General features: G+C 37.5%; 2 protein-coding genes across 4 annotated transcripts; both read left to right on the top strand.

Annotated features, from left to right (window-relative positions):
- The first annotated feature begins 39,970 nt into the window (after positions 1–39,970).
- Positions 39,971–49,813, top strand: LOC110800784 (protein cornichon homolog 1). Of its 3 annotated transcripts, none has more exons than XM_022006108.2 (5): positions 39,972–40,233; positions 40,343–40,524; positions 47,781–47,903; positions 49,013–49,122; positions 49,222–49,813. In XM_022006108.2, the coding sequence occupies exons 1-4, from the start codon at positions 40,159–40,161 to the stop codon at positions 49,080–49,082; spliced, it is 450 nt and encodes a 149-aa protein (XP_021861800.1). In that variant the 5' UTR covers positions 39,972–40,158; the 3' UTR covers positions 49,083–49,122; positions 49,222–49,813. The 3 variants fall into 3 exon arrangements, with proteins under 3 accessions (XP_021861798.1, XP_021861800.1, XP_021861799.1); XM_022006107.2 differs by having other exon boundaries at positions 39,973–40,233; positions 49,013–49,118; XM_022006106.2 differs by lacking the exons at positions 49,013–49,122; positions 49,222–49,813 and adding an exon at positions 48,217–48,552 and having other exon boundaries at positions 39,971–40,233.
- Positions 49,814–52,171: 2,358 nt separating this feature from the next.
- LOC130468951 (uncharacterized) lies at positions 52,172–53,856 on the top strand. The gene is made up of 4 exons (XM_056837999.1): positions 52,172–52,922; positions 53,005–53,383; positions 53,463–53,646; positions 53,725–53,856. Exons 1-3 carry the CDS (start codon positions 52,770–52,772, stop codon positions 53,585–53,587), a joined length of 657 nt encoding a protein of 218 aa, XP_056693977.1. The 5' UTR covers positions 52,172–52,769; the 3' UTR covers positions 53,588–53,646; positions 53,725–53,856.
- Positions 53,857–72,089: the final 18,233 nt, after the last annotated feature.

Below are 72,089 nucleotides of genomic sequence, written 5' to 3'. Positions count from 1 at the left end.
GCCAACTTTGATTGATGAGATTAAGGCGGCGCAATGTAAGGACTCACAATTAGAAAGAATAAGGAGTGAAGTGGAAAATGGAAAGTCACCTGGTTTTGTCATTCAAGAGGATGGCACGTTAAGGTTTCAGGGAAGATTATGTGTGCCTAATGATGAGAAGTTGAAAAGGAGAATTTTAGAAGAAGCTCATAGTTCACCATACTCGATTCACCCTGGAGGAAATAAGATGTATAAGGATTTGAGGCAAGTGTATTGGTGGAGCAACATTAAACAAGAAATGGCAGAATATGTGGCTAAATGTTTGACGTGCCAGAGAATTAAGATAGAACACCAAAGACCAGCAGGTTTGTTGCAACCTTTGGATGTGCCAGAATGGAAATGGGATTCAGTTTCAATGGATTTTATCATAGGTTTACCAAGATCGACCAAGGGAATGAATGCTATTTGGGTCATTGTTGATCGATTAACAAAGTCAGCGCATTTCTTAGCAATGAAGAGCAATTCGAGCTTAGATCAACTTGCTGAACTATATGTGAACACTATTGTGCGATTGCATGGAGTGCCTAGTTCGATTGTTTCTGATCGTGATACGAGGTATCAATCAACCTATTGGAAAGAATTGCAGAAAGCTCTTGGGACGAAACTTAACTTCAGTACTGCATTTCATCCAACGACTGATGGACAAACAGAACGCACTGATCAAATTGTTGAGGATATGTTGAGAGCTTGTGTTTTGGATTTTCAAGGAACTTGGGAAAAGTTTCTGCCTATGGTTGAATTTTCGTACAACAACAGTTATCAGGCCACCATTGGTATGGCACCTTACGAAGCACTTTATGGAAGGAAATGTCGAACACCCTTATGTTGGAGTGATATCGATGAGGCACGTGTTATAGGACCAGAATTGATTCAAGAAACTACTGACAAGATTCGTTTAATCCAATCAAGAATGATGGCAGCGCAAAGTAGGCAAAAGAGTTATGCAGACCAACGAAGAAGACCACTAGAGTTTGAGGTTGGAGATCACGTGTTCTTGAAAATTTCGCCAACGAAAGGGATAATGAGATTTGGTCAAACAGGAAAGTTGAGCCCAAGATACATCGGGCCATATGAGATATTAGAAAGAGTAGGTGCAGTAGCATATCGACTAGCTTTACCAACCGACTTGGAAAAGGTGCATAATGTGTTCCACGTGTCAATGTTAAGAAAATATGTTCCTGATCCTAGCCATGTGATTACGCACGAACCCTTGTTATTGCGTAACGATCTTACATATGAGGAAAAACCAATTGAAATTCTTGAACGAAGAGAAAAGCGACTTAGAAGCAAAGTAATTCCAATGGTTAAAGTCTTGTGGGCCAATCACTTGACATCTGAAGCTACATGGGAAGTCGAAGCACAAATGAGATCGAAATATCCCCAGTTATTCGTTTAGAAACGATAAGACGTATGAATCTTTATTATGTTATATGAATAATTATGTTATAATGTTATTCAATCATATTTGCATAATGAATAAAACGATTAAGCATGACATGTATGATTTCTAAGAATGGCAAGTTCAACTGAGCTCCAGTTTCGAGGACGAAACTTTTTCTAAGGGGGTGAGGATGTAATACCCCGGAATTTCAAAGCTCGATTAATTAAGTTTAATTATTTTTATTCGCTTAAAATTCGTTTTAAATCGTAATTAACAAAAGTTTTATTTATAACTTCTAATATTACTTCACGATTTATTATAAAATTTAATATCGTATTTTCGAGAATAATTACGTTCTAAATATTTCGTAACTTATAAAAGATTTTGAAATAACGTTTTCATTAACGATTTATTCGGAAACTAAATTTAATTATTTGCACTTTATAAATATCATTTTCAGAAATTAATTTAGTCAAAATTGTTATTTTAATTTTGGTTATTAGTAATTAAATTCTGAAAATTAGCCCAAAAGTTACTAAACTACCCTTATTAGCACCTAAATTAAACAAAGTCAGCCTTCTCTTTTCTCTTCTTCTTCCTCACGTCACTTTGGCCATGGGAGTCAAAAGCTCCACTTTCTACTTGTCACCACCTCAAGGCAACTCAATCTACTTGTCACCACCATATTGCAATTCAAATCTTACTCATCAAACCTACTTGAATATCTTGAAATCTAGAACTAGAATAGCTCATCTTATTCATCAATTTCCTTGATTCAATCTCTTCCACTTGTCAATACAATCAAGCTGAGTTGTTGTATCTATGGAGCTCCATAACAACTATAAATAGCTGTTCAATCACCCCCAAATGCAACCCAAATCAGATTAACAATTTCAATTTAAATTTTGATTTTTAAATTTCTAATTTACCTCCTAAAACCACCACCACCACCGTGACTGCCGCCAGTCGCCACCACCACTGTCCGCCTCCACCACAACCCCAACAACTCAGAACCACCACCACCACCCTTCGCCGCCCCTTTCCCCGCGCCCAACCTCCCCTTCGTCGTCCCTCTCCTCCGCGCCCAACCCCTTGTCTCCCTCTCCCTCTGTGGCTCCGCGCTCAACCTCCCTCTCTTCCACCACAACTGCAACCACCTCTGCCGCCCAGAACCGCCCGACCGCCACCTCTTCCTCCTCCCTCCGTTACCTCCCTCGTCGTTTCTGCTCTCCCCTGCTTTCCTCTCTGTTCCGTTTGTGCGTGAAAATCCCAGGAACCAAGTTCCCCTCTTGGAGCCTTGGTTTTATTATAACTCCAAGTAAGCCCAAATTTATTTTGGCCCAACACTCTTTATTAAAATGAATGTTTTGATTATTCACTCTAATATTGTTGTTTTATAGTAATTATTCTAGATTTAAAATTTCAAATATATGTACTCACATAAAACTTAAATTTAATTATACTTTTTAATTATTTCATATTTAATTGATTTATGAACTATAAACTAATAATATTATTTTAAAAGAATATATATATATATATATATATATATATATATATATATATATATATATATATATATATATATATATATATATATATATATATATATATATATATATATATATATATATATATTAACTTTACAATATTTCTCGTTTTAATATTAATTCAATAGTTTAATCTTTTGAAAGAATTCGGACTCGGAGCTCAGAAAGAACGAACCAAGGACAAAGCTTAAACGTAACGCGAAATTAAGGTAACGGCTATTGCTAGTACCCGCAATTCCCTTCTAAATGTGTTTATGAAATCATGACAATATGATTGAATTTATGATCTGAATTCTTTGACATGTTTTATTGAATTGCGGGAAATGAATTATGTTTTGATTGAATAATTTATTATAATATGATTTGATGGAATTATTCCTTATTTCATGATTGATTGAATTTCTTATAAAATGATATTATGATTGATTGAATTTCTTATAAAATGCTGTTTATAAGAAACCATGAAAAGAAAGGATGTTTGATCGTATGATCCAAAGGAAATATGTTACTTCAACTGAAGTAAAAAGGCTAAAATGTAACATTAAACGAAACATGATAAATGAAAGTGAAATTCCTAGTCCGTTTGGCAGTATATGTTCACAGGTTACGATTCTCGGTCATGCATGTACCCATGGGGCATCCGCCCATTGAGCCAAGGCTCTCATGTTTTCGGGCCAAGGCCCCATGTTTATGGACAGCGGTCCATCGTGGAAGACGTTCCACCATATCATACTTGCCACGGCTAGCATGTGCACTCTAAAGTTATGAATGAATTAAATAAGGACTTTATAAAATGTTTTACTATATTCTATTCTCCCTGTGTTATTAAATAAAATGAATTGAAATGAATTTACGTTGCTAGAATAGTTCGTTACTGAGTCTTCGGCTCACCGTTATTTTGTTTTCTGTTTTAGGTACCGCTGGGAACGATGGGAACGAGTAGTGGCGAGGATTTCACTTTAATAATATTCACCTAGTTTATGCTTAATGTTTTTAATAGTTAAATTCAAGACTCTTAGTAAGTTATTGAAGGAAATAATGCCCTTGGTCCAAGTATGCATTCTATGTTAAGTCTAATAAATGCGGTTCAGTATTAATTAACAAGTTAATAATTCAGTGAGATCAAGTGAGCTGAATGCCTAGCTAGAGGCCGCTTCAGTTCAAGTGGAATTAATGATATTAATCCACAGCTTACTCTTGACTGAACCCGTAGGGTCACACAAATAGCACGTAAACGGATCAAGTATTTAATGGCATTAAATACTCCATCTATGAATATTCGGAACCGACGGATCTAGGTTTCAGTGGGAGCTAAGATCGTCACAGGCAAGAAATGAATACTCCGGAAACGATGATATTGCCGGAAACGGAAATATGGATCGTATCGGAAATATGAATATTATCCAAGTCGTAGATGTTGCCGGAAACGGAAACATGGTACGTATCGGAAAATATTATTGGAAATGGAAATATTACCAGAATCGGAAATATTGCCGGAAACGGAAATATTGTCAGAATCGGAAATATTGCCGGAATCGGAAAATAATTCCGGAAACGGAAATATTAAATATTTGTTCGAAACGGAAATTAATTCCGGAATCGGAAATATTAAATATTGTTCGTATCGGAAATAGATTCCGGAAATGGAAATTTAATCGAAAGCGTATCGTACGAATTAGCATCGGACGAGGCCTGCCGGACGAAGGCCCAGCACGAAGCCAGGCCGTCGCCCAGCAAGCACGCACGCCACAAGCCCAGCGCGCGCCAAGGCCACGGATGCGTGGGCCTTGCTGCGTGGGCTGCAGCTCGCACGCATGGGCAGTCCTTGTGGCTGCCGTGTGTGTGTGAGTTTGTGCTCATGCGTGATTCCTGAATCTGCAAGAGTCAGTGTATGATTAAATGTCTATTCCTAATTGGATAAATTAATTAAATAGAATTCATGTAGGATTCTAATTCCAATTAATTCGCATCCTACTAGGATTACGATTCCTTTTCCATAACTCTATAAATAAAGGCCTAGGGGTCATAATTTATATACAAGTTTCAAAGTATTCAAAAGTGAGTTTTTTGAGAGAAAATTAAAACACATCTTGCTCATAAAAGTGCCGAATTTTCTAGTACCTTAAGGGCGATTCTAGTTGGTCAATCTTAAGGCGGATCCGGACGTGCTGTGGACTATCTACGGAGGGACGACATTTGGAGTCCTAAAAGACTTGTTCTTGTTCGGTTCGGGCGCAGCTAGGGAGGGCACGCAACAAAGAGTATGCATCTAATTATGCTATATGATTATGTGTAAATAATATGATTCCTGGGTTAATGGTTGTTTCCGCATGATTTATGTAAATGTCATATGTATCATAACCTAACAGTGGTATCACGAGCCCCTTATTATTTTCATAATCTAAATTGCATGAACATGGTTAAATATTACAAATTTGCAAGAATTAAAAGGGGTGATTAATTTTCGTAATTGTTAATTAATTGCAAATTGCGTTTATTTAATTATATGTACGCAGTTTTTCGGCAGTTTCTTCATTACTCATCCGAATTGAGTGATTTTTGTGTCAATTCCGCATGTAAAAGGCATTCTAAAATTTTGACAAAAATAGTATTTTTCTGCCGAACCCAGAATTCTCAAATTCGAAGCCTAACTATGACTTTTCGAAGGTTTTAGTTTTTCGAATGCAAAATTTCGTAAATTTAAGATGTTAAATTAAATATTTGCGATTCCTGTTGATAAATCTTGAATTTTTGATTGACCTACTGCATATGTTTAACAAGTTTGAATGCCTAGTCTTGTTAATTATGCAATCTAATTTGTAATTATGATTAATTTGTTGAAAATTAGAATAATTTAGAATTAATTTGATTTTCATAATTAATTGTAATTTAATTAGAAACATATGATTAAAAACCACCATAAAAATTGTAAATTTACGATAAATTTTAAATTTTTATGACCTAGACTTGAATCCATATCAATCGGAAATCAATTGGATAATAAATTTTCGATTTTTTCGCCCTAAAATTATGAAATTAATAATATTTATTAATTTGTCATTAATTTTAAATATAAATTTTAAATTTTTGTGCGATTCGTTCAAATAACTTGCACGCACGAAGCAATGGACGCTTCGTGTTACCCTTAAGGGGTGTTGTATAATGCGGGCATGCGACGACGAGCAAGGGAGCTCGTCGCCCGTGCGGCACGAATGCAATGAGCAAGGGCGTAGTGCACGAGCACAAGGCAGCAGCCCTGCCTTGTGTCGTGTGCCACGAGCAATGAACGAATGGGCATGGGCGAAGGGCGAGCCAAGGCGGGCGAGCCAAGGCAGTCGCGTGTGGGCAGCAAGCGAGCTGCGCCACAACGCGCGCTGCCTCGCACAAGTGCGCGCAGCCTCGCGCGCAGCGAGCGCAAGCTCGCGTGCCACGAGCGCTGCGCCCAACACTGCTCGCGCGCGCAGCGCGCGATGTCGCTCGCCCAGCGAGCGATGTCGCGCACCAGCGAGCGATGGCTCGCGCCAGCGAGCGATGGCTCGCGCGCGCAGCGCGCGATGTCGCTCGCCCAGCGAGCGATGTCGCGCCCCAGCGAGCGATGGCTCGCGCGCACAGCGAGCGAGCCAGCGCGCACAGCGAGCGAGCCAGCGCGCCCAGCGAGCGATCTCGCGCGCGCACTGCGAGCGATAGCTCGCGTGCGATGGGGCGCTGTGCGGAGGCTTGCGATGAGACAGCAGCAGCTATGCGACGAGCGCATGGGCTGCGCGCACATGGCCAGCAATGGCTGTGTGCGTGCGGCCCATGGGCATGCAACGCGTAGGGTGTTTGCGTTACGATTAGATCGTTTTGAATGTTTAATTTGAAAATTTCAGTTCACGTAATTTTAATTAATTTTAAAATTAATAATTTGAATTAATTTCTTGGATTTTAATTTTGAATATTATAATTATAATAAATGGAATTTATTCTAATTATTTTACTAAAATTAAAATCATGAATTAATTTAAATGCGACTGAAATTAAATTAAATTTTTGGATTCAATTATAAATTTATATGAGCTTTAAATTTTAATTAAATTTGTATGTTTCCGGTTAGACTAGAAATACAATTTTATGTTTAAAATTAGTAAAGCATATGAATTTATTGGTTTGAGTGGGAGCGCTTTTTAGTCATAAACTCTTGATTAGGTCTACAAATCCTTAAGGTTAAAACAACTTGATTAGAATTAATAAGGACTGAATAATTGGTAGATTATTGGTGCCCTTGATTAATTGCTGCAAATGTTTACGTGATGCATAATGTGTTTTACTAACCAGCTATGTGGGCCATTCATGATAATGAATGGGTGAATGGTATATATTGTATATGTACTGTTTTGCAGGTTATGAAGTGACTAGTATGGCCCAAATAGGATAGAAAATATGGTCTGCGTACCATTAATTTGAATGTAATTGGTCTAAAGTACCAAAGTTATTTTTCAATTCAAAAATGGTCTGCGAACCATCAAATAGTTGTAATTAGTTATAGCTTATCCTATTTGAAGAAAATGGTGCCTCCCACGGAGATTTTCAAGACGGACTTTGAAGTTAAAGCTTCAAGATGAAGTCGGGCCATACTAGATCACATTTATCTTATGCATGTTTTAAGTTATTTATTGCTTTAAATATGTCTTAATTATGCATAAGATTATGGCTTGATTATGTTGCATGATTAAGGATTTTAGTTCACTTAAAATCTAACCAACATAGTAAGAGCCTTAAGTTCCAAACTTAAAAATTGAGTTAAAAGGTGCCATGCCAAAATATACACTTGCTTGGATATCCTTTACATCAATCTAGTAATAGTTTTCGCTCAGCGAGGTGTTACTTATTGGTCCTAAAGGGGCAAGGTACACAAATAATTGTGAGTACATGTTAGTTTTGGTGAAACTCAACGATATAAGTAAGGAGTCCTTTTATGTCGTGGCGAAATCGATAGGTTTACCTAATAAGTTCTTAGACGTGCCTATCAACCAAGAGTAGTTTCTAGACTATTAGCAAAAGGCTTTTGCTTACCTAAAATGTTTTAGAATTGAGTCGACAAACTGTGCTTAATTCTTCAATGGTTTTAGGGTCTTGGAATCATTTTATTCACACCTGCCGGAACACATAATTCGAATAAAATGCTAATAACTTGTTTGAATTGCATGGTTGCTTTAATTTCAAGTTATTATTCATGATAAATGTTTAGACTTTGCATGCTTCAATGTATGTTTTAATTATTGTTTATAATTAAATATCTTGCACTGCAATAAATCCTTTTAGAAAGGTAACAGTAAATTTCCTCGATTGGTAGTGAATCCAAGAACGATTCACGGAAAAGAGAGAAAGTGAGCAATTTAAAATGTACGTTTCTTATAGCGACTTTTATGGTTGTTTTCGAATATCAAAATCGAATGGCAAACCAATTGGTGCTTGTGAATTCAAAATACACTGTAGTTTTGAGATCATAAAGCATTGAGCTTAAACGCTCAGCTTTACCAATGGTTAACAACCTAATATCTTTGTCCATTTAATTCTCGAATGAGTCTAGTTCCTAGACATTCGAATAGATCGATGCTTAGAGAACTTTAGAAGCTTCTGTAAGATCATCTAGTTGAAACAAAATATTCAACATAAATTAAAATGGTAAAGAACCTTGTTGGTGACATTGGACATGTCTAACAAAGTATAAAAGTCAACACTAAAGAATTCAATTCTTAAGACTATAAGAAAGGGTACAAGAAATAGGAAAACGAGGAACAAATGAAAGGAATTTACGATTCCGTTTCTACCTATAAGTTTATGTTTAAAGAGAAGTGACCTAGCAATCAAACTTCCTTGGTATCATATACCGCTTGAGGTTCTTACTTCGGTAATAACTCAAATAATGGAAGCTAGGATACACTAATGACCTACAAGTGGGAAATGAAGCATGGCAATGCTACATTAGTTGTAGGGTCATCTAGTTTGTTTTAAGTCCTTTCAAAGGCTGGAACTAAATGGCTATTTTGTTCCATAATCAGCATACCTAAATTTCTGCTTCAAACACAGAAAGACTCACATTCAAGAAAAACAAAAGCAATGTTTGTTTGTTTATTTGAATGAAATGGTCAATTACTGGTTGAGTCAATATGCTTGATTAAAACAAACAACTCTTTAAAGAACTTTACTAGGTTCAAATCAAACCCTTGATTTGAGTTCCATTAAATCTTTGGCATTGTTGCTTAGACCATATCAACAAGTTAACATTCATAAGCTCTATTTTGATGGACTTTTGAAAGTTGGTTGATTTCTAGATCAACTTAAGACAAGCTAGTCTTACTTGTTGAAAGTAACAAAAGATATGAACTATTGTTAGAACGCCTAGAGTTCAAAGCTAAAGAAAGATTTTATGACTTTATTATTTCACATGGATTTGAGTGAATATAGATTTATTTACTCCAATGTGATATAAGTTGAATCTGTTTGGCTAGTTCAAAGATTCAGAAGTATAAAATCCACTTGGCAAGAAATCATAAAGATCTAGGCTAGATCATGTTGATGATTACTTGAGACCAAATATGATCATCAATGATTGTGTGTTCACAATCTAGCTCCATAAGATATGGCATATCTAAGTTGGAATGATCAAAGTCAATTAGTACTTGATTCGATCAATGATGAATCATAAAGACTTTTCCTATAATTTCTAAAACAAAATGCTCAACTACCACCAAACTAAACCAAATTCGTCAAAGCTATTGAAAAGTAATTTCAGAATATCTTTTCATAATATATCTAAAGAGTTCCTAAACTCAGTGGGAGATTAGTGTTTGTTATTCAACAAACTAAGGCCCAAGTATAGATATATGTTTCATTGTGATTTATTCAAATGAGACACAAGGGTATTGTTTCTACCACGAATTTTTGAAAACATAATGTTTGTTTGCTCGAAATAATGTCCTTTTGGAGATTCGTTTCCAAAATGACAAGTGGGAGAAAATAGACCTCGAAAGTTTTCGAGGCGAACAACAAACATAAACGGACATTCCGGAGGCTTTTCGAAGCGCTTCAGAAAATCCGAACTTATTCTTTAAGGACGTTAGAAGTGGCTTTAAAGAATAGATATCTCTTAGAAGACTTTACGAGTGCTTCAAGGAGAACAGAATATTCAAAGGACTTTCAAGTGGCTATTGATATTCTATTTGTTTGATGTTCTATACCCAAGTAGGCATAGAATTCAAGTCACTGAAACTATGAGATTCTTCTATTAGATAGTGAAGAAACATAGAGATCAGGTCAATGAAACTATGAGATTCTTCTATTAAATAGTGAAGAAACCTACAACTTGCAGCCAAACTATTATCCTGTAGATTAATGAGTTTGTGACTTGTAAAAAAGCTATGACGAAACCCAGATTCCCTAAAATGGTTAGAGGCCATATATAGACTCAAATGTTTTAAATGGTTAGAGGCCATAAAACATACTCAAAGTTTTGATGACAAAATTGAAATTTTGTTGATTTGCAAGAATAGTTTCACACCTATTGGTTGCAAGTTTGTTTTAAGGATAAAAACCATCAAACATGGAATTGTGTTCACACACAAAGCTAGATTAGTTGCTAAAGGTTACAAGCAAATTCATGGCATGGATTATGTTGAAACCTCATGCAAAATCGTAATGCTTAAGTCTATAATTCAAGCAATGATTGCATATTGGTACATATGGCAATTGGATGACAAAACGTATTCCTCAATCAAATGATGGAATACAATATGTACATGTTATGTCATAGAGTTTGTGGATCCAAATAAATGCTTGAAAAGGAAAGCTAGCTTATAAAATCTAAGTACAGATTTAAGCAAGCAATTGGGAATTGGAACTGTATTTTAGTGAAACTAATAAGTATTTTAGTTTCATAAAATATACATGATTCTTATAGATATATAAGAAGTTTAGTGGGAGTACTTAAAACTTAATTGGTCCTATGTGTATCACACACATATCTCTCTATTGTGAAATAACATTCAAATGCTAATGACTTAGATTTGAAATTATTCATCAATAATGGACCATGGCGAAACTTAGTACATACAGGGTATTAAGATCTATTTACAAAGATCTTATGATATTATTTTGGATTAAGTAATGGCATTTACTAAATCAAACACGAAAGTCTCCATTGGAGATATTCGACCCATGTGAATAAATCTAAGTAAAGGATGTTTGAACTATGTATAAGCATTTACTAAGTTAACATCAAAGAATCTAATGAGATTCTTAACCTATATTATATGTCAAAGAATTTAGCTGGATTTAGTATCTACTGAAACTAGATAAGCTAAAGTTACATGAATAGAATTCAATTGGGAATTATTCTCCAAAAGAATTTATCATGTATGATATAATATGAGGATCGCCAAAAACGTATCGTATGACTTTAGGCATGACGAACATATACCAGTCTCTATTGATCTAAGTGAAGATCAACTAGATTGAGATCAAGAATACTTATGGTACTTGAAAAGGTACATAGGAATAGTTCTTGATTCAAGGAAATAAAGATATGCTAAATATTGATGCTACACGCATAAACACTGGCAAAGGATCAAGCAAGACCCTTTGGAGTTAACCATTGATAAGGACGAGCTATAGAGCATCGTGTTTTGAAATGGCAACATGGGTTGGAGACCATGAGTTGTTGCGTGGGAAATTAAAATATTAATTTCTATGTTCTAAGATACAGCTGGAAAGTCTTCCACATATCTGTGAACTGCTTGGATAAGTAAATCCAAACAAAGCATCACTAGCAACCTAAACAGTTGAAGTAAAAGTAATTATTGCCTAAGAAGCAATAAAACAAGGTTGTTTAAAGTTCTTCACTGAACTTGGGTAGATCACCTGTCTGCTGGCTCGATGGTTCTTCATTGAAAAATGCGTAGAACCACTCTTGAAGCAAGAAAAACGTCTGCTAACTTGATGGTTCTTCATTGCAAAATGAGTAATACCACCATCGAAGTAAGAAAGACTAGATCACATAATAAACAAACTCGAAAAGATCTTATCATCATATCTCGAAGAACATTCGATGAAAAGGATATTAAGATTGGCAAAGCATGATAACTAAACCTATGCAACAAGTGAGAAGCAACACTCACGTTGTAGCACTGGAAATCAAGCATAGCTTTGAATTCCATGAATTGTTTTAGAAGATGGGTTTGAGGCCCATGGTTATAAAACATTGGGGTTGAACATTTATCATATATGAAATGTATTTTCATATTCCATTTAATCTTGGTTTAGTATTAAATGATGAGTCCCTTCAAATTTGACGATATATTCAAGATAGACTGTCAGGACCAGTCCTGTGACTAAGAAATGTCTATCAAGTGAACTTGAATGTCAAAGGTTGAAAATGGTCCCTAGTCGGAGTTTTCTATAAAATTGGACGCATAGAAAACGTTAGACGATTAGAATGCAAGATGACTAGTAGTTCTGTTTCTTGAACTATGTGGACATGGCATTGTCATAATCATTTGCATAGATACTTACTTTGGGAAGACTAGTATCGGACAAGACCTATGAAACTTTACTGTAAGAGATGAAAATCTGTCATAAGTAAATTTCATTAAATTATTAGACACTAAATCCTCAATACCTGAGTGATTTGAGATTACTTGTTTGAGAACTGGTTGCTTTGACGTTGACCAACCGTCGCACCGTAAAAGGAGGCTATAAAGGCAACGCTCAGGTAATCACCTATCAAACGAAGTCTAATCTCAAGATCGCAAGATTGGGATTGTCCTCCCATAAATCGGGATGAGATGCTTAAAAGTTGTACAAGGCCACTCGGAGAGCTAGAAACTGTGAAATGCATGGCCGTGCTCGGATGAATCATAGGCTATGATTATCTGTTTATTTGATCAGTTGAACTCTGAAACCGAGGAACACCTCTGGACATAATAAGGATGACAACTCTTACCTTATGTTCAAGAGCAAGCATCGAGCGACAAAGGAATTAGGAAATGCACACTTGTCCCTAAGGACAAGTGGGAGACTGAAGGAAATAATGCCCTTGGTCCAAGTATGCATTCTATGTTAAGTCTAATAAATGCGGTTCAGTATTAATTAACAAGTTAATAATTCAGTGAGATCAAGTGAGCTGAATGCCTAGCTAGAGGCCGCTTCAGTTCAAGTGGAATTAATGATATTAATCCACAGCTTACTCTTGACTGAACCCGTAGGGTCACACAAATAGCACGTAAACGGATCAAGTATTTAATGGCATTAAATACTCCATCTATGAATATTCGGAACCGACGGATCTTGGTTTCAGTGGGAGCTAAGATCGTCACAGGCAAGAAATGAATACTCCGGAAACGATGATATTGCCGGAAACGGAAATATGGATCGTATCGGAAATATGAATATTATCCAAGTCGTAGATGTTGCCGGAAACGGAAACATGGTACGTATCGGAAAATATTATTGGAAATGGAAATATTACCAGAATCGGAAATATTGCCGGAAACGGAAATATTGTCAGAATCGGAAATATTGCCGGAATCGGAAAATAATTCCGGAAACGGAAATATTAAATATTTGTTCGAAACGGAAATTAATTCCGGAATCGGAAATATTAAATATTGTTCGTATCGGAAATAGATTCCGGAAATGGAAATTTAATCGAAAGCGTATCGTACGAATTAGCATCGGACGAGGCCTGCCGGACGAAGGCCCAGCACGAAGCCAGGCCGTCGCCCAGCAAGCACGCACGCCACAAGCCCAGCGCGCGCCAAGGCCACGGATGCGTGGGCCTTGCTGCGTGGGCTGCAGCTCGCACGCATGGGCAGTCCTTGTGGCTGCCGTGTGTGTGTGAGTTTGTGCTCATGCGTGATTCCTGAATCTGCAAGAGTCAGTGTATGATTAAATGTCTATTCCTAATTGGATAAATTAATTAAATAGAATTCATGTAGGATTCTAATTCCAATTAATTCGCATCCTACTAGGATTACGATTCCTTTTCCATAACTCTATAAATAAAGGCCTAGGGGTCATAATTTATATACAAGTTTCAAAGTATTCAAAAGTGAGTTTTTTGAGAGAAAATTAAAACACATCTTGCTCATAAAAGTGCCGAATTTTCTAGTACCTTAAGGGCGATTCTAGTTGGTCAATCTTAAGGCGGATCCGGACGTGCTGTGGACTATCTACGGAGGGACGACATTTGGAGTCCTAAAAGACTTGTTCTTGTTCGGTTCGGGCGCAGCTAGGGAGGGCACGCAACAAAGAGTATGCATCTAATTATGCTATATGATTATGTGTAAATAATATGATTCCTGGGTTAATGGTTGTTTCCGCATGATTTATGTAAATGTCATATGTATCATAACCTAACAGTTATGTACTTTTATGTTGGTAATATAAAGGATGATTATATAAATTTTGGGATTTAATAGCTTATGATTGATGGTTGCCTTGTAATTCCCAAGAGGGAGTTACGACTGGTAATGTCCCGACCAAATTAGGTTAAGTCCGCTGCTAATTATGCCTTAATAATTGGATTAGAGGTTGGGGCGTTACAGAATTACATTGAAGTATTTCACATATTTCACTTTGAGTAAATATAGCCATATTTTCTCAAATTCTTGTGAAATAGGTAGGTCATAAAATCCATCTTTGGCCCATGAACTTCATTGTCTAGAAACTTCTAACAATAGTCCATTTCTATGTCATGTTCAACAAGCAAGACCCACGTGTCTTATATTAACCAACTTTCAGAAATCCATGACACGGAATCTTAGAATGTTGACTTGTTGATATGGTCGTATGACATTGCCAAAGATATGTGGAACACAAATCAAAGTGTTTGATTTGAACCTTCTGAAGTTTGAGTGTGAAGAGATTCGTTTGTTTATTAATCAATCATATGACTCAACCCTTAAATAACCATTTCATTCAAATAAACACTTAACGAAGGTTTTTGTTTACTTTGAATGTGAGTCTTTCCGTTGTCCAAACAGAAATTGATTATGACGATTAATGGAACATAATACCATTAAGTTCCAACCTTTAGAAGGACTTTAAAACAAACATGACGACCCTACAATTAATGTAGCATAACTTTGCTTCATTTCCTACTTGTAGGTCAATAACCAGACTTAGCTCCCGAAATTTGAGTTCTTAATAAGAGTTTAGAACCTCAAGCGGTAATCTAATACCATAGGAGTTTATTTGCTAAGTCGTTTCTCTTTAACACAAACTTTTAGGTAGAAATTGAATATTGAATTCATTTCTTTTGTTCCCCTTTCCTATCCTTTCTAACACGTTTTCTTATAGTCCTAAAGATTTTACTCTTTGCTTGATCTTCTTACTTTGTTACGCTTACAAAGTCCCTTTGTTTTGTTCACTTTGAATGACAACATCCAATGAGTCTAATTCATCATCGAATCAAAAGAAAATTGGTTGTTAACCATAGGTTATACATGAGTCTTTAACTCAATACTTCATTATTTCAAAACTACCCAGTATTCTGAATATATGAGGTCCAATTGGTCTACCATTCAAATTCTAGTTTGAAAACAACCATGAAGATCACTATAAGAAAATAGCATTCAAGATACGCTCTCACTCTCCTTTTCTTTGAGAATCGCTCTCAAAAATAGTTACCAATCGATCGAGGAAATATTGCAGTTCTATTGTCCGAACGCAATAAGGTTGAAGATTAACTATTCTACAAGATGAACTAGCAAAGAAAAACACTTATCATACTTTAATAACTTGAAATAAAAGCATTCACGCAATCATCAAAGCTATTAAACATTTCATTCATGCAAAAAGTAAAAACATGGTCCAAAATGAATGAAACGATTCCAAGACCCCAAAAGTCCTAAATCCTTAAGCAGCTATTGCATGTCTTAAGTAGTTTAAGATTTTAGGTAAGCAAAACCTATTGCTAGTAATCTCCAAATTACTCTTGGTTAATAAATTAATGCCATAATTTATCCCATTGCCACAACATAATGCCATTGTTGTCTGAGTTGAAACCACAATCAACGTGCTCCTTTAGGACGCCTTACCACCTAAGTCAACTAAAATAGCACCTCTCTTTAGCGTAAACCTACTACCTTAGATCCTTAGATTTTTGTAAGTGCTTGATTTGGAAGGCAATTTTTAAACTCAATATTACTTGGACCTAGTTGTTTCTATGTTGGTTCGATTATTTAGTGAACTTAAAACTAATCGATTCATAGGAAACAACCTGTTCATGCAAAGCATACATACATTCATACATTCACGCATAATATATATATATATATATATATATATATATATATATATATATTAAATTGCATAAATAAATGGTGATCTAGTATGGCCCAAAACATCTTGTCTTGAAGCATCCAATCTTCATCACCTCCTTGTTAGCTTGGCATCGTCTTGAATCTTCGTTCAATTGCTAACTTAAAGTTCTAAACTTAGAAATACTTGAAAATAATAAATTACATCAAAATTTCCATGGTACGCAGACCATATTTAAAACTTTACATTCAAAGATAGAACGGTACACAGACCGTATACCTAAATGGCCATACTAGTCACTTGGAGTACCTGCATTACATAATATATATATATATATATATATATATATATATATATATATATATATATATATATATATATATATATATATATATATATATATATATATATATATATATATATATATATATATATATATATATTCTATGCATTCATCCATTCGTATGCTAAAACGAATGGCCCATATAAATATGCAAGTATTTACGTGAATTAATTAAAATTCATGTTCACATAAACGCGTCCTAAAAGATTAATCAATTTCCAAATTATTAATCCTTAGACTTTATTCTAATTAAAATCGAATTTAATTAAAATAATGCGACCTACGAAAATAATTAAAAATAATTATTTCATCTTAATTTCATTTAGTGGCTCCCACTCAAACCAATAATGATTCCGGATAATTAATTATTAAATATTAAATTAAAACTCGCGGCCCGGCCCAAGCAAATAAAATATTAAATTAAATATCCCGTTAGCCCAAATTAATGCAAATATACGAAGCCCAACGAAATAATCAATTTTCAACGAAAAAAGTCCGATTACGTACTTGGACTTGGCTTGCGCCCAGCCCAATCCCTTGCGTGTGGCCCATGAGGCGCACGAGCAAGCTCGCACACCCCAGGCCTTCGCGCGCGCGCGTGCCCGCAGCCATCGTTGCCCCTGCGCTGCGTCGTTGTGCCTTCGTGCGCTGGACGTCGCATGGCTCGTGCCTTGCTTCGTCGCAGCCCCCCGCAAGCAATGCCTGCCCCTTTCCTCGCCCAGCGCACACGAGGCACGCAGCACGCTTGTTGCTGCCCGTGTCGCTGCGGCTCGGCCTTCGTGTAGCAGCCCGTATGGCTCGACGAGCCATACGTCCACCACACTCGTGTTCGTGCCTTTGGTTCGTGATACGGACCAACTTAATTAAAATTTAATTTAATTTCACGAACTTGCATTAATTTTATTTTTCAAAAAGTTACGATTTTTATTTTTGAAAAACAACGATTTTTAACGATTTAATAAATTCCAACGACAATCCAATTTCGTAAAATTATTAAATCAAGGGCTAACAATATTCAAACTTTTAAGAACGGACGAATCAACATTAAAGTTTGAACTTTTAATTAATAAAATCCGAAGCTTTAAATCGTTCATAAACAATTAAATTTTAGATTTTTAATAATTTGGTTTAAGTGCGATTAAAATTAACGAAACCATTCAAAATTTTAATCCAATAATTTTTAAAATTATACACTGACCCATGAAATTATATCCCCTTTCCCAATTAACCGAATTATTAAACCAAAATTAATTAAAATTCAATTAGGGTTTCAAATTTTACGAATTGGGGAAAGGCAAAATTAGGGTTTACACTTATCAGAAAAATCTGAAATTTTTACCATAGATCAAGAATATACCCAGAAAAATTGTGTCCAAATTTCAAGCAATTCCGAGTAGTTTAGGTCGACCTTTTAATTGAATTACTGTCCGACACTTTTAATTTTTAATGAAAAATTAACAAAAACGCCCAAAAAACGACACTTCGAGGCCTGTTTTGCAATTCCGTTCACATGAGTTGATCTTAGAAAATCGTTTTCAATCAAATTAGGGTTTTAAAACTCGAAAAAACGAACATTTTTGATTTCGGACCTGATTATTACGCAATTCATCCAATAATTCGTAAAAATTCCGAAAAATCAACAAAAATTCCAAATATTTCGACAGATGCAAAAACAATAATAATCATGCTAATTCATGCTTTGAATACATAAGGCTCATGATACCACTGTAGGGGAATACAGTTAAACATAATAACATGTGCGGATCCCTAAAGCTAGGAAACATGTATAAAGCACTGATTAAGCAAACTTACATTCGAAGCGTGTTTTCCACAATAATCTGTCAACGAACACGAATAAAGAACTCCACTTGTCGTTCCTCTATTTGGTTCACCGACATGTTCAGATCCGTCTTGATAATCGTAGCTTAGACAACCATTCAAGAGTTTGTGCTTTTGGGAAGAACACATCCATGGAGGCTGAGAGAGAATTAGGGTTTCTCTCTCCTCCTTAGGGTTTGATGTGTGTGCTGATTTTTTTTTTTTGCATTAGCATTAGGAAACACATAATAGTCTAGGTTATATCAATAACCTATTAAGTGAGCCAAGCCAACCGTCCAAGCATAGAGCCCGACCGGCCAGCAAGGCCCACGACCAAACCACTGCACAAGCGCGCAGCACACAGCACGCGGTGGGCTGGGCCTACGCTGTTGTTGTTGTTGTTGCTTCTCCGTGCATGCACAGCCAAGGCAGCAAGGCCATGGGCCTTTTCTCCTTGCGCTTTGCTCGTGGGCTTGCATTCGTGTTTGCTTCAATTAATTATCATCCGATAATTTATTTATCGTTTCGTACTTGACGATCCATTGTCATACGATACGATTATTCGTTTCGCCTAGCTTACGAATATATGCAATCACGATATACGATTTCACCATCTAATGTTAAATCGTATAATTATGTTTTCCGAACTAATTTCCCGAAAAGATATTAAATGAATTTCCGATTCATTTAATCCGGTGATCTGTTACATGTCATTGGTGTGACCTTGTAGGTTCAGTCAAGAGTAAGTTGTGAGCTTAATATTCATTAGAACTCACTGATCGAAAACATTGCTCCAGCTAGCTGTTCCGATCACTTGATCTCACTGAATTAATTGTTCGCAATTAATCTGAACCTTGGTATTAGACTTAATGCACCTTGGGTGAAGGACATATTTCCTGCAGACTAATCTCCCGCGGGAATTCGCATGAGTACCTCGATGGGCAGCATCCCTCCCATTTGAGATTTTTTCCATATCCAAGGCTCGAACCTAAGACCTTGGTTAAGGAGCAATAGACCCTTACTCATGTCAATCTCAATTGGTATTACACTTGATATGTATTAGACTACTGATCAAACATTTATTTTATGTATTTCAGAAAACTTACAAAAAATCTAAATTACTTTTTTTTTTACGGATATATAAAAAATTCAATTTTTTTTCCTTAACTATATTTATACTAATACATACGGGCATATAAAAAATCTAAGTTTTATTTTTTTACTAGTTTTGATGCCCGTGCGATGCACGGGTTTTTATTAAAAAATCCGAATTACTATATGATGTCTCGGGATTTTCATCAAACAATCTATTATCTACAATTCATATAACTTTAACTTTAGCACTCAATGTCATATTATTCATAAAACCAAATGTTGAAGAAACCATCCTCACCATTCTATATACTCCGTGTATAAATATTACTCGATCATAAGGTTTGTATTTAGAAAACCGCAATTCAAATTAAAGGATAATGATTGTTTCTTTTATATATTCAACAACAATAAATACTCCGCGTAAAAGAATATAGACGGCTTAAGATAGACATCTAATTAAATTTACAACATGATTCAATCTTTATATTTTTGCATTTTTCATATTAATCTTTTATTTTTTCCATTGAGAGGGAGACAGGGACGGGGATATTTATCTTTGGTGTCAACTTTTTAACCATAAATGGCTTTGCCTCCCTTCTTCAACAACAACAACAACAACAACAACAACAACAACAACAACACAAATATGTTATACGTTTCGTGAAATTTTTATCCTATATTTTTTGTAATTGGATGATACTAAAGATAAGTATAAAATTAATCATACCTAGAAGTACATAAGTAATATTTAATAATTTTATAGGATTCCATTAAAAAATAATAGTATATTTTTGTTGAGTTGAGTTCTGGTTCAAGGTTACAACTGTTAGCCAAGAAGCCATGCTCCAAGCCTTCAAACTCAAAATACTCGACCTTGTTACCCAACTTGCTTATCCTGTATGCATAATCTTTGACTCGGTCCCTCATAAGATCTTTTCCACCCACCATGATCAGCATAGGACCGACATGTAAGAATTGAAGCGTAAGTCAATACACAAGAGAGGAGTTGCATTCAAGCTGGGTAAAACATATATTCACCTGTTGCACAACCAAGAATTGGCTCTAGATTGGGGCTTCTTGGTCCAATCTTTCCAATCGGTACGGCTATATGGAGAACTATCATGTACATAATTAATTAATAAGGAATGAGCAAAACACATAGTACTAAAATTTTAAACTCTGAGGTCCCTTAAAAATCTTGGGATGAAAGTTGAATTTTTGGTCAGTTGTCTAGAACATCTTCAAAGGATTGCCTCTGACACTGAGGGGCTAATATTTGAGCATGATGTCTCTGAAAATCAGATAAAAAATCTTGAAGAGAAAATTCGCGAGCTAGTGATTGAGTAAGAGCTTTCATCTTATTAGAATTTATGTCTGATCAAAATGCTTTTTTCCATCTTGGTTTAAACATCTGACCTTTTTTGTTTCTTTAATTTTATAAAAGCAGAATATGCTTGAGCAAGGGAATTGCAATTCGAGAAGCATAGTCTGTGAGAAATAGAAGGACACTGTAAAAATGCATCATGTATCTTTTTTGGATGCTTTAACCAGCCCAATACTTCTGAAAAATCTGAGCAACGTAGATGTAGGCAGTAGAAGAGTAGAAGATTATTCTTTCTTGACGACCAAATAATATTTTTATTTTGAAATTGAGGGGCTAAAATTAGAGATTGAGAACCACGAGTCTAGGTTTCAGAAACAGGTTAGTGCTCTCTTCTTGATGCTTAGCAAATATTTCTATCACCTCTTGCTTTATATATAGATCATCAACCAAAAAAGAACCTTATATTGAAAATATAATAATTTTAATTATCTTCTGTTAATTTGCAAATTTTTATGTTTTTGTTTATTTTACAAAATTTTATGTTTTTGTTTATTTTACAAAATTTTATCTTTTTGTTTGTTGGACTCAGATTGTAAACAGATAATAAACTATGTCAAAGTTATTTTTCATTTTTATTTGTATCTAATATTTATTTTAAATTATGCTTAATGACATGGCCATCCAATGTGGCACTCCACCATACACCTTCGAACACTTTCTTGCCCTTAAGACACGATGGTGTTTCGGTCGACAAGTTTAGTTGATCTCCGTCTCGCACAAAAGTAGGCATGATCATTCTTAGACCCGACACCGTGGGTAGAATCAGGGCCGTCTTAATCAATTTGAGGGCCCTGTGCTAGCTATTATAAAATCAGACCCTTAAAATATAAATTTTCAAGTATCTCAAAAAATTAAAAAGTAACGATGAGTATTTTCTAGATTTTTTTTTGATGTTTTTTACATAATCATCCCACTTAATTTATATTTAATACTTATATTTTTGTAAATAGACAACTTGAAGGTTTAGAAAAAATTTACATCGATAAACCAATGATTTTTTATTTTATTTTTTAAACTTTGTATATATTACTTAGGTTTCCTTAAAGGGATCAATGATGTAAAACAATGATAAATTTATTTTCATTGAGTACAATAACGAAAAAAATTCCTACAATCAACCAAAAAATGTCTAATTAAATGGAAGTATACGAAGTGTCTAAAATAAAAACGCATGGAGTATGAAATTGGAAGACATATGGAGTAAAAAACAACTCTCCGTTGGGGTTCGAACGCCGACACTTCTGTTTGAAAACTTGTTCTCCGTGCCAGCAAGCCAACCACAGATATTTGCCTTCTATTTACAAATAATAAATATATACTTTTTTCAAATTGGGGCCCTGCAAAACTCGGGGCCCTGTGCCGAGGCCCAGATTGCACAGGCCTTCAGCCGGCCTTGGGTAGAATTGAACTTCGCATTGATCATGTCTTGCAACTCCTGTGGAAGATTTTTGAGTTTCTTCTCATCTTCCATTAATTCCTCTGGGTTTTCCATCACAAATTGTTTGTTTGAGTTTATGTTTTCTTTGCTAGGGATTACTCTCTGACCCGTGCAATGTGGGTACTTATAAAAAGACAAGTAAACCTTTTCACAAGTAAACAACTGTAATTAGTAGAGTTTAAGAAGGTATAGGGATTCTACACAACTATCATTTTCTCAATTGTTATTATTTATTTTTTAATTTTTTTTGAGAGAATATTAGTGATTCTGTTAATTAGATTATTTTAGGAAATTAAATTTTGTACCTTAAAAAAAAGGAAATTAAATTTTGTTTTAGGGTAAGCCGTGTCGTACATAGGTGTAAAATTAAATCATCAGTTGACAGGTGTAAGCCGAGTAGTAGATTTTTTTTTTTGGAAACTAAATTTTCAAATTATCCGGAGTTTTAATTGCTGTTAAACAACTCTTTTTCTCGGCTAAGTGGGTGTTAAATTAATCTTTAGAAGTACGAGTGTTTTAAAGTTGTGAAATAGTAAAGGATAAAATTACTTAGGCTAGTATTAAGATTGTGTATATTTTTTATAATCACTTTTTTATTAGTAGAGCTACTAAAAGTGATCTGACTCAACTGTAATACATACAGGTACACTGGTCTGCATAAGCCAATATCACATACGAATCGACTACATCTGATTTTTTTTTTTGGTTCTACTACGAGGAGTTCTCACTACTTTCCGCGAGTGGACTAATCTCCGGCAGGGAGTGAAGGAAATATGTCCTTCACCAAGGTGCATTAAGTCTAACACCAAGGTTCAGATTAATTGCGAACAATTAATTCAGTGAGATGAAGTGATCGGAACAGCTAGCTGGAGCAATGCTTCCGATCAGTGAGTTCTAATGCATATTTGAACTCACAACTTACTCTTGACTGAACCTACAAGGTCACACCAATGACACGTAACAGATCACCGGATTAAATGAATCGGAAATTCATTTAATAGCTTTTCTGGAATTAGTTGGAAAACGTATTATACGATACGACCTTGCATCGGAATCGTATATCGTATCACGAATATTCGTAAGCTAGGCAAAACGAATAAATCGTATCGTACGACGGTAATTCGTCGTATACGAAACGATAAATAATATATCGGAAATATATTAATCGCGGATACGGAAAGGGGCAACGCTGCCAGCCCAACGAGCCAAGGCGCGCAAGCGCGCAAGGCCACTGGGCGTAGCAACGAGCCAGCGCGCAAGGCCCAAGCCTTGGCTGGGCGCGCGCGCGCATGCGAAGAACAAGAGCAGCAGCGCACATAGCGCGGCCCAAGGCCCAGCGCCTGTGTGGCTGTGCGCGTGTGGGCTTGCACGGACGGGGTTGGCTGGCGCATGGCCTATGTGCCTTGGCCGGTTGATATTATAACCTAAGGGTTATAATATTAATCCATCTCACGTTTTCCAATAACCTAATGCAAAAATCAGATTACACATCAAACCCTAAGGAGGAGAGAGAAACCCTAATTCTCTCTAGCCTCCATGGATGTGTTCTTCCCAAAAGCACAAACTCTTGAATGATTGTCTAAGCTACGATTATCAAGACGGATCTGATCGTGTCGGTGAACCAAGTAGAGGAACGACAAGTGGAGTTCTTTGTTCATGTTCGTTGACACATTATTGTGGAAAACACGCTTCGAATGTAAGTTTGCTTAATCTGTGCTTTATACATTTTTCCTGGCTTTGGGGATTGTTCCGCACATGTTATTATGTTTAACTGTATTCCCCTACAGTGGTATCATGAGCCTTATGTATTCAAAGCATGAATTAGCATGATTATTATTGTTTTTGCAGTGTCGAAATTTTTGGAATTTTTGTTGATTTTTCGGAATTTTTTCGAATTATGGGATTAATTGCGAAATTGGCAGTTCCGAAATCAAAAATATTCGCTTTTTCGTTTTTTAAAACCCTGATCTGATGGAAAACGATTTTCTAAGATCAACTCATGTGAATAGAATTGCGAAAACAGGACTCGAAGTATCGTTTTTTGGGCGTTTTTGTTAATTTTTCATTAAAAATTAAAAGCATCAGACAGTAATTCAATTAAAAGATCGACCTAAACTACTTGGAATTGCTTGAAATTTTGACACAATGTTTGTGGGTACATGCTTGATCTATGGTAAAAATTTCAGATTTTTAGGATAAGTATAAACCCTAATTTTGCCTTTCCCCAATTCGTAAAATTTGCAACCCTAATTGAATTTTAATTAATTTTGGTTTAATAATTCGGTTAATTGGGGAAGGGGGTATAATTTCATGGGTCAGTGGCTAATTTTAAAAAATTATTGGATTAAAATTTTGAATGGTTTCGTTAATTTTAATCGCACTTAAACCAAATTATTAATAATCTGAATTTTAATTGTTTATGAACGATATAAAGTTTCGGATTTTATTAATTAAAAGTTCAAACTTTAAAGTTGATTCGATCGTTCTTGAAAGTTTGAATATTGTTAGCCCTTGATTTATTAATTTTACGAAATTGGATTGTCGTTAAAGTTTATTAAATCGTTAAAAATCGTTGTTTTTTGAAAATTAAATCGTAACTTTTTTTTGAAAAATAAAATTAATGCAAGTTCGTGAATTAATTTTAATTTTAATTAAGTTGGTCCGTTTTACGAACCAAAAACACGAACATGGGCATGATGGAAGTATGGCTCGTCGAGCCATACGAGGCCATTGTGCGCGACCGAGCCATGCGACACGGGCAGCAGCAGCGATGTTGCGTGCCTCGTGCGCGCTGGGAGAGGGAAGGGCAGGCGAGGTAGCTTGCGGGGCTGCGACGAAGCGAGGCGCAACGGCGTCGAGCTCTCACGATGCACAACACGCAGCGCAGGGCAGCATCGCTGCGGGGACGCGCGCGCGCGAGCGATGGGGCTGGGGGTGCTCGAGCTCTGCTCGTGTGCTCTTGGGCCTCACGCAAGGCGGGGCTGGGCGCAAGCCTAGCCCGATTTAGCAATTGGACTTTTTTTTAAAAATCGTTTAATTCGTTGGGCTTCGTATATTTGCATTAATTTGGGCTAACGGGATATTTAATTTAATATTTTATTTGCTTGGGCCGGGCCGCGAGTTTTAATTTAATATTTCATAATTAATTATCCGGAATAATTATTGGTTTGAGTGGGAGCCACTAAATGAAATTAAAATGAAATAATTATTTTAATTATTTTCATAGGTCGCATTATTTTAATTAAATTCAATTTTAATTAGAATAAAGTCTAAGGATTAATAATTTGGAAATTGATTAATCTTTTAGGACGCGTTTATGTGAACGTGAATTTTAATTCACGTAAATACTTGCATATTAACATGGGCCATTCGTTTTAGCATACGAATGGGTGAATGCATAGAATATATATTTTATGTAATGCAGGTACTCCAAGTGACTAATATGGCCAATTTAGGATAGTTAAATACGGTCTGCGTACCGTTCTATCTTTGAATGTAAAGTTTTAAATATGGTCTACGTACCATGGAAATTTTGATGTAATTTATTATTTTCAAGTATTTCTAAGTTTAGAGCTTTAAGTTAGCATTTGAACGAAGATTCAAGACGATGCCAAGCTAACAAGGAGGTGATGAAGATTGGATGCTTCAAGACAAGATGTTTTGGGCCATACTAGATCACCATTTATTTATGCACTTCTATATATATATTATGCGTGAATGTGTGAATGTATGTATGCTTTGCATGAACAGGTTGTTTCTTATGACTCGATTAGATTGAGTTCACTAAATAATCGAACCAACATAGAAACAACTAGGTCCAAAGTAATATTGAGTTTAAAAATTGCCTTCCAAATCAAGCACTTACAAAAATCTAGGGATCTAAGATAGTAGGTTTACGCTAAAGCGAGGTGCTATTTTAGTTGACTTAGGTGGTAAGGCGTCCTAAAGGAGCACGTTGATTGTGGTTACAACTCAAACAACAATGGCATTATGTTGTGGCAATGGGATAAATTATGGCATTAATTTATTAACCAAGAGTAATTTGGAGATTACTAGCAATAGGTTTTGCTTACCTAAAATCTTAAACTACTTAAGACATGCTAAAGCTGCTTAAGGATTTAGGACTTTTGGGGTCTTGGAATCGTTTCATTCATTTTGGACCATGTTTTATTTTTGCATGAATGAAATGTTTAATAGCTTTGATGATTGCGTGAATGCTTTTATTTCAAGTTATTAAAGTATGATAAATGTTTTCTTTGCTAGTTCATTTTGTAGAATAGTCAATCTTCAACCTTATTGCGTTCGGACAATAGAACTGCGATATTTTCTCGATCGATTGGTAACTATTTTTGAGAGCAATTCTCAAAGAAAAGGAGAGTGAGAGCGTATCTTGAATGCTATTTTCTTATAGTGATCTTCATGGTTGTTTTCAAACTAGAATTTGAATGGTAGACCAATTGGACCTCGTATATTCAGAATACTGGGTAGTTTTGAAACAATGAAGTATTGAGTTAAAGACTCATGTAAAACCAATGGTTAACAACCAATTTTCTTTTGATGATGAATTAGACTCATTGGATGTTGTCATTCAAAGTGAACAAAAGAAAGGGACTTTGTAAGCGTAACAAAGTACGAAGATCAAGCAAAGAGTAAAATCTTTAGGACTATAAGAAAACGTGCTAGAAAGGATAGGAAAGGGGAACAAAAGAAATGAATTCAATATTCAATTTCTACCTAAAAGTTTGTGTTAAAGAGAAACAACTTAGCAAATAAACTCCTATGGTATTAGATTACCGCTTGAGGTTCTAAACTCTTATTAAGAACTCAAATTCCTGGAGCTAAGTCTGGTTATTGACCTACAAGTAGGAAATGAAGCAAAGTTGTGCTACATTAATTGTAGGGTCATCATGTTTGTTTTAAAGTCCTTCTAAAGGCTGGAACTTAATGGTATTATGTTCCATTAATCATCATAATCAATTTCTGTTTGGACAACGGAAAGACTCACATTCAAAGTAAACAAAAACATTCGTTGAGTGTTTATTTGAATGAAATGGTCATTTAAGGGTTGAGTCATATGATTGATTAATAAACAAACGAATCTCTTCACACTCAAACTTCAGAAGGTTCAAATCAAACATTTTGATTTGTGTTCCACATATCTTTGGCCATGTCATACGACCATATCAACAAGTCAACATTCTAAGATTCGATGGCATGGATTTCTGAAAGTTGGTTAATTTAAGACACGTGGGTCTTGCTTGTTGAATATGACATAGAAATGGACTATTGTTAGAAGTTTCTAGACAATGAAGTTCATGGTCCAAAGATGGATTTTATGACTTACCTATTTCACAAGAATTTGAGAAAATATAGCTATATTTACTCAAAGTGAAATGTGTGAAATGCTTCAATGTAATTCACAAAAGGGTATAAAATCAACTTGGCAAGAATTTTGGAACATCTAGGCTGGGTCAAGGTGATGTTTGCATGAGCCAAGAAAGATTATCTAGATTGTTTATATGGCATTATAACAATCGAAGCTCCATAAGAATATGGTATGTCCAAATGGAGAAATCGGAACCCATTCGATTAACGATAATCACGACTATTTTCCTATATAGTTTCTAAATGATACTCTCAAGTGACTATCACACTAAACAAGGTTGTCAAAGCTAAGGATAAGATGTCATAAGGATTGAACTTCGGTTCAGTACATCTTTTCAGTACATATATCTAGGGTTGTCGAACCCAGTGGGAGTTAGTGTTTACATCAAACAAACTCAAGGATAGATATATGTTTCTTTATGAGCGACTCATAGAAACAAAAGGTATTGATTCTACCACAAATCTGAGAACATATGGTTGTTGCTTAAGATAATGTCTTTTAGGAAACCATCATATTTCCAAAAAGGCAAGTGGGAGAAAAATGACCTCGAATGGACTTCGAGTCAAGCAACAAACAAATGTAGGATACTTAAGAGCCTTTGGAAAAGCTCCGTACTTAGAAGCCTTTGGAAGAGCTTCAAGAAGACTTTAGAAGTGCTTCAAGAGAATCCTAATACTCAAAGGACTTGAGTAATGTCTTTATAGACACTAACGTTTGATGTTCAATACCTAGGTAAATCGTATAAGCAATAGAATTCAACCAAGATAGATACATAGATATCTTGAGGAATGAAAACTATGAAGACTTTGGAAAGTGCTTCAAGAACATACGACTTACAGGTTAGCTACGATGAATTAAAAATTCCCAAGTATGGTTCGAGGCCATACAAAATGGTTTGAGGCCATTTCATCCAAAGTACCTTCATCTTGAAGAATCAAATCTATGATTTGGTTGATTTTCATAAAGGGTTCACTCCCATTAGTTGCAAACATGTTTTAGAAACATACAACGTTGATTTGCATAAAGGGTTTACTCCCATTGGTTGCAAACATGTTTTCAAAATATACAAAGATGATATTGTATACACATACAAAAGAGAAGCTAGATTGGTGGTTAAAGATTGTAAGCAACTTCACGGCGATGATAATGTTGAAATCTTAATGCTTGAACTATTTTGGATAAATCTAGCAATCATTGCATATGGAAATATGGCAATTGGAAAACAAAACACCTTACTCAATTGGACTTGTAGAAAGGAATTGTGTACATCACACAATGTAAAAGTTTTGGATGCTAGATAAAGGAGCAAGCTTAAGAAATCTATTCGTAGATTAAAGCATGCAAGTGGGAATTGGACCATATTTGTCTAAAAGGCTATTGAGCAATCATAGCTTTATGAAAATATGGATCATCTTATAGATGAAGAGTTAAGTGGGAGCCAAGTCAAGTTTATTGGTTCTATATATGAGATACATATCTCTGTATTGAAAATGACATTCAAATTCTAAAGGGTTAGATTTGAAAGTATTTGTCAATATTAGAACCATGGCGAAACTTAGAACATACTGGGTTAAAGATCTATTGGATAGGATCTAAAGCGTTGTTTGGATTCTGTAAAAGTAATTACTAAATCAAACACAATGGAGAGACTCAAAAGAGACTCTCAACCCATATGAGTAAGTCTAAGTTATGAATGCTTTAACTAAGTATAAAGCTAGGTTGTTATCACTAAAGTTAAGCATGAAGGACCTTGAAGAGGTGCCTTCACCTTATATCACATGGCAATGCCAAGATTTTAGCAAGATTCAGTGTTTCTTGAAACAAAATGAAGCTAAAAGTTACATGGATGGATTTTAAAATGCGAATGGTTTTTGCATTACAATCAATCATGTATAATGTGATATATAGATCGCCAAGATAACTCGTGAACATTGGATCGTGACGAGTTTATACCAATCTTTATTGATCTGGATCAAAGATCATTGGAACAGTATCAAGAACATCCAATACATTTGGTGATGTAGGATGAGCACTTGATAAGAGGAAGTGAAGATAACTAAAGTTTTGATGCTACATGCATTTGCCTAAGCAAAAGTTGAATCTTGTTATTAGGCAAACCACAAACATACACGGGCAATCAGGCGTCGTGATTAAAAGGTGGTAACATAGGTTCTAAACCATATGTGATGCATGGGAAACTGAATCAATGATTAGTTTCCAAGTTCTCAGTTGAAAGATGTATCTCCCACATCTATGTGAACTGGTTGGAGCATTCCAAAAGGAAGCATCATTTGAAATTCTACATAATTGAAATAAATTCATTGTTGCCTAAGAAGCAATGAAAGGGAATTGTTTTTAGTGGGAGTTCTTCAATGAACTCAGGTTGATCACAAGTCTGCTACCCGGATGATTTTCTATTTTAGATATGATTATCATTCTAAACAGCAACGAAAGACTAGATCATTCTAGAAACATATTCAAAGATCTTTTCATCTTACATCGAAAGGTTTTCGATAGAAAAGATGCTAAGGATAGCAAAGTATGATAAACTAAACCTCTGCATTGAATGATACACAACATTTATATGCAGATATGGAATCAAGTTTGAGTTCCATGAATGTTTTAAGTATTGGGTGAAAGGCCGATATCTGTAAAACATTAAATGCTTGATTTTGGGTTAGAGGCCCACAAATTGGTAAGCATTTGGTTTAAACATTTATCATTTATGAAATTATATTTCATAGTTCATTTAATCTTGGTTTAGTATTAAATGATAAGTCCATGTGATTCAAATCATTCAAATGGGATGTCAAGATGGATTCTTCGACAAAGAAACACCCATAAGTGAACTTGAATATTGAAGTCACAAAGGATCCCTAATCCAGGTCATTGAAAGGTGGACGACCAATGACTAATGAAGATTAGATTGCAAGTAGATTACTTAGCTCTGTTTCTTGAACTAGAGTGACTGGATGTCAGAATCTTTTGCATAGATACTTATTGGATCTTGTATCGGATTGAACATGAGAACGCTTTAAGAGATTAAAGTCATGTCATAGGTAGTTCTCATTAATGGTGATTAGAAACCGTTCCTCAGAACATGAGCGATTATGTCTGCTCGTTTGAGAATTAGTTCACTTTGATACTAGCTAAACGTCGCACCGTAAAAGGAGGCTATAAAAGAAGTTATTGGGCGTACTATGAATTAAAGTGAGTGTTCATAGATTGCAAGAATGGATTGTCCTCCTATCTTTGATAGGATATGGTGTTGTTGTGTAACAAGGCCTCTCGGAGAGTTAGATACTGTAAAATGCATGGCCGTGCACAGAATGGTTAGGCTTAACCTTCTGCAAAAGTTTGACAGTTGAACTCTATAATCCGAGAAACACTTCTGGACCTAATAAGGATGGCTTGGATCTTACCTTATGTTCAGTAAGTAACACTAAGTGACAAAGGAATGTGGATGCACACTTGTCTGAATGACAAGTGGGAGATTGAAGGAAATGTGTCCTTCACCAAGGTGCATTAAGTCTAATACCAAGGTTCAGATTAATTGCGAACAATTAATTCAGTGAGATGAAGTGATCGGAACAGCTAGCTGGAGCAATGCTTCCGATCAGTGAGCTCTAATGCATATTTGAACTCACAACTTACTCTTGACTGAACCTACAAGGTCACACCAATGACACGTAACAGATCACCGGATTAAATGAATCGGAAATTCATTTAATAGCTTTTTTGGAATTAGTTGGGAAACGTATTATACGATACAACCTTGCATCGGAATCGTATATCGTATTGCGAATATTCGTAAGCTAGGCGAAACGAATAAATCGTATCGTACGACGGTGATTCGTCGTATACGAAACGATAAATAATATATCGGAAATATATTAATCGCGGATACGGAAAGGGGCGACGCTGCCAGCCCAACGAGCCAAGGCGCGCAAGGCCCACTGGGCATAGCAGCGAGCCAGCGCGCAAGGCCCACTGGGCATAGCAGCGAGCCAGCGCGCAAGGCCCAAGCCTTGGCTGGGCGCGCGCGCGCATGCGAGGAACAACAGCAGCAGCGCACACAGCGCGGCCCAAGGCCCAGCGCCTGTGTGGCTGTGCGCGTGTGGGCTTGCACGGACGGGGCTGGCTGGCGCATGGCCTATGTGCCTTGGCCGGTTGATATTATAACCTAAGGGTTATAATATTAATCCATCTCACGTTTTCCAATAACCTAATGCAAAAATCAGATTACACATCAAACCCTAAGGAGGAGAGAGAAACCCTAATTCTCTCTAGCCTCCATGGATGTGTTCTTCCCAAAAGCACAAACTCTTGAATGATTGTCTAAGGTACGATTATCAAGACGGATCTGATCGTGTCGGTGAACCAAGTAGAGGAACGGCAAGTGGAGTTCTTTGTTCGTGTTCGTTGACAGATTATTGTGGAAAACACGCTTCGAATGTAAGTTTGCTTAATCTGTGCTTTATACATTTTTCCTGGCTTTGGGGATTGTTCCGCATATGTTATTATGTTTAACTGTATTCCCCTACAGGGAGTTCACATGAGTACCTCGATGGGCAGCATTCCTCCCATTTGAGATTTTTTCCATATCCAAGGCTCGAACCTGAGACCTTGGTTAAGGAGCAATAGACCCTTACTCATGTCAATCTCAATTGGTACTACACCTGATATGTATTAGACTACTGATCAAACATTTATTTTATGTATTTCAGAAAACATACAAAAAATCTAAATTACTTTTTTTTTCCACGGATATATAAAAAATTCCAAATTATTTTCTTTAACTATATTTATACTAATACATACGGGCATATAAAAAATATAAGTTTTATTTTTTACTAGTTTTGATACCCGTGCGATGCACGGGTTTTTATTAAAAAATCCGAATTACTATATGATATCTCGGGATTTTCATCAAACAATCTATTATCTACAATTCATATAACTTTAACTTTAGCACTCAATGTCATATTATTCATAAAACCAAATGTTGAAGAAACCATCCTCACCATTCTATATACTCCGTGCATAAATATTACTCGATCATAAGGTTTGTATTAAGAAATTCGCAATTCAAATTAAAGGATAATGATTGTTTCTTTTATATATTCAACAACAATAAATATTCCACATAAAAGAATATAGACGGCTTAAGATAGACATCTAATTAAATTTACAACATGATTCAATCTTTATATTTTTGCATTTTTCATATTAATCTTTTATTTTTTCCATTGAGAGGGAGACAGGGACGGGGATATTTATCTTTGATGTCAACTTTTTAACCACAAATGGCTTTGCCTCCCTTCTTCAACAACAACAACATAGACCTGATCAAGATGAGCCCGGCCCGGCGGCCCGGCCCGCCCGAAATTTTTGCGGGTTTGGGCAGAATTTTCCGGCCCGGCGGACCCGGGCCGAAAATTTTATTTTTTTTGGGCGGGTTTGGAAACACAAAAATACACTTTTTAGTTATAAATTTGGCCCGGCCCAAAAAAGGCCCGAAAAGCCCGGTAGGCCCGGCCCGAAAATAACGGGTTCGGGCACAAAATTTTGGCCCGAATCTTGGTCCGACCCGGCCCGGCCCGACATAGCGGGCTGAATTTTTACGCTCAAGCCCGGCCCGGCCCGCCATTTGATCAGGTCTACAACAACAACAACAACAACAACACAAATATGTTATACGTTTCGTGAAATTTTTATCCTATATTTTTTGTAATTGGATGATACTAAAGATAAATATAAAATTAATCATACCTAGAAGTACATAAGCAATATTAAATAATTTTATAGGATTCCATTAAAAAATTATAGAATATTTTTGTTGAGTTGAGTTCTGGTTCAAGGTTACAACTGTTAGCCAAGAAGCCATGCTCCAAACCTTCAAACTCAAAATACTCGACCTTGTTACCCAACTTGCTTATCCTGTATGCATAATCTTTGACTCGGTCCCTCATAAGATCTTTTCCACCCACCATGATCAGCATAGGACCGACATGTAAGAATTGAAGCGTAAGTCAATACACAAGAGAGGAGTTGCATTCAAGTTGGGTAAAGCATATATTCACCTGTTGCACAACCAAGAATTGGCTCTAGATTGGGGCTTCTTGGTCCAATCTTTCCAATCGATACGGCTATATGGATAACTATCATGTACATAATTAATTAATAAGGAATGAGAAAAACACATAGTACTAAAATTTTAAACTCGGAGGTCCCTTAAAAATCTTGGGATGAAAGTTGAATTTTTGGTCAGTCGTCTAAAACATCTTCGAAGGATTGCCTCTGACACTGAGGGGCTAATATTTGAGCATGATGTCTCTGAAAATAAGATAAAAAATCTTGAAGAGAAATTCGCGAGCTAGTGATTGAGTAAGAGCTTCATCTTATTAGAATTTATGTCTGATCAAAATGCTTTTTGCCATCTTGGTTTAAACATCTGATCATTTTTGTTTCTTTAATTTTATAAAAGCAGAATATGCTTGAGCAAGGGAATTGCAATTCGAGAAGCATAGTTTGTGAGAAATAGAAGGACACTGTAAAAATGGTTGATGTATCTTTTTTGGATGCTTTAACCAGCCCAATACTTCTGAAAAATCTGAGCAACGTAGATGTAGGCAGTAGAAGAGTAGAAGATTATTCTTTCTTGACGACCAAATAATATTTTTATTTTGAAATTGAGGGGCTAAAATTAGAGATTGAGAACCACGAGTCTAGGTTTCAGAAACAGGTTAGTGCTCTCTTCTTGATGCTTAGCAAATATTTCGTATCACCTCTTGCTTTATATATAGATCATCAACCAAAAAAGAACCGTATATTGAAAATCTGATAATTTTAATTATCTTCTGTTAATTTGCAAATTTTATCTTTTTTTTTTATTTTACAAAATTTTATCTTTTTGTTTATTTTACAAAATTTTATCTTTTTGTTTTTTGGACTCAGATTGTAAACAGATAATAAACTATGTCAAAGTTATTTTTCATTTTTATTTGTATCTAATATTTGTTTCAAATTATACTTAATGACATGGCCATCCAACGTGGCACTCCAAAATCTGTCCAAAAAACTCCCCTTTATATATATATACTTCCTCCTTTCCGGAAATATCGCACCATTTGTTTTTTACACTATTCACACTACGACTTTGGCCATTTTTTGTGATTCGTACGTAAAGAAATTTTAGTCATGTGGGGCCATGTTAGATTCATATCGATATATATTTTCTAAATATTATTTTTTTATAATTTTTACTTACACACGATTTGACATATTAAGAGTCAAAGTAATGGTTAGAAGAGTAAAATTCAACCATGGTACGATATTTCCGGAACGGAGGAATTATTAGATTAGATTATTTTTTATTTTTTATTGAATTTTATTTTATATTTATTTTTTAATTATTAGAGTATTTGATTTTGGATGAAATTGTATATGTGTAATATTAATAATTAACTAAAAAAATATCTATGTGGCGCCTAATTATTTATCTACGTGGCACTCGGCTTTTTTAATTCAAAATATTATTTTTCATTGGCCGAAAGCATTAGATTTCCTTCGTGGCGCTCTTATATTAGATTAGTATTTGATTTTAGATTGAATTTTATTTTAGATTAGTGTTTGATTTTGGATGAATTTTATTTTAGATTAGTGTTTGATTTTGGATGAATTTTATTTTATATTTATTTTTTAATTATTAGAGTGTTTGATTTTGGATGGAGTTGTGTATAATAGTAATTAATTAATCAAAATATCTACGTGGCACATAATTAATTATCTACGTGGCACTTGATTTTTTTTAATTCAGAAATAATTTAGAAATCTTATTTTTCATTGGCCGAAACCAATGGTAATCTTAGGTGGCGCTCTAATGTTTCAGCAAATATGCCTCCTTTATGTAACGACAAAATTTTCATTTCGTCGTTAATAGTGTAAATAGACTATTAACTGGAGAAAAGGTTTCATCATAGTCAACATCGTGAACTTGTATGTAACCTTTTATTACCAATCAAGTTGTGAACACAGATACATTTCCATCTTTGTCTTTCTTTAATTTGAATACCCATTTGTTTCCAATAGGTGTAAACCCATCTGGCAAATCAACCAAATCACAAACTTGATTTTCATACATGGAGTCTATTTCAGATTTCATGGCCTCTAACCATTTTGTGGAGCTTGGGCTCCTCATAGCTTGCTTGTAGGACATAGGTTCATCACTGTCTAATATGAGAAGTTCTAAGTTTTCAGTTAAGAGGACACCGATCCATCTATGATGCCGAAACTTAGTTCTAAGTGATCTACGAGGGGAAACAACGCCTTGAGGAACTACTCCCATAGGCTCTTCCAAAGACCTTGAAGGTTCTCCATCTGAACTTCTTCCAAAGAGTTCTCGATTTGTTGTTCGTGTTGAATATATTCGAGGTCTATTTTTCTCCCACTTGTCATTTTGGAAATGTGATTTCTTTCCAAAAAGACACTGTCAAGAGCAACGAATACTTTGTTCTTTGACTTGTTGTAGAAGTAATACCCCTTAGTTTCTTTTGGATACCCAACGGAGAAATTTTTTCATATTTAGGTGCTATCTTGTCCGAAATTAATTGCTTGACATATGCTTCGCAACCCCAAATCTTGAGAAAAGATAAATTTGGCAGTTTCACAGTCCATTTTTCTTATGGAGTCTTTTCAATAGCTTTTGACGGAGCATGATTCAGTGTGAGTGCTGCTATTTGCTACACATATCCTCGAAATTATAAAGGAAGTTCGATGTGACCCATCATTGACCTAACCATATCGAGTAAGGTCCCGTTTCTTCGTTCCCACACATCATTCCATTGAGGTATCCCCGGAGCAGTCAATTAAAAAAGAATGCCACATTCCTTAAGATGGTCATTAATCTCATGGCTAAGATATTCACCTCCTCGATCTGTTCTTAGAGCTTTGATTTTCTTGACAAATTGATTCTCTACTTCATTCTGAAATTCTCGGAATTTCTCAAACAATTCTGAATTGTGTTTCATTAAGTAAATATAGTTGTATCTACTGAAATCGTCCGTAAATGTTATGAAGTAGCTGAAATCACCTCTAGATTTTGAACTCATAGGCCCACATACGTCCGTATGTGTTAGCCCTATTAGTTCTCTTTCTCTTTCTCTCAACTTTGACAAAGGTTGCTTTGTCATTTTGCCAGGTAAACATGATTCGCATTGAGTAATCTTCTCCCCAAGTCGAATGATTCTAGAAGTCCCTTCTTTTGAAGTCGGTACTATGCGCTTTATGTTTGTATGGCCTAATCGATAATGCCACATATATGTGAGATCTGAATCATTTGTTTTAGCCTTTTTGGAATTTATGTTAAAGATTTGTTTGTTCGTATCAAGAACATATAGAGCATTCTCTTGTTGTGCAGAATCATAAAACATGTCATTCAAGGAAATAGAACAACTATTGTCTTTAAATTGAAAACTAAAACCTTTTGAATCCAAACTTGAAATAGAAATTATGTTTCTGGTGATACTAGGAACGTAGTAAGAGTTCTGTAGTTCGAAAACAAAACCCTAGGCAAAGATATAAAATAAGATCCTACGGCTAATGCAGCAATCTTTGCTCCGTTTCCCACGCGTAGATCCATCTCACCTTTATCAAGCCTTATACTGCTCCTTAGTCCCTGTGAATTGAAACATAAGTGTGAGCCACAACCAGTATCCAATACCCAAGTAGTATAAGTAGCAAGACTACAATGTAGAACATACATACCTGAAGTAGAAGCAATATTTCCGCTCTTCTCATCTTCCTTTCTCTTTGGGCAATCTCTCTTGTAATGACCAATTTCATCCCAATAGAAGCATTTCTCCGTAGAAGGAGAAAGATCCATCTTCATATGTCTTTTAGAAGGCGCCACTTGCCCTCCTGGAGTAGATAAAGATGCAACCTTGCTTTGGATCTTCCCCTGAACCTTTATTTATTTATTTATTTATTTTCTTACTCTTAACTTTGAGTGACTTTTGTTTATCCTTTCCAAAGTCCTATTAGAATTAATGAAGCATATTGGTTAGCTCACTAATAGTGTTTTCTCTTCGTTTAGAGAAGTATAGTAATTAGAATTTCTTGTACCCAGTATGAATTCCCGCAGCCGTGGAATATGGGAATGGATCACTAAGTAGCTCAAGGCGATTGAATAGTCCAACCATTTTCTTCGTATGAGCCTTAAGTGGCGTTCCAACAGTCATCTCGACATCAATTACTCTTTCACTTGCGTTTTTTCTTTCGACCCCAAAGCAACAACCTAGTGGAGCATCAAGTTTTAGACTCCTGAATGAATTCACCAATTCAAAAACATTCTGGTCAACGTGTTGACCATTGTGCTGGAATATTCTACGATATATATCCTTGAGATACCTTAGAAGTGCACATGGTTCGTATGCAACAAATATATCACTCTATTCTTTTGGGATAGAGCCCAGAATAAGATTCATCACAAGCGTCATGTGGTTCTCCCACATACAATGTTTTTCAAGAGTCTTGTCCTTTGAGTAATAGCTGGGGATGGGATGATTAAAAACATATTCAATGTTATTCCATCTGAGGACTGGATGAAGCTTCCTCTCCCAATCAAGAAAATTTGACAAGTTTAACTTGACGTCCAGAAATTTCTAATGCTTTGATTGTTATTTTAGACATTATACAATTGAAAAGATAATGCAATAAATAACCGTTTATAATCCTTTAATAACTAGAAAAAAAAAGCAGTCATTAAAGCTATTAAACATTTCATTCATGCAAACAAAACATTGTAAAGAATGAAACGAATCCAATACCCTAAAAGTCTCTAAGTCTTAAGCATGCTTTGGCTTTTATTAATCCTTTTAAGATTTTAGGTAAGCAAAAATCAATTGCTCGTAATTCCAAACTACTCTTGGTTAACAAGTTAAGGCCATAACTTATTCCTTTGCCACAACAAGTACCAATATTGTTTGAGGTACAACCACAATCAACGTATTCCTTTGGGATACCTTACTATTTAGGAATACAAAAATAACACCTCGCTTTGGCGGAAACCTACTATCTTAGTTTCGAAGATTTTTGTAAGTGTTTGATTTGGAAGACAATTTCAAAATTAATATTCTTTGGATCTAGTTGTTTATATGTTGGTTTGATTATTTAGTGAGCTAAATTCTTAATCAAAACATAAAACAATTAACGAAGCATTAAAATATTGTCTAAAATTTGGGTATTTGTTGAATTTCTGAAAATTGGGATATTTGGTTTATTTTGAAAATTTAATGGGTATTTTAATGCACTATACGAAAATTTAAAATCATTTCATGGAAAAACCCTTCTTTTAGGCGAAAAGAACAAACCCTTAATTTTATTTTATTTATTTTCCCGCAAAATCAAGGAGATCAAGTGGACCGACTGTGTAGAAAACTCTCATTATTTCATACGGTGGCCTAAAAGCAAAAGTTCTCCTCATCGCACTCATTATTTCACGAGGGATGATATATTGTTGGGGGATAGTGGGCAAATGCCATACCTAGGGGTAAAATGATACTTTCACGTAATATGTTGAAAAGTCAAACAAAGTACTAAAATATCAGCAACAAAAACATTATTTTAATAAGACAATGACAATATTTATACATCAATGACAATTTATACAATCGTTGACAGCTCTTTTACCCATTCTTTTAAGTGTTCCCATTGCATTTCCTTATTTTTTTGAGTGGGTATACAGATTTTAATGCAACAATAACAATATTTATACAACAACGATAATATTTATACAAACGTTGAAAGTGGATAGCAAGTAAGTGTGGTCTACTCTTTTCCAACCCATTCATTTAAGTGTGGTCCACCATTTACCAATTTTTTTTCAATTACTTTGTTTTGGGTGGATATAGGCACGGTGCATGTAATATGTAGTCATAGAAGCCCATGTCCCCAGCTATTAATCTTACCTATTATTTCATCGCCATTACAGAAAAAATTTCTAAACTTAATTGTCGAAATATGCCAATCAAGTAACATTCTCGTAAATATAATGAACTAATATACAATCTAAAAATTGCATATACAATCTATTTGATATTTTAAAAAATAAAAATAAAAGAAAATAACTTTAATATAAAATAATATTGTATATTTAATATTTTAAATGGTATGTTTTGACAATTTATTTACAAAAATACCCAACATGCGATTTGCTCGCCAATAATAGAAATTGACCGGGCGGAGCTGCAACTGCGGTTGAACTTACAACCGAACTGTAACGGAAAAACATTCTCTCTTCTGCTGCAATTTCCACCTCCTTTTCTCCGCATACTTTCCCAATTTTCTCTTCTGCAACTTTTCCCCCTCCTCACTATCATCACTTCAAGCCCCAATTAAGTTGTTCAGTATCAATCTTCACTGAAACCATGCATTGGGACTTAATCTTATGGCTAATTTCCCTAATCTCCAACATCGTTCTCCTCGTTCTCCTCATCTACCAGGTTTACTCCGATTTCTGTAAACCCTAATTCTCCAACTTTTGATGTTGCCCAAGTTTTCTTTAATTTTAGTGCTTATTTTAATACATTGTGAATTTGCGATTTATGTTAGCTGATATGTTTGTCGGATTTGGAGGCGGATTATATGAATCCATACGAAACGGCAGCGAATATCAATTCTTTGATTTTACCAGAGTTTGGATTGCAGGCAGCTTTCTGTGCTCTTTTTCTTGTTACAGGCCATTTCTTCATGTTTCTCGTCACTCTTCCTGTCGCCATTTATCATGCAAGATTGTAAGTACCACTTAAGTTGGTTCCGTATTTATATCTGATTTTTAATGAGTGGTTGTTGTTATGCTTTTGTTTTATTGGTAGTTTAACTTCATGTTTTGGATTGTATTTGTTAAAATATACCCTAGAATATAGGGTATGGTGGGAGGTGTGGGGCGGAACTGAACAGCTGAAGGGGTTTTCGTAAGAGCAGGGTTCATGATGGACAGTGCACAGGTTAGTGCGTTTGGAAGACTTGTTGTGGATTGTAAGTTTTCGTTAGGGTTATAAAATGAGTATAATTGCCGAATATCTAATTGGGATTTACTGAGGAGGTGAGGGGGCGAAACGGCTGAAGGAGATTTGTAAAAGCGGAGTTGATGGTTAAAAAGTGGGTAGGTTCAAGTTCATTTGGAAGACATGATGTGGTTATTAATTTTCTTTAGGTTTTATGAATGACTAGAATTGCCGAATATCCAAGTATCCAACTGGACTTGGCTAAGAAGGTGAGGGGGTGGGGGACTGTAGAAGGGGGTTCCGTTAGAGCAAAGTTAATAGATGGACAATGCACACGAAGTTGATAGATGGACAATGCACAATTAAGTGTGTTTGGAAGACTTGGTGTGGTTTATTAATTTTCTTTAAGGTTTATCAATGAGTAGAATTGTTAATAATCTGTTGGTCATGCCAAGGAGTTTATGTGTTGGGTTCTATGTTGATGAGTGACAAGTGAGACTCGAGTTTGATTTTGGTTTTACACCCGGTTCAGTTGCATAAGTTTTGACATATATTATATATACACTTATACTACGTAAGAATGAAGACGGAATATTTTGTCACTACTAAAGTGTGGATTAATGATTAAAAGGCTATTTTCTTGAGGATTTTTTGGTGGGTGCATGGGGATGTTCCTGACGTATATCGACTTACCATGTGGTAAAACCTAGAACAAAAAAAAAGATAAATATACCTACGATGGACTATCTTTTAAAATCAAATATGGCCTGTTTGTTTGATGTTCGAGTTAGTGGTAGGTATGATTCTATATTGACAAGGGAAAAAAGGATTGAGGATGACATGATTGATTATGCCCTCAGTAGTAATAGAGGAATAGAGGAATAGAGAGTACAATTAAGCTTGGTGCTAGCTTAAGTCAAAATTGTTGATTGTATGCGGGATCCCCTTAGATGATCTAGGCCGCACGCACGCTACACTAATTTTGATAGTGCATGGGGGTGATCTTGATGTATATCTTTTGTATACATGTATAGCCTTTCTGTACAAGTTGACATCAATGCAATTTTGAACTTTTAAAGTTAAATCGGTTCAGTGTATGCTACTATGCTAGCATACGATAGGGAAAAGCGCCTTTTTATTTGCCTAAGGGAGGTGATGTGTGCAATTTCATGGTTCTTCTTATATTAGTGTTTGTGTGTCGTTTCTTTTAGCTAGCACGTTTTTTACACTGATTTGGTGTGGGTTTTTCGTGGTTTTAACTCCTGGTTCAGTCAAGAATTGGTTTTCATGCATTTCAATTCTCAACTCGTTTAGGATTTGCCTTTTGTCATTTTCAATCCCTACTTTGTTTAGAATTTGTTTTTAGTTTTCTCGTTCCTAATTAAGTCATGATTTGTTTTTCATTTCCTAGTTTCTTTAAGATTTTTTTTGTTTATGGGTCAAAGTTTGACTTGATCGAGACTTGTTTTAGGTTTCTTTTGATGCGTGTTTTAGTAGTCATATAATTCTTTTTGACATGAGTTTGTAAGCCTATTTAAAGGCCACAAAATTATGAAGAAAAGAAAAGAGTTTTGTTGAGAATTATTATTCTTATTTATGAGCTTTGCTATCACAGGTTAAGTTAAAAACCAAACACAAACCATGAATTTTGTGCCCTCAATAACGCGACTATTGAGATCTATCTAATGATTTCCATCCTTCACCTTATCCCACGTCCATAATCCATCTGAGTTCTGAGTTCTTAGTTCTGAGTTCTTAGTTCTGAGTTCTTGTTCGTTTGATTCAATTTCAAATTTGTTACTTTGTTTCATAAAAATCGTTGTTTGGATCTCTTTTTGTTGAGTGCACTTTTTCTTTGAGTGGTCTGATACCAATTGATGTGAACTTAAAGGGTAAAAACTTTCACTCAAGGAATACAGATCCAAACAACGATTCTTTTGTGATAGGATTTGATTAACGTTTTTGTTGATTTTGTCTTGTAAGATTTGTAACTCCTCCAATAACTAGTTTGAGAAGAGCCCTCCTCCACTCCCCTATGCACGGGTTCTAAGGACATTTAAGGTTCCAACGATTCTTTTGTGATAGGATTTGATTAACGTTTTTGTTGATTTTGTCTTGTAAGATTTGTAACTCCTCCAATAACTAGTTTGAGAAGAGCCCTCCTCCACTCCCCTATGCACGGGTTCTAAGGACATTTAAGGTTCCAAAGAAAGTGAATGCTGTAAAAGTTATTGTTTGAGTGACAATGATGGATACATACAATCAACTCCAAATTGTACATCTAGAGATCAATTAGATTTATCTCCAAAGTGTTCACTATATGTTGTAAAATTGGCAATAAAGGTTGATATTTAACTATTCATTGAAAGTTGGGCACTTCTTTGCAGCAGACATTTTTCTTTTGCAATGGACAGGGAATTTTGGAACTTTTTGACTATACAGAACACATGGTTTAAAATATTACACAGAAGCCCATCAGAGCCATTTTTTTTTGGCGAAGTATACCCTCTACATTTTTATAAAAATTCCAAAAAAGTTTGTTTCTTACTATGGACAACTTCCATTTTTGAAAATAAAAAAATGATTTAATCCCCATCTTTGCATAATCTGTACTCCCTAAGGCATGCAAAAGTTGATGCGAGTCCATAAGAAAAATGCGGTTAGCTGAATTCAGCTTATCCGCATTGTTAAAAGCGTGGGTCCACCCTGTATGTGAAGTAGTGATAATGTGAATACCTTCAGTGGCGGAACCAATTTTTTTTATTATGGGGGCCAATATCAAATAGTTAAGTTAAACTTAATTTTAAAAATATGTATGAATGTATGATGTGTGATTAGTGGATTACCCTGTTTTCTGAAAAACAAAAGAAATTAGGAATGAAATTAAAAAAAAAATTGCATTGGCAAGAATCGAACATCAGTCATCAGTCCAAGACATCTGTATTACCAGATTTTCTTTCGTTGTTGTTGCAAATTTGCAATTTCGATTAGTCTCTTACTGGTTTGAATCTCGATACGGATGAGTATCCAAGTAGCAAGTAGAACAAACTTCTTCTACATTTGTTATTTTTGGACATTATTGGCTTATTGAATGGATTGTGGATAGTCGGATAAACTTACATTTTTGCATCAATTTTAAAATTTTGACGAGTGTTCAGGAATAAAATTAAAATGCTTCTCAGTGGGGGTTTTATGTTCTGTCAAAGACAGAATAAAGTTGCCAAGTTGGTGTTCAGACTTCAGAATCATCAAACTGCACTTTATCACTCTTCTTACCACCAGATGCTCCTCTGCCTCTATGATATTACAGTGCTTCAATTGTCGTTACGTTGTGCTACTCTTCCGGTCCTACCTCATATCTTCAGCTTGTTTTGAATATCTGCGTATTATGTCTAATCACGGCTCTCATTTTGAGATGTCATTGCTGCAGATATTTGGATCACTTTAGATGAGTTGTGCAAATATCAATCTTTTCACCATTTCAAGTCTTGTTCTTCGGCTCTTCCCTTAGCTTTAAAAAGTGCGCCAAGGCGCAAGGCGCAGTAAGGTGCGGGAGCTGGCGCATGTCAGCAGACCTACATAAGGCTCGCACCTGTGCTCGTTTTTCTGGGCTCTAGACGCAAGCCTTCTGTGAATAACTGATGTGTAATATATATATTTTTTTTTTGAAAAAACAACACGTGAGTTTGCAACAGCCATTCACTTTAATACCTGAGGAGAGAGAAACCCCAAAATCCCTAATTCCATTCAAACATACTATTAATGAAAAGAGGAAAGAGAAATATGTTGTATTTGGGGTGTTTGTTTGTGGGAGTTTAAAGGTGGGAATGGGATTTTTTAATCCCATGTTTGTTTGAGGGGATTGAGAATAAGAGGTGCGAATTAGATTGGGTATACATCCCTTCTATTAAGGATTCAATACTGGGGGGATTGGTATTAGGGGATGAGAATGAAATTGGAGCAAGACACCCTTTTACCCTTAATAAAACTAAAGAAGAGAGTATAATACTAATGGTAACTTTGTAAATTTCCCAATATATTCCCAACACTTACTAAACAAAGCAATTACCATATTTTTACTAATTGCCAACTACCAATCCCCATCCCACCACTTAATCCCCAAACGGGATTCCCACATACTAAACACAACGCCCCCTGAAAGGAATAATTTGAAAACCAGAGGTATGAAATTTCTTCTATCTCCTTCGTCTTCCTTTTCTCTCCTTCTTCTTCTTCTCTCTTTCTCTTTCTCTCTCTCTTTCTCTTTCTCTTTCTCTTTCTCTCTCTCATTTCCATTTTTTCTTTATCTCTTTGGATCTGGAAGTCGGCTCACTAACTCTGCCTGGGGTGAGGACACCTAATGAAGAAGCTGTGGCTGGCAAAAAATGGATGCCTAGTCCCACCTTCTCTTCATTCCACTATTTTTTTATTCTCCTTTTTTTTAAATTTTTTATTGTGACTTTGTCAGCACACTCATTAACTAGAGGAGAGTGCAGAATCGTGAAGGGCTCTGTTTTTTATTCAAAACACTTTTAATTTTAATCGTGAAGCCTTCCCCCTCTTATTTTTTATTCAAAACACTTTTAGTTTTACTCTCACTACATTTTACCCGTGCTGTGAGACAACAAGCATTAATTACCTTCTGTGCAGAAAAATAAGTACCACAAATAAAGAAAATAGAAGTTCTATAAAAAAGTGAACCTGCTCCTGTTCCTTGCGCCTGGATTCCAGGGACCCTTTGCACCTTTGTGCGCCTTGCACCTTTTGAAACGAAGGCTCTTTCAAAACTTTTGTCTTTGTATTCCATTCCAAAACAAGGAGAGGGTGCCCAGAGTGGTACATGATACTACGGCAGAGTGAGTGAGTGAGTGTGTCTTAGGTGTAGCAACATTGATAATGTTGGACACCAGATTAGTTGAGTGTGTATGAGTAGCATACATGTCAAGTATAGGTACACATAGCATGTGCGTGGATTTGTGGATATATTTTGCATTTTCATGCACAGATTTTAACGTAGGCCTTTTTCTTTATTGTGTCAGAACTTCTGAGTGTCCCACTGGTTCTCAGTGTTCCCGTGGGAGATGAATTATGTATTAGAGGTTTACTATCAATTTCTAATGCGTAAATCAAGAGCAAGAATCATAAAAAAAAATCTCAGAGATTTTAAGTGGAAATCCCCAAGAAGACTTGGAAAAGTAGTTTCTGACTTTCTCCTCTTCATCAGTCCTCTTAAGCAAGTAGGCAAAGACGTGGATGGAGTTTGGGAAGGTTGATGTATGTTTTATTTGTGGTACCAATCTGGTGTAGATGTTGTGCAAGTTGTTTGATGAGAGAAGGATACGTCAGGATGACTCGATGACTCATGAAACTAAACCTGTAATACACTTACCATTTTCTGCAGTTTAAACATTTATATAGATCAGCTGTCCTTCAATTATCAGGTTTCGGTGGCTGTGGATGAAGTTGTTGGGATCAGGGGCTTATAAACTGTGCAATCAACAGTGTAATAATGCGGAATAATAGACAGGAAATGACAAATAAGAATCACAAAGAATACAAGAAGAATTAACGTGGAAAACCTCCTCTTTGGCAAATTTTTTTTTTTTAAAAGAAACCCACCAATTTGAACTACCACTATACTTTATTTTACTTTTGACAACAGCTAACTAAAAAGAACAGTTAAATGAAATTAGAAAAAGAAAGTAAACCTTGAGAAGCGCCTGTTGTGCTAGAGCATGTGCTTGATGAACTCGTTGACGCTCCACCTTGTGATCTGCACCATGAAAAAGCATTTCCTAAGCGTCTGATATCCTTTACTGTCCATAGCATGGACATTACAATCGAATCTTCCCCCAAAAGCTTATGAACCAGCTGATGATGATCAGTGAGAATAGCAATTCTTTGCAAACCAGCTTGCAGTGCTCAACGCATGCCAAAAAGGCAAGCTAATGTTTCATCCTGTAGCGCACTAGTTGTAGTTCCTGATGAAGCTCCACCCGAAATTCTTCCATCTATTCTCCGTTGATCTTCCCAAGCATTTCGCTTATTTTTTCCACTAGTATTGTTGCTATCTGATCGTCAGTGCCAGTATCGTTAGTGATAGCTCTGTAGAATCTAGGTGGGTTCACTGGGTCACTCTCCGAAGGATGGAGAAATTGCAGAGAGTTGCGGTCATCCTTCCTGAAAATTTCATGTTGATTAAGGCCTTTCTTAGTCAATGCGAATACCGAAGCAATGGTAGTGTTCCTTGACAACCAAAGTGCCCAAATGTGCCGATGAAGTAGACACTTCTAGGACTATTTTTCCCATTATGGCGTTGAAAGAGCCAGAAATAAAAAAGAAACCAATCTTAGAACTTATAGTTTTTGGCTAACCCCCAAAATTTATGTCTGATGGATTTATTACATTAGCCTTTTCTGATTTCTATATTTGACATTCTGGCATTGTTTGGTTTCGTTCTTGAGTTGCAGAAGTTATTTTCTTAATGAACTCTTGGTTGACAATATTATTGAAAAGAATATTGTGAGCAGTTCAGAGATCCAAAGGGTTATCTAAGTATGGAGTTTTTGCTTACAACCCCTCCCCCCCTTTATGGGATTTGTCTGATTGAAGACCACCCAAAAGTATCCACTTTATAGGATTGAACATCCAATTTTAGGAACAATGGTAGGAGTCTTTTAGAATTGCTCCATCTTTGGCACTTCTAAGCCTTTCCCTTGTTTAAAATTATATGAAAGAAGTCAAGAACTCAAAGATGATATTTCCATTGTCCTTATTTAATGTGTTGGTAAATGTCTAACTTGGCAATTTATAGATTCTAGGACTTGGGAGACACCTATTTAAATACGCATTCTGCCTCAGGAATTATCAAGATCTAGAACATTTCAAGCCGTGAGTGTTGTATGAAGATTGTATATTACCTGTTCTCTTTAAGAAAATGGCAAATGAACTGCAGAAAAGTTGAAGCAGAAGTATGAAACATCTTACTACTTTTGATATGAAAATGTGTCACTATTAACTCTTAAATTCCTACTAATATGCAGGTTTGCTAGGGGAGAGCATCTTGTAGACGTGACAGAGATTTTCAGAGCACTTAGTGTTGAGAAGAAACACCGGTTAATCAAGCTGGGCCTTTACTTATTGTTTTTCTTCTTGGTCATTTTCAGGTAATTGATTTATATATATGTATACGTGTGTGTGCTCCCATATGCCTGCGTTCTGCCTAATATCTACTCTCTCTGTCCCTTTTGTTTGCCACATTTTCCTTTTTGGGATGTCCCTAAAGAATTGCCCCATACTAAAATGACCTTGGGGGACCACAACTTTTTGGTCCCACCCCTTTGGTCTCTTATCAACTCCACCGAACCAAAATTTAAAAAGTAACTCAACCCCAATGGGGCAAACTAAAGGGCACGGAGGGAGTATTTTACAGCATGTTTAGATCAATTCTGAATGTTTTCTCTTGATATTTGGTCGTAGATTTCCGGCAGGCTCCATTTCCAGTTTGTCAATCTTCTCATCCAAGCATGGAGATTTAGATATCCGTTCCTCTTTTCTAGAGTTTTAGATATTTTCTGTTTAACGTGTAACCAATTTAGAGCGTTGTAAATTTGAACCTGAAAGAAAATCTTGGAATTTGCATCAGTTATATATTCTTTGTCCCGTCTCTAGGATCTTGCTCCACCCCCCTCTGTATTTTGTTAGGAACAAAGTTGCAATATTTTCATTCAACTTAAATGGATTAGGACAAACAAGAAGTTTTTTTTTTTAATGATTGGCTTCTGTATGGTAAATTGTAATGATGTTAATGTTTTCCTTGCCGTGCATCTTTTTATCATGAGCGGAAGTGTGAAAACAATAAAGTGCCAAGGAATCTACATGGTTCAAGATTTTTTGTGAATTTTGGATTTGTTGCATTGTTTACTTGATGCATATCTTTATGATGTTTTACGTGACCCAACCATTATCCTATCAATGTGCTTTGATCTACCTATATTTTACTAAGAAAACCCTCTTTTTAATAAGGAAGGTTACATTTTCTAGCAAAACAGCATTTAAATACTTGGTTTCCCTTTATTTTTTACTAAGAAAACCCTCTTTTTAATAAGGAAGGTTACATTTTCTAGCAAAACAGCATTTAAATACTTGGTTTCCCTTTATTTTTTGACCTTTGTTAAAAACAATTTCTCAGATGTTGGCAGGGGGTGGGCTTTATGTACTGTGTGTTTATTATGTTCATCTTGTTTTCTACCAATGATGAACTATAATTATGCAGGCTTGTGATAGCTATTTATAATTCATTAGCTGATGAAGAAGAAGCATTGCATGGATTTTGGGTGTTCTAGATCCCCAAGGTTTAAGCTCTATAATTGGTTTTCCCTGTGAGTATGTCTTTGGATTCTTTTTAACATGAATGTTCAGATACTTTCATTATAGACATAGATGTAAAGAAAAGAGTAACTGAAATTGCATTTTCTTGAACAGTTTTGACCTTTGGCTGTGCAAGTATCATTTTTGGGGCTCCATCAATATCTGAGTCAGTGAAGGCTGTGACTAACAGAGAAGCGGCGTGTCATAATCATGGCCACTGAAATGGTAAAAATGATGCCTTTTCATGTCATGTTAAAAAGATGACTACACTATTTATGGAATGGGAATCTGGCATCTAAGTTGCTTATAGTATTATCTAAGAAGCCCTTTGTAGTTTGGGTTGAGCGAGAAAGGTTGTTATTTGGTTGTTCCAGTAATGGTGTTTGTTGATGCGACATGTTTTGCTGCTTCTTGTTGATTTGCTAGTTAAAACCTGTAATAGCCTCAAGTTGTGAGGTAGTATGAATGATGTCGAAACCTAACTAGAGCATAAAGTTTTGGGGCCTCCGAAAGTAGGAAGATTTTCATGGAGTTTGTACTGTTGTAGGATGTGGACTAAAAAGCTTTTTAGGGGCTGACAGTAGAATTTAAGGTTCACAGAGAAGAGAGGCATGCTATGTAGAAATGGACGTGACATTCTTGTGCAATTCCCATGTGATGCTGTGTCCAGTTTCTCATAATTTCATGATTTTTTAAAATTTGATTATTGATCTTTTGATTCTTATTTCCCCATCCATATAACCATTAATTAGATAATGATAACAAAAAAAGTAGATTTTTTATTAAAAAAAAGGACATGATCTTTTTGCATTAATGAACCGTATATAGAATATAGATAAATGTTTGTGTGAATAAGTTCATTTTTTGAGCTCTTTTAAGTTCTTGGTAGTTTCAGGCTTTCTGCATTATTACTACTGTCTAAATTTCACTGTTTGGTTTCAAATGACACTGAGAAATTCAAACTTTATAGTAACTGTTGTTTTGCCTTGATTATTGCCAGCTTGAGTAATAGTGACCTTATTTTGGCATTTGCTGCTAAATACAACCTCCCCCTTTTCTCCCAAACAAATGTACTACAACTACTTTGTAAGAGCTAGCCTCTTGTGCTAGGAAAGCAGTCTAGCGTTTTTGTATTGACATAAAAAGAAAAGAAAAAAAAAAACTACTCTGTAAGACTGTACGAGTACCGCTTAATGAATGACCATGTCGATGTAGAGGGTTGATGGTGGGAGGTTAAACGCGGTACTTTAGACATGATTTTCCATTAAGGCTCCGTTTGGTAAGGCGTAAAACGTTTTCATTGTAAAATGATTTTCCATGGAAAACATTTTTCAAGGGAAAACACAATTATAAACTAGTTCCATGGAAAACATTTTTCAAGGGAAAACACAATTATAAACTAGTTCCATGGAAAATATTTTTCAAGGAAAAACACAATTATAAACTAGTTTTTCTCTGTTTGGTACGTTAAAGGAAAATGGGAGAAGATGGTGAAGATTGAGGGGAAGAAAGGAGAGGGAGTTAAGGAGGAAAGAAGGAAAAATGGTTTTCCCTCCTTTTCAAATGGAAAAGGGTTTTCCACCTTTGAGGAGTCATAGAAAATTGTTTTCCATCCCTTACCCAACCAAACAACTTAAAATGATTGTAAAGGGAAAAATCATTTTCCATGAAAACTGTTGTGGGATCTTTTACGGTGCTGACGTGACACGCGTTCCTCGGAGGTATCAAGTATGACCTGACACGAACTTCTGGCAACCTGCAAAACAAGAATATTCCCGTAGGAATATTCCCTCCGATGCTTAAGTAAGTATAAGCTAGAGAGATAAATAATTTGTAGAGAGAAGGCAGAGCAAAGGTAAGTTTTGGTTGGTGGGAATGAATTGAATTCCCTTTACCTAGGGATCTACACTAATTATAGTGCTAGGGTTTCTCGGGAACTGATCCTGCATGATTGAGTGTTTATGCAAGATCAGTACACGTGTCCTGCTAAGTTTTTTGGAGGCTTGGTTTGGACCAAGTGGGCCTCTTAATCGTTTGGGCCTTGGCCCTGTGAAGTTGAAAAAAGCCCGTTGGCGGGCTTTTGGGCCTTCTTTCTGGGCTTTAATAGTTCAGTCAGGTGACATTCTTTTAGGCCACATCATTTGCCCCTCAAGGAGGATGCCCCTTGTCCCTGTGGGGTAGGCTGCTTGATCGGAGGGAGCGCCACGTGTGATGGCTTTCCAGAGCTTAGATTTTCCTTTAAAAGCTTCAGTACCTCTTTCATTTTTCTTTTGTTACTTCAGAGCAATTTTCTTAGAGAGAGAAAGCAAATTTCGTTCTGCCAAAGATCTGCTTGTGCTTGCGCTTGAGTGTTCTTGGATTCGTTGTCCAGTGTTCTTGAGGGTTTAGAGGACTTGTCAAGACTTCTCCTCGGTTTGATCATTTTCTGGTAAGTTCTCTATCAAAACTTTATTTTTTGTATGCTTGTGGGACCTCTCTTGTTTATTGTTTATAGTGTTCTGTGGAGGCGTCTTGGGGGTTATGACGCCCATCTCTTTCATTCCTTTGCTAAAGTCAGACGTCGTGTCCCTTATGCAGGACGGCATGGCTCGAATTAGACAAACAGCCAACGTGAGTGTATGGGCTGCACCGCGAGAGGGGGACGATATGGTTCCTTTTTCGAACCCGTCCCAAGGAAGTAGGAGTGGATTCCGCTCCTCCCGTAATACAGGAGACGGGGCCATAAGAACGGCACATTCCCCTAGAAGAAGGAAGAATGTGGCATGCTGTCCCCGCGTTTCACGCGAGGATTTTGAAGATGACTCCTCTAGCTCTTCAGACGAGGAGTTTGCAAAAAACCTTCCTCCCATGGTCCGGGGAAAGGAGGACGTCAATCTATTTCCTTCCGATATCTTTCCCAGCATGAAATGGCTGAGGTACCTGAGGGAGCAGAGACGTGACTTTAAGCGCTTCTGCCCCCAGGTTTTAGTCTTAGGAGCCCTCGACCCCATGACTCCGTGGACCAACTCTCCCAGGGAGAGGTAGCTGTTTATACTGCTGCCTTTAGGTTGGGTCTTAGATTTCCTTTGCACCCCTTTGTGATGGACGTTTTGGAGGGGTATGACATTGCCTTGCTCAATTGACGCCTAACTCCTGGGCAAACGTTTTTGGTTTTATTGCCAAGTGTGCTTTGAGCGGCGTCACCCCTTCCTTTCCTGCTTTCCTTCGTCTCGTAGTCATTGCCCCTTCTTCTCGTTCTCCCCAGGGGTGGTTCACCCTTTACAACCGTTTGGGATATAAGACGGTGGTGGGTAAGACTTCTAGTTGGGTTTGGTGGAGGAAGAAGTGGTCTATTGTTCGAATGGAAGACATCTCTCTTTCTAGACGTCTTACTAGGAGGAATCGTCGGCCCCGCTATTTGTCTAAAGCTGACGCCTACCCTCGCCTTTCGTCCAGAGAGTGGGGACTAGTGAAGCCCTTGTTCCAGGCCGAGATGTATCGGCTGTCGTCAAAGAGCCATGCCTGGGTGCCTAATGCTTGGCTTCCCCATGTCGGCCAGTTCACCAATATAGTCTTTCTTTTGGCCGTTGGTCTTTGTTCCTATTTGAGTAGAGGTAGTTCCCCATAGATTTTCACTTTTTTTTTTTTTTTTTTTACTAACCCTTGGCTTTGTAGGTTCTGCCATGGATCTCCTATCCTCTGAAGACAAGGGTGTAGTGGAAGTACCTGCTTGGCTGTCCGAGGTGTACACTGAGGACATTCTCAAGGCCGTGGAGGCCAAGAAAAAGGACTCCTCCAAGAAGTCCAACGAGGGTGCCTCTGGTGACGTCGCCAAGGTAATTTTTATCTATTATTTTTAAGTTTTTGCCTCTGTTCGTTCCTGATCATGATTTGGTCGCTGACTTCCTTCATCTTTAGGAACCCACTTTGCCAGCTACGAAGAAGCGTCATGCATCTTCGACGGAGGCTCCTAAGCCAAAACGGCCCTTCTTTAAGAAGATGGGTACGGCCGATGCTGGCACAAAGCCGTCGGTATCAAAACCGTCCGCTCCCCTAGCTGAGGGAGAGGTTCTTCCTACCCAGACGTTCATTCCTCCTCCTGAGCAAAAGGAGGTCCCTTCCCAGGCGGACATCGAAAGGGATTTTGCTGCCGGAGCAGCTGCTAACGAAGTAGCAGTCGAACAGGCTGAGGCTGCTGACGCCACCACCTCGTCCAAGGAGGACAAGGGTAAAGGCAAGGAAGCTGAGGCTCCTTCTACTGATAATGCCTCTACTTCTCCTGTAGCTTCGCCAATTGGTTAGTGTTTCTGTACTCTAAATCTGTCGTGTCAAGTTGGGATTTCCACGATGTTTGATAATCTTGGCGTTTGGTTTAGTTGAGATGTTCAAGCGGATGCGGTGGGCCGAGGTGGGGAGCATCCCCCTTCTGCCGGTTTTAGCTCAGAGGCGAAGGATAAGATCCTTGCGGACGTGTATGCGGCCATCCCTGAGGAATATGTGAGGTCACTCCCCGGGATTGACTTGGGATTCTTTGGGTCCATTTAGTCCCTCGTCCTTGATGTGAGACACTTACTCCTGGATCTTTGTAGTTATGATTATATATGTACGTTATTTTTAATCCTATGTTGTCTTTGGCAGCTTTTTATTCGCTGTGCCGAGAGTAGGAACTATCGCTTTGATATGCATATGAGATGCTCAAGCACAAGGACCAGATCGAGAATCATGAGCAGTATGCTGAGAAAACGGCCAGATTGATCAACTTGGACGCGGACAAGAAGATCAAATCCAAGACGGAATCTCTGAGAAAGGCCGAGGAGGACGCCGAGAAGTATAAAGAGAAGTTGCTGGAGCATGAGGAGCGACTGACCGTGTTGAGAAAGGAGTACTCTTCCGTCTCGGAGCGGGTGACTAATTTCTCTTCCAAGGTGAGCGTTCTTGAGGGTCAGCTCAAGACCATGCAGGGGAAGATTGAGGCCGTGCGCAAGGAGGCTGCCAGCTCTTTCAAGTTGGGCGAGGAGTCCATCTTTGAGAGTGCCCAAAAGGCGTTGGATCAGTCTATGGACGGGAAAGACTTTTCCTGGTTCAAACGCCGTATCTCCCATCAGATAGCCGTTTCGACGCTAGACGCCTAGGCCTAGATCCCCCTGAGTTCGTCAGTGACGGAGAGGAGGACATGGAGGAAGACGAGGTGAATGATAGGTTATGATACATATGACACTACATAGATCATGCGGAAACAACCATTAACCCAGGACAACATATTATTTACACATAATCATATAGCATAATTTAGATGCATACTCTTTGTTGCGTGCCCTCCCTAGCTGCGCCCGAACCGAACAAGAACAAGTCTTTTAGGACTCCAAGTGTCGTCCCTCCGTAGATAGTCCACAACACGTCCAGATCCGCCTTAAGATTGACCAACTAGAATCGCCCTTAAGGTACTAGAAAATTTCGGCACTTTTGAGCAAGATGTGTGTTTGATTTTCTCTCAAAAAACTCACTTTTGAATACTTTGAAACTTGTGTATAAATTATGACCCCTAGGCCTTTATTTATAGAGTTATGGAAAAGGAATCGTAATCCTAGTAGGATGCGAATTAATTGGAATTAGAATCCTACATGAATTCTATTTAATTAATTTATCCAATTAGGAATAGAAATTTAATCATACACTGACTCTTGTAGATTCAGGAATCACGCATGAGCACAAACTCACACACACACGGCAGCCACAAGGGCTGCCCATGCGCGTGCGAGCAGCAGCCCGCGCAGCACGGCCCACGCAGCCGTGGCCCTTGGCGCGCGCTGGGCCTGCCTTGCGGCAGGCCTGGGCGCTGCCTTGGCTGGGCTTGTGGCGCGCATGCTTGCTGGGCGATGGCCCCGGCTTCGTGCTGGGCCTTCGTCCGGCAAGCCTCGTCCGATGCTAATTCGTACGATATGCTTCCGATTAAATTTCCATTTCCGGAATCTATTTCCGATACGAACAATATTTAATATTTCCGATTCCGGAATTAATTTCCGTTTCGAACAAATATTTAATATTTCCGTTTCCGGAATTATTTTCCGATTCCGGTAATATTTCCGATTCTGACAATATTTCCGTTTCCGGTAATATTTCCGATTCTGGTAATATTTCCATTTCCAATAATATTTTCCGATACGTACCATGTTTCCGTTTCCGGCAACATCTACGACTTGGATAATATTCATATTTCCGATACGATCCATATTTCCGTTTCCGGCAATATCATCGTTTCCGGAGTATTCATTTCTTGCCTGTGACGATCTTAGCTCCCACTGAAACCAAGATCCGTCGGTTCCGAATATTCATAGATGGAGTATTTAATGCCATTAAATACTTGATCCGTTTACGTACTATTTGTGTGACCCTACGGGTTCAGTCAAGAGTAAGCTGTGGATTAATATCATTAATTCCACTTGAACTGAAGCGGCCTCTAGCTAGGCATTCAGCTCACTTGATCTCACTGAATTATTAACTTGTTAATTAATACTGAACCGCATTTATTAGACTTAACATAGAATGCATACTTGGACCAAGGGCATTATTTCCTTCAGTCTCCCACTTGTCCTTAGGGACAAGTGTGCATTTCCTAATTCCTTTGTCGCTCGATGCTTGCTCTTGAACATAAGGTAAGAGTTGTCATCCTTATTATGTCCAGAGGTGTTCCTCGGTTTCAGAGTTCAACTGATCAAATAAACAGATAATCATAGCCTATGATTCATCCGAGCACGGCCATGCATTTCACAGTTTCTAGCTCTCCGAGTGGCCTTGTACAACTTTTAAGCATCTCATCCCGATTTATGGGAGGACAATCCCAATCTTGCGATCTTGAGATTAGACTTCGTTTGATAGGTGATTACCTGAGCGTTGCCTTTATAGCCTCCTTTTACGGTGCGACGGTTGGTCAACGTCAAAGCAACCAGTTCTCAAACAAGTAATCTCAAATCACTCAGGTGTTGAGGATTTAGTGTCTAATAATTTAATGAAATTTACTTATGACAGACTTTCATCTCTTACAGTAAAGTTTCATAGGTCTTGTCCGATACTAGTCTTCCCAAAGTAAGTATCTATGCAAATGATTATGACATTGCCATGTCCACATAGTTCAAGAAACAGAACTACTAGTCATCTTGCATTCTAATCGTCTAACGTTTTCTATGCGTCCAATTTTATAGAAAACTCCGATTAGGGACCATTTTCAACCTTTGACATTCAAGTTCACTTGATAGACATTTCTTAGTCACAGGACTGGTCCTGACAGTCTATCTTGAATATATCGTCAAATTGAAGGGACTCATCATTTAATAAACCACAAATTAAATGGAAAAATGAATTTCTTTCATTTATTGTGAATGATTAACCAATAATGTTTTACAAAGATTTAAACTCTAAAACTTTAAAACATTAAACAGAGACATCAAAGCCATTCTCCAATATGCTTGATTCCCATAGCTGCAGTGTGCGAGTTGTGCTTCGCTTGCGGCAGAGGTTTAGTTAATGGATCTGATATGTTGTCATCAGTTCCAATTTTGCTTATCTCGACTTCTTTTCTTTCAACGAACTCTCGTAGAAGGTGAAATCTACGAAGTACATGCTTGACTCTCTTGTGGTGTCTAGGCTCTTTTGCCTGTGCAATAGCTCCGTTATTATCACAATACAGGGCTATTGGTCCTTTAATGGAGGGGACTACACCAAGTTCTCCTATGAACTTCCTTAGCCATATAGCTTCCTTTGCTGCTTCATGTGCAGCAATGTACTCCGCTTCAATTGTAGAATCCGCAATGGTGCTTTGCTTAGCACTTTTCCAGCTTACTGCTCCTCCGTTGAGGCAGAAGACAAACCCAGACTGTGATCTGAAATCATCTTTGTCGGTTTGGAAACTTGCGTCCGTATAGCCTTTAACAATTAATTCATCATCTCCACCATAGACCAGGAAGTCATCTTTGTGCCTTTTCAGGTACTTCAGAATGTTCTTGGCAGCAGTCCAATGCGCCTCTCCTGGGTCTGACTGGTATCTGCTCGTAGCACTGAGTGCGTACGCAACATCCGGGCGTGTACATATCATAGCATACATTATTGAACCAATCAATGATGCATATGGAATCCCATTCATTCGTCTACGCTCATCAAGTGTTTTTGGGCACTGAGTCTTGCTTAGAGTCATTCCATGAGACATGGGTAGGTAGCCTCGCTTGGAGTCCGCCATCTTGAACCTATCAAGCACCTTATTGATATAAGTGCTTTGACTAAGTCCAATCATCTTTTTAGATCTATCTCTGTAAATCTTGATGCCCAATATGTACTGTGCTTCTCCTAGATCCTTCATCGAAAAACATTTCCCAAGCCAAATCTTGACAGAGTTCAACATAGGAATGTCATTTCCGATAAGCAATATGTCGTCGACATATAATACTAGGAAAGCAATTTTGCTCCCACTGACCTTCTTGTATACACAAGATTCGTCCGCGTTCTTGATGAAACCAAAGTCACTGACTGCTTCATCAAAACGTATATTCCAGCTCCTGGATGCCTGCTTCAATCCGTAGATTGACTTCTTTAGCTTGCATACCTTTTTAGCATTCTTTGGATCCTCAAAACCTTCAGGCTGTGTCATAAACACAGTGTCTGTTAAAACGCCGTTTAAGAAAGCAGTTTTGACATCCATCTGCCATATTTCGTAATCGTAATATGCAGCGATTGCTAACATTATTCGAATAGACTTTAGCATTGCAACTGGTGAAAAGGTTTCATCGTAATCCACACCGTGGACTTGCCTGTAACCTTTTGCAACCAATCAAGCTTTGAAAACTTCAAGTTTCCCATCCTTGTCCTTTTTCAGTTTGAAAACCCATTTGCTTCCAATGGCTTGGTAGCCATCTGGCAAATCGACCAAATCCCATACTTGGTTTTCAGACATGGAGTCTAATTCAGATTGCATGGCTTCTTGCCATTGCTTGGAGCTAGGGCTCGTCATAGCTTGCTTGTAAGTCGCAGGTTCATCACTTTCAAGTAATAGAACGTCATAGCTCTCGTTCGTCAAAATACCTAAGTACCTTTCCGGTTGAGATCTATATCTTTGCGAACTACGCGGGGTAACATTTCTAGATTGACCATGATTCTCACCAGATTCTTCTAAAGATCTCTGAGTTTCATCCTGAATGTCATCTTGAGCATTCTCTAGAGTTTGTTGTTCGACTCGAATTTCTTCGAGGTCTACTTTTCTCCCACTTGTCATTTTGGAAATGTGATCCTTCTCCAAAAAGACACCATCTCGAGCAACAAACACTTTGTTCTCAGATGTATTGTAGAAGTAATACCCCTTTGTTTCCTTTGGATAGCCCACAAGGATACATTTGTCAGATTTTGGATGAAGTTTGTCTGAAATTAATCGTTTGACGTATACTTCACATCCCCAAATCTTAAGAAAAGACACATTTGGAGGCTTTCCAAACCATAATTCGTATGGAGTCTTTTCGACAGCTTTAGACGGAGCTCTATTTATAGTGAGTGCAGCTGTATTTAGTGCATGTCCCCAAAATTCTAATGGAAGTTCGGCCTGACCCATCATTGACCTGACCATGTCTAGCAAGGTTCTGTTCCTCCGTTCTGACACACCGTTCCATTGTGGTGTTCCAGGAGGAGTCAATTCTGATAGAATTCCACATTCTTTCAGATGGTCATCAAATTCATAGCTCAGATATTCACCGCCTCTATCAGACCGCAGTGCCTTAATCTTCTTGCCTAATTGATTCTCTACTTCACTCTGAAATTCCTTGAATTTGTCAAAGGATTCAGACTTATGCTTCATTAGGTAGACATAACCATACCTACTGAAGTCATCAGTGAAAGTGATAAAGTAGCTGAAACCACCTCTAGCATTTGTACTCATTGGTCCACATACATCTGTATGGATTAAACCCAATAGTTCATTTGCTCTTTCTCCAACTTTAGAGAAAGGTTGCTTTGTCATTTTGCCAAGTAAACATGATTCGCATTTACCATAATCCTCTAAGTCAAATGGTTCTAGAATTCCTTCCCTTTGAAGTCTTTCTAAGCGTTTCAAGTTTATATGGCCTAATCGACAATGCCACAGATAGGTGAGATCTGAATCATCCTTTTTGGCCTTTTTGGTATTTATGTTATATACTTGTTTGTCGTGATCTAATAAATAAAGTCCATTGACTAATCTAGCAGATCCATAAAACATCTCTTTAAAATAAAACGAACAACTATTGTCTTTTATTATAAAGGAAAATCCCTTAGCATCTAAGCAAGAAACTGAAATGATGTTTTTAGTAAGACTTGGAACATGGAAACATTCTTCCAGTTCCAAAACTAGCCCGGAGGGCAACGACAAATAGTAAGTTCCTACGGCTAATGCAGCAATCCGTGCTCCATTTCCCACTCGTAGGTCGACTTCACCCTTGCTTAACTTTCTACTTCTTCTTAGTCCCTGTGGATTGGAACATAAGTGTGAGCCACAACCTGTATCTAATACCCAAGAAGTTGAATTAGCAAGTATACAGTCTATAACGAAAATACCTGAAGATGGAACGACTGTTCCGTTCTTCTGATCTTCCTTTAGCTTCAAGCAATCTCTCTTCCAATGCCCCTTCTTCTTGCAGTAGAAGCATTCGGATTCAGAAGTGGGTTGACTGACCTTCCTCTTTGCAGATTTGGCGCCAGTTTGCTTAGTTGGGCTGGCCTTGTTGCCACCTTTCTTAGCATTCCTCTTCTTTCCAGATTTCTTGAACTTGCCCCCACGCACCATAAGCACATCCTGCTTATCACTTTTGAGCGTCTTTTCAGCGGTCTTCAGCATACCGTGAAGCTCAGTGAGCGTTTTGTCCAGACTATTCATACTGTAGTTCAGTTTGAACTGATCATACCCGCTATGAAGAGAATGGAGGATGGTGTCTATAGCCATTTCCTGAGAAAATTGCTGATCCAGCCGACTCATATTCTCAATGAGTCCAATCATTTTGAGAACATGTGGACTTACGGGCTCGCCTTTCTTAAGCTTGGTCTCAAGAATTTGCCTATGAGTCTCGAATCTTTCGACTCGAGCCAGATCTTGGAACATGTTCTTCAACTCACTGATGATTGTGAAAGCATCTGAGTTGATGAACGTTTTCTGCAGATCCGCACTCATGGTGGCGAGCATTAGACATTTCACATCCTTGTTGGCATCAATCCAACGATTGAGGGCAGCCTGAGTGACCCCGTCGCCAGGAGCTTCGGGCATCGCCTCATCTAGGACATACTCCTTTTCTTCCTGCATAAGAACTATTTGCAAGTTCCTTTGCCAGTCAAGGAAGTTTTTCCCGTTCAACTTCTCCTTTTCGAGAATTGATCGAATGTTGAATGAATTGTTGTTTGCCATATTAAAAACTACAATTGAAAAGAATAAACAAATAAATAACCATTCACAGTTTCTCTTAATAAACTTAAATTCTAGCATACATGCATAATTCAATGTTTATTAAGCATTTTATTCAAGTTATGTGTTCCGGCAGGTGTGAATAAAATGATTCCAAGATCCTAAAATCATTGAAGAACTAAGCACAGTTTGTCGACTTAATCCTAGAACATCTTAGGTAAGCAAAAGCCTTTTGCTAATAGTCTAGAAACTATTCTTGGTTGATAGGTACGTCTAAGAACTTATTAGGTAAACCTATCGAATTTGCCACGACATAAAAGGACTCCTTACTTATATCGTTGAGTTTCACCAAAACTAACATGTACTCACAATTATTTGTGTACCTTGCCCCTTTAGGACCAATAAGTAACACCTCGCTGAGCGAAAACTATTACTAGATTGATGTAAAGGATATCCAAGCAAGTGTATATTTTGGCATGGCACCTTTTAACTCAATTTTTAAGTTTGGAACTTAAGGCTCTTACTATGTTGGTTAGATTTTAAGTGAACTAAAATCCTTAATCATGCAACATAATCAAGCTTTTGATCTCATGCATTTTAAGACATATTTAAAGCAATAAATAACTTAAAACATGCATAAGATATTTGTGATCTAGTATGGCCCGACTTCATCTTGAAGCTTTGACTTCAAAGTCCGTCTTGAAAATCTCCGTGGGAGGCACCATTTTCTTCAAATAGGATAAGCTATAACTAATTACAACTATTTGATGGTACGCAGACCATTTTGAATTGAAAAATAACTTTTGGTGCTTTAGACCAATTACATTCAAATTAATGGTACGCAGACCATATTTTCTATCCTATTTGGGCCATACTAGTCACTTCATAACCTGCAAAACAGTACATATACAATATATACCATTCACCCATTCATTATCATGAATGGCCCACATAGCTGGTTAGTAAAACACATTATGCATCACGTAAACATTTGCAGCAATTAATCAAGGGCACCAATAATCTACCAATTATTCAGTCCTTATTAATTCTAATCGAGTTGTTTTAACCTTAAGGATTTGTAGACCTAATCAAGAGTTTATGACTAAAAAGCGCTCCCACTCAAACCAATAAATTCATATGCTTTACTAATTTTAAACATAAAATTGTATTTCTAGTCTAACCGGAAGCATACAAATTTAATTAAAATTTAAAGCTCATATAAATTTATAATTGAATCCAAAAATTTAATTTAATTTCAGTCGCATTTAAATTAATTCATGATTTTAATTTTAGTAAAATAATTAGAATAAATTCCATTTATTATAATTATAATATTCAAAATTAAAATCCAAGAAATTAATTCAAATTATTAATTTTAAAATTAATTAAAATTACGTGAACTGAAATTTTCAAATTAAACATTCAAAACGATCTAATCGTAACGCAAACACCCTATGCGTTGCACGCCCATGGGCCGTACGCACACAGCCATTGCTGGCCATGTGCGCGCAGCCCATGCGCTCGTCGCATAGCTGCTGCTGTCTCATCGCAAGCCTCCGCACAGCGCCCCATCGCACGCGAGCTATCGCTCGCAGTGCGCGCGCGAGATCGCTCGCTGGGCGCGCTGGCTCGCTCGCTGTGCGCGCGAGCCATCGCTCGCTGGGGCGCGACATCGCTCGCTGGGCGAGCGACATCGCGCGCTGCGCGCGCGAGCCATCGCTCGCTGGCGCGAGCCATCGCTCGCTGGTGCGCGACATCGCTCGCTGGGCGAGCGACATCGCGCGCTGCGCGCGCGAGCAGTGCTGGGCGCAGCGCTCGTGGCACGCGAGCTTGCGCTCGCTGCGCGCGAGGCTGCGCGCACTTGTGCGAGGCAGCGCGCGTTGTGGCGCAGCTTGCTTGCTGCCCACACGCGACTGCCTTGGCTCGCCCTTCGCCCATGCCCATTCGTTCATTGCTCGTGGCACACGACACAAGGCAGGGATGCTGCCTTGTGCTCGTGCACTACGCCCTTGCTCATTGCATTCGTGCCGCACGGGCGACGAGCTCCCTTGCTCGTCGTCGCATGCCCGCATTATACAACACCCCTTAAGGGTAACACGAAGCGTCCATTGCTTCGTGCGTGCAAGTTATTTGAACGAATCGCATAAAAATTTAAAATTTATATTTAAAATTAATGACAAATTAATAAATATTATTAATTTCATAATTTTAGGGCGAAAAAATCGAAAATTTATTATCCAATTGATTTCCGATTGATATGGATTCAAGTCTAGGTCATAAAAATTTAAAATTTATCGTAAATTTACAACTTTTATGGTGGTTTTTAATCATAGGTTTCTAATTAAATTACAATTAATTATGAAAATCAAATTAATTCTAAATTATTCTAATTTTCAACAAATTAATCATAATTACAAATTAGATTGCATAATTAACAAGACTAGGCATTCAAACTTGTTAAACATATGCAGTAGGTCAATCAAAAATTCAAGATTTATCAACAGGAATCGCAAATATTTAATTTAACATCTTAAATTTACGAAATTTTGCATTCGAAAAACTAAAACCTTCGAAAAGTCATAGTTAGGCTTCGAATTTGAGAATTCTGGGTTCGGCAGAAAAATACTATTTTTGTCAAAATTTTAGAATGCCTTTTACATGCGGAATTGACACAAAAATCACTCAATTCGGATGAGTAATGAAGAAACTGCCGAAAAACTGCGTACATATAAATAAATAAACGCAATTTGCAATTAATTAACAATTACGAAAATTAATCACCCCTTTTAATTCTTGCAAATTTGTAATATTTAACCATGTTCATGCAATTTAGATTATGAAAATAATAAGGGGCTCGTGATACCACTGTGATAGGTTATGATACATATGACACTACATAGATCATGCGGAAACAACCATTAACCCAGGACAACATATTATTTACACATAATCATATAGCATAATTTAGATGCATACTCTTTGTTGCGTGCCCTCCCTAGCTGCGCCCGAACCGAACAAGAACAAGTCTTTTAGGACTCCAAGTGTCGTCCCTCCGTAGATAGTCCACAGCACGTCCAGATCCGCCTTAAGATTGACCAACTAGAATCGCCCTTAAGGTACTAGAAAATTTCGGCACTTTTGAGCAAGATGTGTGTTTGATTTTCTCTCAAAAAACTCACTTTTGAATACTTTGAAACTTGTGTATAAATTATGACCCCTAGGCCTTTATTTATAGAGTTATGGAAAAGGAATCGTAATCCTAGTAGGATGCGAATTAATTGGAATTAGAATCCTACATGAATTCTATTTAATTAATTTATCCAATTAGGAATAGAAATTTAATCATACACTGACTCTTGTAGATTCAGGAATCACGCATGAGCACAAACTCACACACACACGGCAGCCACAAGGGCTGCCCATGCGCGTGCGAGCAGCAGCCCGCGCAGCACGGCCCACGCAGCCGTGGCCCTTGGCGCGCGCTGGGCCTGCCTTGCGGCAGGCCTGGGCGCTGCCTTGGCTGGGCTTGTGGCGCGCATGCTTGCTGGGCGATGGCCCCGGCTTCGTGCTGGGCCTTCGTCCGGCAAGCCTCGTCCGATGCTAATTCGTACGATATGCTTCCGATTAAATTTCCATTTCCGGAATCTATTTCCGATACGAACAATATTTAATATTTCCGATTCCGGAATTAATTTCCGTTTCGAACAAATATTTAATATTTCCGTTTCCGGAATTATTTTCCGATTCCGGTAATATTTCCGATTCTGACAATATTTCCGTTTCCGGTAATATTTCCGATTCTGGTAATATTTCCATTTCCAATAATATTTTCCGATACGTACCATGTTTCCGTTTCCGGCAACATCTACGACTTGGATAATATTCATATTTCCGATACGATCCATATTTCCGTTTCCGGCAATATCATCGTTTCCGAAGTATTCATTTCTTGCCTGTGACGATCTTAGCTCCCACTGAAACCAAGATCCGTCGGTTCCGAATATTCATAGATGGAGTATTTAATGCCATTAAATACTTGATCCGTTTACGTACTATTTGTGTGACCCTACGGGTTCAGTCAAGAGTAAGCTGTGGATTAATATCATTAATTCCACTTGAACTGAAGCGGCCTCTAGCTAGGCATTCAGCTCACTTGATCTCACTGAATTATTAACTTGTTAATTAATACTGAACCGCATTTATTAGACTTAACATAGAATGCATACTTGGACCAAGGGCATTATTTCCTTCAGTGAACTCCTGAAGGACAAGACGTCCAGGACGGGAGTTCTATTGCCCCTCATCCTTAAGCGGCTTTTCTCGTAGTTGGTTTGAATGACGCCGTGGGCGTTTGTAATAACTTTGGTGCCTTTTGGCATTTATTTTATTTGGTTTGTTTGCGCCTTGAGCGCTATGTATAAACAATTCGTGCCGTTGTGCACTTCATTTTATTTTAATTCCATCAGTTCGTTACTGATTTCTTGGGAATTCTTTTTGGGTTCATTTGTTGGACGGGAACCTCAGTGTTTTAGGTGATCAGCCTAATTTGAGGCGCTAATCTAGGTCACTTCTCAGGCCGTCAAAAGATTAGTCTTTTTAGACGCCATCCAAGGAGGAGGTCTTATGTCTGAATGTTTGCTCTTGTTTGAGTCTTCTTTTTTGTGCGCCTTTTGAAGAAAAGGCGTCATGTTGGATGTCTAAACCCTTTGTGTTTATTAGCACTGGGTACGTCCAAACCCTTCGTGTTTATTAGCACTGGGTATTGTTTATTTAGCAGATATTGACGCCACTATTTTAGGGATTGTTTTCTGGTGAGTTTCTTCACCCCTTAGTGTTCCTTTTTAAAGGTTCAACTGAGACTTGTATTCGTCAGATAAGTGTTCATTTACTAAATTGCTTGCTACATTCACCGCGTCTTAGGCGGGCATTTACAGGCCTTTTTGTGGGCTCTAGTACAATAGCTAGGCCGTTTTGTGGGCTCTGAGTACAATAGTTACCCTAATGATGTTCTACTTTCAGCCACTTTCTTCAATTTTGACCGCTTCTATTTGGACGGGTCTAGTTTCTTTGGCGACTTGAGGTTCATCTTCATGCTTTCGTTTTCCTCTGACTTCGGAAGAATCTTGCTTCCATGCTGACGGGTTGAGGGTCGTTAGGTAACAGTCCCTAGTCTGTTGTTGATCTCCATATATGGTGCCTATAACTCCATCATTGCACACAAACTTCAGAAGCATCAGATGGGTGACGACTACAGCCTTAATCTTGTTTAGGGTGGGTCGTCCCAAGATGACATTGTATGCAGTCAAGTCTTTAACAATTAGGAAGTCCACCTCCATCTTTCGCCCATTCTTCCTATCCCCAATTCGAACCGGCAGAGTGATGACGCCTACAGGGTGAATGATACTCCCTCCGAAACCAATGATGGGATAGTGAATTCTTTCGTTTGTTTTGAGGTCATGCGCTAGGCGATTGAGGCATTCTAGACTCATTATGTCGGACGAGCTTCCCGTGTCTATTAGTATGCGTTTAACCCTCATGTTGGATATCTTGAATTCGACCACAAGGGGATCATCATGCGGCGTGGTTATCTATCCGCCATCTGACTCACATATTTCTATCCTTGAGAATGGATTCATGGGCGCTTTGGCTGACAGCAGCACTTGTCCTAAGCGGCGAGCATAATCTTTCTGTCCTCTCATGGTGGGTCCTCCAGCGGCCGGTCCTCCAGATATGACGGCTACAAATCCTCCGTCGCTGTGTTGTCCCTTAGTTGGTGAGGCACGTGACTTGTTCTTTTTGTATTGGTTTTTTCCAAATCCATGAGCATTCTTCTGTAAGTAGTTCTAGAGGTGTCCTTTGGAGGTTAGGCCATCTAAAGCCCTCTTCAAGGTTCTACAATTCTTGGTTTCATGTCCTATGTCTTCATGGAACTGGCAATATAATTTGGGATCTCGAGTCTCAGCAGGAGATTTCATGGGGAAAAGTCGATCAAGGTCGTACCTTGTCCCCACGTCTTTTAGTATGGTGAGAAGATCTGTGTTGTACTCAAAATATTCCCTTTCTTGAGGTCGTTCTCTCTTGTGCCCAGGAGAGTTGGTATCATGCTCTTTTGAGAGAGCCCATGTGCCATTCACTCGTGGGGATTTTCGGTACACTTTATCCTTCTTCCCGGAGGAGTCTGTTGTTTCTCCAATCCTTCCTTCCTTTGACGCGCTGCATATTTCTGTTGCATGGATAAATGCTTCAGCCTCGTCCAGGACCTCGGCCATAGTCCTTACACTCTTCTTAACCAGATCAAACTTGAAGGATCCCTTCTTCAATCCTCTGATAAAATTATCAAAAGAGACGCCATCAGGAAAGTCTGGGATCTGTCCAGCCTCTAAATTGAAACGCTTCACGTAGCTTCTTAGGGACTCGTCTTTCCCTTGTTGGATCCGTCCTAAATGCATGCTTGTTTTTCTTTCTTCCTTGTACGCCATGAACCTCGTAGAGAACAAAGTTTGTAGTTCGTTAAAAGAGGCAATTGATCATGGGGGCAGCTGTTCAAACCATTTAGACGCTACTCCTTTGAGCGTGGCTGGGAAGTATTTGCACCAAGTGGCTTCATTGGTTCCCTGAACGTACATGTGATGGCGGTATGCGACAAGGTGCATATCGGGATCGGTGGTCCCGTCATAAGCTTCAATTGTAGGAGTTTTTACCTTGGGTTTCTTCGGGGCGTTCATGATCTCGTCAGAGAAAGGAGTGCTCATGTGCCTTAACGTCAGGTTGTTGAGCCCTTGCTGAATATGATAGGTTGGTTCACGGCGGTTGGATAGCAGGCGGGGGCGCATGCTTACCCTATGGGGCGTCATCTGGGTCGTCCACGTGTAGTGGGATAAAATGGCGGATCTTCCATCACAGGAGTGGACCCGGTGTCTGATAGTTCAGATTCAGCTTCATAATGTTCTTGACGCCTTGAGGCTGGCCGTAAGACGGCTGGTGGGCTTCTCCTAGACGATGGTCGTATGACCGGGTCCCTTCGAGGTAAGAAGGTGGGGGGGTCATGGCCGTTTCCCGAGTGCTCAGGCACAGGGCTGACTCCCCTGCTTGCTTGTGGACGAGAACCTTCTCCAGCCCTCCAAACGTTGGATCTGAGCGGCATTCTGCTTATCCGATTGACGCCTAGACTGAGGGGTCTCTGTGGAGCCGTCCTCTCAGCGCAGTAGATTAGCATATTTTTCTGAATTTCATCTTGCAATGTAGTGCTCATCTGTTGTCGAAAGGTCTGATTCATTTGCTGTTGGAATTCCGTTAAGATCTCGCGTAGGGAGCCCACCGAGACCGGCAAATCTAGATTCTCGTCTAACACGGCGTCTCGGACGCTGGGGCTTAGATGGCCGCCTGGCGGAGACGCCTCGGTTATTGGTTCTTCTTCAACAACCACCTCAGCCTGAATCCGTCGCGGTGTGTTCCCTGCATTTGCGATTCGATTGGCTTCTTCAATGTGCCGTCTCTCTTCTTCTCCACCAGCGTACTCTCTGTCAGAGTGTAGTTCGGCCATGACACTGTACCTCCCCACAGACGGCGCCAAATGTTGTGGGATCTTTACGGTGCTGGCGTGGCACGCGTTCCTCGGAGGTATCAAGTATGACCTGGCACGAACTTCTGGCAACCTGCAAAACAAGAATATTCCCGTAGGAATATTCCCTCCGATGCTTAAGTAAGTATAAGTTAGAGAGATAAATAATTTGTAGAGAGAAGGCAGAGCAAAGATAAGTTTTGGTTGGTGGGAATGAATTGAATTCCTTTTACCTAGGGATCTGCACTATTTATAGTGCTAGGGTTTCTCGGGAACTGGTCCTGCATGATTGAGTGTTTATACAAGATCAAGACACTTGTCCTGCTAAGTTTTTTGGAGGCTTGGTTTGGACCAAGTGGGCCTCTTAATCGTTTGCGCCTTGGCCTTGTGAAGTTGAGAAAAGCCCGCTGGCTTTTGGGCCTTCTTTCTGGGCTTTAATAGTTCAATCAGGTGGCATTTTTTAGGCCACATCAAAAACATTTCACGCCCTACCAAACGGAGTCAAGTGTTTTCAAATTAGTCCATTCATTGCGATGGGTGTATCATATCTTTCTCGTCAGTCGCTTTGTCACAAAAATAGCTGTGAGGTGCATCGGATGATTACCTCAAATATGCTGTGTTATACGGACGGAGTGTGGCTTTGATACTATTCATTCTCAGACTCAACAATCACTGATTCACTGATACTCTATACATCACATTTTTATCGACCCACTTACTGTCATTAATGTCGGATTATCCAACAATGACACGGGACCCAGGCCCTAATTTCGTAACTTATTTAAATATATTATTTCTAAATACTGCTTTCTGGGCCACCCCATTTCAGTAATGGGCCATATTTTAAAGGACAGTATCTTTTTAATATCTACCACTTAAAATGGTGGGGGTTGGGTTGATCCTGAACTCTGACCCGACCATTCAGTAACATGTTGGGTCGCTTTCGGGCCCATAATCGAATGCCATTGTTCCTTTGTTTCCTACGTGGCTATGTTCAATTTGTGGAGCCAAAAATGTATGAGTTGGACTTAACGGTTAGGGGGTCCAATCTTGTACTATTTGATGGGCCCATAATCAACTTTGGGAGGACAATTTCTAATCGTTGATTTTGTGATTTCAATAAGTAATGATGGGAGTTTAGTAGGTATAGCCTTCGATTCATGCTATGAGGCTGTCTCTTTGCTGGATTTTCCCAAAGGATAAGGACTACCTAATCGAAATTTAAAGGACACCCCCCTTAAAAAAATACTTCAATAAATTAAATCAAAGGACTATTTTTTGTGTGTTAATACTTCCTCCAATCTTTTATACTCGTTTTTACTTCCTCCAATATTTTTTGTGTGTTTGGCTATTTGCACTATTTGCGAACTTCTCTTTAATATTTTTTTGTGGTTAGTACATAAGAAAAAAAAATATAGTCATATAGGATGTTATTAGCTTCATTTCAATGTATACTAGACATGTACGTGCGTGTTGATTTTAATAATGAAGGGTAATAAGAGAATTCACAATTTTTGAAAAGTTATCTTCTAAAATAGAGATATTTTGTTATATATACCTAAACTAGTTAGCTACTCACAATTTTTTTAAAATCAAATATATTTTTGTATAAAGTCAAAGATAATTCATACTACATCCGTTCTAGAAGTTATTTATACTTTGGAATATGTGTCAAAAGTATGAAACTTTGACCGTAATTTACATTATCCAAACATTATCATGTGAAATCTTGTTAGATTCGTCTCGATATGTATATTTAATTTTTTAACAATTTTTTCTCATACGGAATTTGATATATAATAGTCAAATATTACATTGGAGTTCGTTTAAATAGTAAGTGTAAAAACTTTCAAGAACGGAAGTAGTATAAGTTGTTCAATATCAGCTTATCGTTAGCAAAATAATTTTTTTTTTTAATTTTAGAACAAGAAATTAAGTAGAGGGCATAAAGCGCACGGAGTAGTTCACATTTAGGACGCCTCCCCAAACGTTCCTTTATATCATAGAGATTTTAAAACATAACTTTCTCTTAATATTTACTTATTGATAACTAGATTTTAGCCCGTGCGATGCACGAATTCTATAAATTGTTAAATTAAAATAAGACTATAGGGTTTAGGGTTTAGGATATACTACCTCCGTCCCGGAATACTTGACCTGTTTTCCTTATCGGACCGTCCCTTAATACTTGACCTGTTTCTAAAAATGGAAATATTCTAACAATATTATATTATTTCTCACTCCACCCATATTAACCCACCTACCCCCTACTCCATACAAAAAATAATTAAAAATTCAACCCCTACTCTCCCCCAACCCCACATCTTAACCCACATCCCACTAACTACATTAAAATAATACCCCACTATCAACTACTACCTATTAAATTAAATAAGTCAATTCAAGTCCCTTAAACTCTGTGCCGGTCAAACCGGGTCGAGTATTCCGGGACGGAGGGAGTATATATGTATATAATCGGGATCTGGTGAGAACCACCCCTTAAGATGAGAACTGAGAACTTATCTCAGCCGTCGGATCCATTCAATCCTACCGTTCACGTTTCCCCCGCTCAATTCATCCATTAAGGGTATTTTCGTAATTTTTCTACTGAATGACCTTTCAACTTTTTTGAGATTTTCCTTATCTCCTCCCGCATTTTTCATTCTGGACTTTCTCTCTCCTCTTTTCTCATCTCTTGCGCTTCCTTTCCAGATTCTCATCCGCTCTTGCTTGTTGAACTTCGATTCTTGTTCTCGCAAATTCTGTTGTGGTAAGTGAATTTGATTCTACTTTTTATTGTTAATTTTCTTTAATTAGGTTTTCAATTGAAATTTGTTACCTTCTATTCTATTTTTCGTTCTGATTTTACTAGAATTAGGGATTTGCTTTTGATTTCCTCGATTTGTATTTTTGGAGTTTCAATCTTCGTCGTTTTCGCAATTTCATTCTATTAGGTGATTCTATTCTAATTTTAAATGTTCATTTACTTTAATTGGGTTTTCAATTGAATTTTGTGCGTTTTACTTGATTTTTGTTCTTATTTTTCTTGAATGAAGGTTATGCATTAGATTTCCTCGAATTGGATAAATTTAATCGATTTGAGTTGATTTCATTGAATCCTTGTTTTTTTTTTCCTTTCATGAATATGCAAGTAGTTTACAAGCGTTGAGTTTGGTTACATTTGCGTTATTTTTCTGGTAAGATGTTGATGCAGTGTGTATTTTGAGTCCTAACAATGTCTGTTGAAATTCGGGATCAAGAGGCTTGTCTGTTTGAGTAGTAACAATGTCGTTTTAGTTGATGATGCTGCCTCGCTGCTTGTTTTTCTTCTTTGTTTTGGTATTGTGGTCTGCTATGTCTGCTTGTTGTTGGCTTGGATGTTCTGTTGCCTGCTTCAAGGCGTGCTGTTCTGTTATCATTGTTGAGTTTTGTTGTTGTTCTTGTTTGAGCTAGTTTATTTTTTTTGGGTTGTTTCTTGCTAGGTTAGTGTGCTGCAATTTGGTCAGCATAACCAAAGTTGTCCCACGCTTTCTTATGTGTTGTCGTTCTCTCTGCTGGCTGATATGGTATGGCTGATATGCTGTTCTGCTTGGATTGTGCTGGCTGCTTTGGTATGGGATTTAGAAGTCAGTTCTTGTTCTTGGTTTGTGTCTTGGTTCTGTTGGCCATCTCAGTTCCTTGGTGAAATATGGGTTAGGTTTCGTGGTTATGATGATGTCCGTTGGTTTTGTCATGGGGTATAAGTTAGTGACTGGGTAAGGGTGTAGCTGCAATCGTTGGGCTATACAGAAAGTTAAGGGCTCTAAAACGCCAAGTCTACTTCAAATTCAGAGTTATAATTGCATCAATAACGTTACTAAGCTAATTTCCAGAAGTAATCGGGGCCTTTACTTTTTGGGGTTTTTGCTTTACTTTTATTTGTTCTATTTCAAAACATTATCCTACTAGCTTAATTGGTAGAGCATTGTGCAAATGCACAAAATATGTGGGTTCGAAGCCCACGTAGGTTTGTTTACTTTTGAGTTTCCTTCAAATCTT

This window comes from Spinacia oleracea, chromosome 3 (genome assembly GCF_020520425.1).
Source record: "Spinacia oleracea cultivar Varoflay chromosome 3, BTI_SOV_V1, whole genome shotgun sequence".
In the NCBI taxonomy this organism is placed as follows: Eukaryota; Viridiplantae; Streptophyta; class Magnoliopsida; order Caryophyllales; family Amaranthaceae; genus Spinacia; species Spinacia oleracea.
The sequence above is the reverse complement of the archived record's forward strand: the minus strand, read 5'-3'. Positions and strand labels throughout refer to the sequence as shown.

Bases quoted from the DNA above. Each gene is read 5' to 3' on its own strand.
- LOC110800784 (XM_022006106.2), top strand. From the start codon at position 40,159: ATGCATTGGGACTTAATCTTATGGCTAATTTCCCTAATCTCCAACATC. The intron at 40,234-40,342 runs GTTTACTCCGAT...GATTTATGTTAG, and splicing joins TCGTTCTCCTCATCTACCAG to CTGATATGTTTGTCGGATTT. The intron at 40,525-47,780 runs GTAAGTACCACT...ACTAATATGCAG, and splicing joins GCCATTTATCATGCAAGATT to GTTTGCTAGGGGAGAGCATC.
- LOC130468951 (XM_056837999.1), top strand. From the start codon at position 52,770: ATGGATCTCCTATCCTCTGAAGACAAGGGTGTAGTGGAAGTACCTGCT. The intron at 52,923-53,004 runs GTAATTTTTATC...CTTCATCTTTAG, and splicing joins CCTCTGGTGACGTCGCCAAG to GAACCCACTTTGCCAGCTAC. The intron at 53,384-53,462 runs GTTAGTGTTTCT...CGTTTGGTTTAG, and splicing joins TCCTGTAGCTTCGCCAATTG to TTGAGATGTTCAAGCGGATG.